Here is a 72,089-nt window from a genome sequence, read left to right as displayed (position 1 = left end):
GGACCTGGGAGGAATGCTGTTGATGCCGTCCAGCCAGGCTAGCCAGCCGACCTGCTAGCCAGCCCGGACGTACAACAGACGGTCAAACATTGAGCCAAAATACTGAACTGGTTGAGGGATACTCACAGACACGCAGGGACTGGATGTAGTGCTCGGTGTCGGTGAGCGCTGGACAGTCACTAACGCCATTCCGGCTCTTGTGGAGGGGGTTAGGGCTACCTTGCAGACATCCTCATTTCGGACAGTAACAGTGCCGACTCCCGGGGTCTCTTCCGCCCCGACGGGTGGCTGCTCTCGCCGGTGTCCAGCGCATGCGCCCCAGCGAACAACTGTCAGATGAGGATGTAGACTGACCTCTCCTGACTTCCTGCACTTTGGTTTGTTATTGTACTATTAACCAGTTAGGATGCCCGGAGGAGGAGGAGAAGCAGAAGAAGCAGAGGCAGAAGAAGCAGCAGCAGCGGAAGAAGAACCAATCAACCAATCAATCAATCAATCAATCAATCAATCGATCAATCAACCAATCACTCAAGTTCTAGCTGCAACAGCCACTCAAAGCGCTTTACATTTCTGGTCAAATCTGAATTTCAGACACATGGGAAGAAGAAGAAGAAGAAGAAGAAGAAGAAGAAGAAGATGATGATGATGATGATGATGATGATGATGATGATTAACCCCAGTGAGGGGAAATTCATCCTTTGCATTTACCCCATCCTAGCCATGTAGCTTGGAGTAGTGGACAGCTGCCGTGCAGCGCCCTGGGATCAACTCCAGTTCTTTTTCTGTCAGGGACATAGAAAGGAGTATTAACCCTAACACACATGTCTTTGATAGTGTTGACTTAAACCAAAGTATTACTGAATTGGAGTTGCAGAAGCGCAAAACATAGTGTGAATTGAATTGTATGTCGGCCTAAAACAGAATTCATTAATTGAGTGAAAATAACCTTCTTTGGCTTTGTCTCTTGAGCCTATGACTCAGTGGACCTATTGCCCTGAGTCTTACCCATGCCTCTTCAAATGTGATTATGTAGTACCAAAATATGAGCATTTTACATTGTTTATTTTGGAGTGAGGGCAGATCTCCAAGACGCCCATTTGAGGTGTCCAAATAGTCACTTTGTGCCAAATGGTGCTATGGGCCTTTTGGAGCATGCAAGGCAACACATTTTTGTACCATTCATCTAAATGGCCCCAGCGCTCTCATAAGGGGCTGGTGAATGCAAGAAGGTTAAAAGGGCACTGATTGTAATTAAAATAGACAATCAGTAATCCATAATTTCCTGCATAAGTGAAAAGGCAAAACTGGAAGGACAGTAAACCAGCTTCCGTCAACTTCTTCCATCATCTATCTGTGCAGAAATCCAGCTGTTAAATTGGTGAATTAGAGTCATGAATAATGCATTAATGTGCTGATTTTATTGGGTCTGCTGAAGGACAAGATCCTGCTTTTCATCTTGGCGATGAGGCCAGGAGGGATTCGTCATATTAAAAAAAGTAGGTGAGTATAGCCCAGGGCGGGTTGAGGACCTGGCTGGGGTTACTGAGGGGTGATGTTGGGGTGAAATCCTGCAGGGTAGACTGGGGGTGAAAGGAAAAGAAGACTGGAAGTGAAGGTATAACATGAGGAAAAGTATAGAGAAAAAAGAAAGGAAAAGGGAGAAGTGATTAGGGGCAGATAAAAACTGAAAGGAATAGAAAGACTTGGCGTTGTGAACCAGGATGTTACTTAGATTACTCCTAAACAAAAACGCAAAATAACAGCCAACCCCATAAATAGCCTGAACAAGTAAGCAGGTACATTGCAAAGAAAGGACTGTTTTATTTTAGCTTTGCGATTTCTTTCTCAACGACTGTGCACATTTATTTATTTATTTTTATATAAATTTATTTCTGATTTTTCCCTTTTTCTCCCAATTTAGTGGCCAATCGCTCCCTATTCTAGTTCAAACACCAACCCTCGTACTGCATGCGTTCGCCAACTGCATCTCTCCGGCCGGCAGTCTTGAAGGAGACTGCCTCGCCACTTTCGTGTCAAGGCGAATCCAGGCCGAACCACTGCTTTTTCCGACACACCCAGAGACCCATTCATGTGACGAACACAAGCCGACTCCGCCCCCCTCCCGAAGACAGCGTTGCCAGTTATTGCTGCTTCATCGAGTCCGGCCATAGTCGGATCTGACGAGACCGGGGCGCGAACCCCCGGTCCCCAGTGGGCAACTGCAGCGACACAAAGCCGATGCTTAGACCGCTACACCACCGCGGACACTTTTATTTGTTTTTTTACAGTGACAGCTCCTTACTATGATCATTTGATAATTACTAAGTTTTCTAAAATGCTTCATTTTTACCTGCTAGATCACAAAGAACCACATTTAAGGACGAAAATGTTTATATTAATTGCAGATATCATACACATACACTTTAGCCAACATGTAAAAATGTTTTATCCTTGTTCCAAAGCGTGGCCATACATTTTATCATGCAGTGTCCAATGTATGATTGTGTATGTAACAAATAAGATAAGATACTTTATTGTCATTGTGTGCATACAACGAAATTTCATTTGGTGACTCTCAGACCAGCAGCACTAGACAAGATAAATATTTTTTTTTAAAAAGAAGATAAAACAAGGACAAACAACATTTAGTATAAATAAGTGAGGTAGTAAAAATAAGTGAGGTAGCAAGAATGATGATGAGACAATAAAAGATAGCAGCGGCTTTTAAAGTTCAAAATAGTGCATGGGATTATTGCACGTAGTTGTCCATATTGCAGCAGCTTTATTACCAGTTAGTCCTCAGCAGCTATAGGCAGGTGTGTGTGTGCATGTGTGTCTGTGTGGGGGGTGGGGGGTGGGGATGGAGGCTACAGCTCTGGGGAAGAAGCTGTTCCTCAGCCTGTTAGTCCGGGTTTTAAAACTTGCTTTATGTCGTAACTAATAGAATCACAGTATCTAAATCAGAAATATGCCATTTAACTTCATAATCTTGTGTTTTTGCAAACAAATCCAAAAGTTACTGGATTTAACTAGACTGTCAGCAATTACAATTTTTAGCAGGTCATCCATGATTGATTATATTTTGAAAGTTGCTATCCTAACTCTGGTCAGTGATGAAGACCAAAGAGTTACAGGAGAGAACTTGGTTTTACAAATTGATGACATCTCATTAAATGATGCCTTGCACTTCAATAAGATAGCATCATTCTAACATAAGCACAGAGGAGAAGTGGCCATGAGGTGTAGAAGGTTGATTGATGTATGTGATATGAGGACAGATTAGAGGAGTGATGAGGAGAAGAGATGAGAGGAAGGCAGGAGTAATGGGTGGAAAAGAGAGGGGAGAATGACAAGAGTCAGGGAGAGAAATAATGAGGATGTAAAATATTGGGAACACCAACCAAGTCTTGAGTCTCAGCCCATGTCACACAATCCATGTCTTGAACAGCTCAAAAGACTCATTGATTTTCTTTTTAACCTGTTGCCTTTTTATGATTAAGGTGGATTTGAGTTAAAACATCAAAAAGGGATTTTCTACCTTTCATGTGGTTTTCTCTGTAGGTGCACTTGATATTTTGTATACTTAGCATAGATATGAAGGTGAGGCTGAGGAGGGTCAGTGCTGGGTTTGAGAGAGAGGAAGATGAGGGTAGAGGTTCATTTCCATTCACTGCATTGCAATATCTGGGTCATTGGCGCCCCCTCCCCACACCTCCCCACCCTGTCTCTCTCTCTCTCTTCACCCTGTGTTCTCCTCTCCTCCTTTCACTATCACTCCCCTCTCCCCCTGTTTTCCTTTTATTGACCATTGAGTTTGAGCTGGAGAGAGAAACTGGGTAGATGTGAGAGGGGAATTGGTGAAAGAAAACGATTCAGAGAGAGGCGTGAGGACAGACACCAGCACTCATAAACGACACTAAGGGGCAGACTGGTAGGGAGGTGATGCAATGCGAATATACATGAGGAGAAATGGACAAAGGCACGGCAGAGGTTGCACTGCAGATGAAGAATAGAAGAAAGAGAGAGTGGATTGTGAATTGATGAAAATAAGTGAATGCATTACGATGAGAGGGGATGAAGGTGAGAGAGTGAGTGAGAGAAGAGATTGAAAATAGAGGGGTGACAGAATGATTGATGACCTCTCTTTCTGCCCGTTTCCCCCTTCCTCCAATTCCATCCCCCCGCCCATGGTGTGTGGGTGTAACCTACGAGCTAGTCCATTCATCATATATGTGTGTGTCAGCACCTACATGCACCTAATAAGACACCCCTGCATTAATATTCACTGTGATGCGATGTGATTAATTTGTTATTGATAGAAGGGTAATATCCTGGCTCCAGTGAAAGCAGAGCCAAATTTATTTTAGTGCATGTGTGTTCATGTGCATCCACATATACATACACACATACACATGAGAATGGCGAGTTTCATCTCACTACACGGCCCATGGATTGACACAGCTGATAAAGCAAGCCTCATTCAAGCCAGCAAGTAGAGCTCATCTCTCTCCCATCTTGGCAGATCTGATAAACCCTTGCTCACACAAAATCTCAGCCATATTAGACCTCAGCACCCTTGCATTCATTTCAATGCTTAGACAGTGGAGAAAAGAGCAAGTGGAGGAAGAATCATACGAAGAGAGACAAAAAGAGGGAGAGCATGTACAGACTGCTGCGGACAGCTGACAACTTGAAGACAGACAGATATGTAGACAAAAAAAAGACAGACAGACAGACAGACAGACAGAGAGAGAGAGAGAGAGAGAGAGAGAGAGAGAGAGAGAGAGAGAGAGAGAGAGAGAGAGAGAGAGAGAGAGAGAGAGAGAGAGAGAGAGAGAGAGAGAGAGAGAGAGAGAGAGAGAGAGAGAGAGAGAGAGAGAGAGACAGGCAGACAGAATTATAGAATGACAGACAGAATGATAGACAGAGAGTGAGGGGGGGGGCAGGAGAAAACAAGATTAGGATTAGAGCAGGGGATGATTCTGGTCCAGGGGATTTAACGTCAAAACTAAGACAACAGGACTAGAGACAATCCTGCTTGTAATTAAAGCTCAGCTCTCCACTGGGGATTGGATCTCTCAGTGATGTGTGTGTGTGTGTGTGTGTGTGTGCGTGTGTGTGTGTGCGTGTGTGTGTGCGTGCGTGTGTGTGTGTGTGTGTGTTGAGAGTGAGAGAGAGAGAGAGAGAGAAAGAGAGAGTGTGAAAGAGAGATGGAGAGTAACCTTGCGCTCACACCGGCAGCGACTTTGTAGCTGTATGTTGCCAAGTCGCTGTCGCCTAGCTGTCACTTCCAGCCAGCTTGTGGGCGTTGCTAATTTAAAGTCATGGGCTACAAATGTACTGACAGGAGATGCATTAATTTTCTTAAAAAAAAAGAATAAGTCTATACTAATATATATTATAAATATATATTACTCACTGCAACACTCACCAATGCAGCAAAGGTACTGAAGACAATGTTTGGGGTAACGTGTAACAGTAATGCATTACTGTTAGTAGTAACGAAGTAATGTACTGCGTTTGTAATAGGATTTCGGTAATGTCATTAAAGTTATTTTGTCAAGTAACGCGTTACCACCCGACCCGACACGGCACGTAGGCGGGATGAAGCGTTTTTTTTGGGGGGGGGGGGGGGGGTTGGGCTTGACCGGCCAGCGGGGCCAGCCCTTCAAACGTGAATGTACCTATCAGGGGACCAACGACATTTCCAGCTAGCTGCGACCAACGATGTCACTGAAGTTCTCTAAAGTTATATTAAAATCCCCACCTATTAAAAGAGAACAGTTAGGGGATTTGGAATGCCAAAAGAGAATTTTGTTTTCTATGGATTCAAATATGTTATCGTTCTAAGATTGGTTGGCCGACCAACGACGTTACTAGTAAACATGGCAGTGGGAGTTACCCTATTGGCCGCGAATCAGCGCCGCGGTTTGCACGTTAATAAAGGTGCTGCTCGTGGATAGTATATGCCTCATTGCAAAAAAAAAAAAATCCAATTCACAAACATCAGCGCTAATAGCCACACACAGTTCGTGAAAATTATTAGCGTCTTCAGACAGCTGGTGGTAACTGAAGCAAATTCATAAGGGGTCTCACGCCCAGACTTTCCAGTGATCATGGCAGCAGTGACTGTAGCCAGGTAATTATTTCATATAAAAATAAATTGGCGCAATTTAACGGTATAAATAATTAGGGTTTGAAAACCGCTGTCCAGTACAGCCACTGTTCACGGAACCAATGTCAAAACAGCTACTTTCTAAATGCAGTTGCGGTCCAGCCATACAACAGCTTTTAACCTAGTCTTGTTTACCTGCTGTGTAGATGAGGTTAGATCACAGTTACATGTATCTAGATCACAGTTACATGTATCAAGTGCAGGCCCAAATATGTGTAGCAGAGGCAACGTACTGTGATTTTGTGGTGTGGACACCTAAAGAACTTTTTATCCAGCGTATCCTGTTTGATGGCACATTTTATGATGACCAGAGCTGTTGGGTAAATAGTTTACTGTGCCACACCTCTCAGCCACTGCAACCTCCGAGAAGACACCTGAGGGATGTTACTGTGGTAAGCCTACTGATAATGCAGACAACGTCCTCTCTTGCACATCTGAGCAATGTAAGCAAAATCACGTCCACAAGTCTTGTCTGAAGCTGAACAGGGTACCAAAGAGTTGGAAATGTCTAGAGTGCAAAAAGAAAACAAACAAGAAATAAGCTGGCGAGCTGGAAGAAGCTCTGCTGGACAGCCATGATTGATTGAAGATCGCTGGTGAATACAAACAGTTACTGTACCAGTGTAGGCTATGCCACAAGATTCTGATGATAAATCGCAGGAATACTGCATTGTTACTGCCTCCACCTCCATAGCTTTTTAACCTCTGTTTGTACCAGAGATGAACATGGTTGGTTTCACCCACTCAACCCTCTGCTGGCTCTGGCTCCTGCACCTTTTAAGTTGGACGCTGTAATTGGAATACATTGTATGAGGCCCCTGATCTACTGTTGCTATTTTTTCTTTTGTCTTTATGGCCTGTACGCATTCATCTGACATCATTGAACACATGCAAATACCGTAGATTGTGCAGAAAGTTATATATATACACCACCGTTCAAAAGTTTGGGATCACATTGAAATGTCCATATTTTTGAAGGAAAAGCACTGTATTTTTCAATGAAGATAACTTTAAACTAGTCTTAACTTTAAAGAAATACACTCTATACATTGCTAATGTGGTAAATGACTATTCTAGCTGCAAATGTCTGGTTTTTGGTGCAATATCTACATAGGTGTATAGAGGCCCATTTCAAGCAACTATCACTCCAGTGTTCTAATGGTACAATGTGTTTGCTCATTGGCTCAGAAGGCTAAGTGATGATTAGAAAACCCTTGTGCAATCATGTTCACACATCTGAAAACAGTTTAGCTCGTTACAGAAGCTACAAAACTGACCTTCCTTTGAGCAGATTGAGTTTCTGGAGCATCACATTTGTGGGGTCAATTAAACGCTCAAAATGGCCAGAAAAAGAGAACTTTCATCTGAAACTCGACAGTCTATTCTTGTTCTTAGAAATGAAGGCTATTCCATGCGAGAAATTGCTAAGAAATTGAAGATTTCCTACACCGGTGTGTACTACTCCCTTCAGAGGACAGCACAAACAGGCTCTAACCAGAGTAGAAAAAGAAGTGGGAGGCCGCGTTGCACAACTGAGCAAGAAGATAAGTACATTAGAGTCTCTAGTTTGAGAAACAGACGCCTCACAGGTCCCCAACTGGCATCTTCATTAAATAGTACCCGCAAAACACCAGTGTCAACATCTACAGTGAAGAGGCGGCTGCGGGATTCTGGGCTTCAGGGCAGAGTGGCAAAGAAAAAGCCATATCTGAGACTGACCAATAAAAGAAAAAGATTAAGATGGGCAAAAGAACACAGACATTGGACAGAGGAAGACTGGAAAAAAGTGTTGTGGACGGATGAATCCAAGTTTGAGGTGTTTGGATCACAAAGAAGAACGTTTGTGAGACGCAGAACAAATGAAAAGATGCTGGAAGAATGCCTGACGCCATCTGTTAAGCATGGTGGAGGTAATGTGATGGTCTGGGGTTGCTTTGGTGCTGGTAAGGTGGGAGATTTGTACAGGGTAAAAGGGATTCTGAATAAGGAAGGCTATCACTCCATTTTGCAACGCCATGCCATACCCAGTGGACAGCGCTTGATTGGAGCCAATTTCATCCTACAACAGGACAATGACCCTAAACACACCTCCAAATTGTGCAAGAACTATTTAGAGCAGAAGCAGGCAGCTGGTATTCTATCGGTAATGGAGTGGCCAGCGCAGTCACCAGATCTGAACCCCATTGAGCTGTTGTGGGAGCAGCTTGACCGTATGGTACGCAAGAAGTGCCCATCCAACCAATCCAACTTGTGGGAGCTGCTTCTGGAAGCGTGGGGTGCAATTTCTCCAGATTACCTCAACAAATTAACAGCTAGAATGCCAAAGGTCTGCAATGCTGTAATTGCTGCAAATGGAGGATTCTTTGACGAAAGCAAAGTTTGATGTAAAAAAAATCTTATTTCAAATACAAATCATTATTTCTAACCTTGTCAATGTCTTGACTCTATTTTCTATTCATTTCACAACATATGGTGGTGAATAAGTGTGACTTTTTATGGAAAACACAAAATTGTTTGGGTGATCCCAAACTTTTGAACGGTAGTGTATATATATATATATATATATATATATATATATATATATATATATATATATATATGAAGCTGGGGGAATTACACACAGGAGATTTAAATATAATTTTAGGGTCTTTATTCCGATGGTAAAAATATGGATAGATAAAAGGTAAGGGGTTCACAACATCCCACTTTAGCTCTGTGGGTGTGAGAGGGTTTTATTTTTTATTTTTTTTGGAGGGAACAGCTGTGGTGTATTGGATCGAGCACTCGGTGCTCGATTGTGTTGGACTGTCACCACTACTGAGTTCTGTAATACACTGGTCTAGCCTGTAGCGTGTGATGTCTCCGTCAGTAAAGATCAGACTTGTGCCGCATCCTCGTCTCCGTGTACTTACATATATTAGTGATTAAGTTAGTAACCCACGAATAGTAACACTACAATAGTGTACATAAGAGAAGTCACAACATGGTGTCAGAAGACGGAGTTACGGTATAATTCGAGGGCGGTACTTCAACGAGTTCGCTGGTAGCTGAGGCAGCTAGCTAACAAGTGCTAGCCTGAGCACAAATATGGAACAGTTCAAGCCGCCACCACCGCTGATACTTACCGGGAATGTCGCAGAAAACTGGAGAAGATGGGAACAGCGTTTCCAGCTGTACATGACCGCTTCAGGTGCGTTGGATAAGGAAGAGACGGTTAAAATAGCCATTCTGCGTCACACCATCGGCGAGGAGGCGCTAGAAGTGTATATCACACTCACCATCATCCCAGAAGGAGACGACGAATCGATGGAGGACGTTCTGAAAGCCTTCAAGGACTACTGCAGCCCTCGGAAGAACGTCGTGTTCGAACGCCATCAATTCTGGTCGCACACGATGTCAGCAGGAATATCGGTGGACAGATTCATCACAGAGCTGCGCCAGAAGAGCAGACTGTGAGTTTGGCAGACATGAAGATGACATGATAAGGGATAAATTAGTGTTCAGCATAAATGATGCCCGTTTGAAAGAAAGACTGTTACGTGATAATGAGCTTACTTTGCGCAGGGCCGTAGAGATATGTAGATCAGCCGAGCTCGCTAAGTCACAAATACAAGCGATGCAGACGTCACATGTTGTCCAAGACGCCTCAGTGGATGCATTAAAGAAAGCAACAGGGCAAACGCGCACGGGCAGCTGGAACAAGAAAAAAACGAGCAGCAAGAGGCATGTAACAACAACTCTCTGCCACAAGTGTGGAAATAAACATGAGCCCCGTCAATGCCCAGCTTATGGTGCAGTGTGCCACAAATGTGGTAAGAACAATCATTTTTCCAAGGTGTGTAAATCAAGCACTGAAAAAAGCGGCAATTACAAGACAAAGACAGTGCTTAATCTAGAAAGTGAAATTGATTCCTTATATATAGGCATGATTGGAAAATACAAAAACAAAGCAGCCCACCAAGCTAAAGGCACTGTATGGCGTGAAACAGCCACGGTCAGAGGCGTAGCAATTAACTTAAAGTTGGACACAGGCGCCGATGCAAATGTGCTTCCTATGCGCTTCCGGCAGCTACCAGGTCCCGTTCAGTTACGGCCCACAAAGACTGTGCTGATTGCTTTTGGTGGTGCACGACTACCCTCAGATGGTGTTGCATCTCTAGATTGCCGCACGTCTAAGCATACGGCTATATTGGACTTCCATGTGTCTAGCCGAGCTGGCAAGCCAATCCTGGGTGGAGATGCGTGTGAAGAGCTGCAGCTGGTGAGAAGAGTCGAGGCGCTTGCAGTGTAGTCCCCACAACCAGCAAAACCTCCGGCCACCAAAGAGGAGCTGCTACAGAGGTATGTGGAGGTCTTCACAGGATTAGGTGAATTTCCTGGAGTTCATCACATACACATTGACCCCAGCGTCACGCCTGTGATTCACGCGTGCAGGAATGTACCACTCTCCATCATGGACTCACTAAGAGAGACACTCACAGACTTGCAGAACAGGAAAGTCATAACTCCTGTCAATGAACCTACAGAATGGGTGAACAGTCTTGTTGCCACAAAGAAAAAAAATGGTGCGCTAAGGGTATGTTTGGATCCTTGCAACCTGAATGAGGCAGTCAAGCGTCAACACTACTCCATTCCTACACCGGAAGACGTGCGCAGCAGGCTAACAGGAAAATCCATCTTCTCCATCCTAGATGAAAAGGATGGATACTGGCAGATCAAGCTAGATGAGCCGTCGTCTAAGCTATGCACCTTCAACACGCCATGGGGCCAGTTCCGCTTCCTCAGACTCCCATTCGGGATCAAATCGGCCAGCGAAGTGTTTCAACAAAAGAACTGTGAGACCTTCGGCGATATCCCAGGTGTGTACATTATAGCAGACGACATGATCATCGCAGCGTCATCAGAGCGGGAACACGATGAAATCCAGCACAAAGTAATGGAGAGAGCCAAGACCGCACATGTGAAATTTAACAGGGACAAGATCCAGTTTAAAGTTGATACTGTAAAGTACATGCGACACGTCATCACGGCAGCAGGACAGAGAGCTGACGACACAAAGATCAAAGCGATTGTCAACATGCCAACCCCGGAAGACAAACAAAGTCTCCAACGTCTGCTGGGAATGATAAAATTCCTAGCGCAATACATACCAAATGAAGCCTCACTCACAGCACCCCTCAGACAGCTGCTCAAGAAGGATGTAGCGTGGCAATGGTGCCCGCACCACAGCTCAGCGCTAAAGGCACTAAAGACCACCCTCACACAAGCCCCTGTGCTGAGATACTACGATCACAAGCAGCCTCTCACTCTACAAGCAGACTCCTCAAAGGATGGACTGGGATCATGTCTGATGCAGGACGACCGCCCAGTGTGCTATGCCTCACGAGCGCTCACCGACACAGAAAAGAGGTACGCACAGATAGAGAAAGAGTTGCTCGCTATAGTGTTTGCTGCTAAGAGATTCCACCTATATGTCTACGGCAGACCAGTAACTGTCCAGTCTGATCATAAGCCTCTGGAGGTCATCATGCACAAGCCGCTGAGCAAAGCACCTGCGCGGCTGCAAGGTATGCTTTTACAACTGCAGAGGTATGATCTGAGTGTAACATACACACCAGGCAAGCACATGTACATTGCCAACACACTCTCACGCGCTACAGCTAGCAGAGAAGGTGACCATATTGATGAAAACCCTTGTGATGAGAGAGTTGTGTATGCCTTGGATGCCACACATGCCTTGAGTGAGGAAACACTCAGCCAATTAAAGAAAGCAACGGCAGCAGATAGCGTGCTGCAAGCTGTGTGTGAGAAACACAAGAAAGGCTGGCCCATGAAAAAGAAAAGTTTGGACAGAAAACTACACGCCTACTGGGCAGTAAAGGACATTATAAGCATGGAAGATGACATTGTCTTGGTCGGAGACAAAATCATCATATCCCAGAGCTTCAGGAGCACGATTTTGGAGAAGCTGCATCTTGCACACCAAGGAGTGCAGCGCACAAAAGCCAGAGCAAGAAAGTCTCTCTACTGGCCTGGCATGGCATGAGATATAGAGGCAATGGTGGAAAAGTGCGTGCAATGCCAGCAGCTACAGCCCAAACAGCAGGCTGAGCCACTTATGCCGCATCAGGTCCCAGAACTGCCATGGATGAAAGTCGGAGCTGACATCTTCGAGCTACACGGTCAGTCATACCTGTTGTTAGTTGATTACCTAACCAAATATCCTGAAGTGCTCAACATATCTGACAAAACAGCATACACAGTAATCCAGAAGATGAAGTCTGTGTTTGCCAGACACGGGATTCCTAGGGAGATAGAGTAACCATGTCCCATTTGCCAGCTATGAGATGAAGTCATTTGCAGCTTCATGGGAGTTCAAGCTCACACACTCCAGCCCAGGTTTTCCCTCTTCAAATGGCATGGCTGAGAGAGCCATAAAGACAGTGAAACATGCGCTGAAGAAGGCAATGCAGACCGGCACTGACCCACATCTGGTGCTGCTGTCACTGAGGAACACGCTGGTGACAGGACTGGACGTATCACCTGCACAAATGTTGATGGGGAGAGTTCTACGAAGCACACTTCCGTGCTCCAGTGCTACGCTGACACAATCAGTCCCTCAGCACATTAACAGCAAGATCCAGAACCTGCAGTTCCGCCAAAAACGTTACAACCAGCGTGCAAAGCCCCTGCCAGTGTTGACCCCAGGAGACACCGTACACATGCAAACACGGCGCGGCTGGGAGCCTGCCGTTGTCATCCGACAGCGAGATGACCCACGGTCCTACACTGTGCAGACACCGGCCGGGAGGATGCAAAGAAGGAACAGGCGACATCTGAGGAAGATACATCTGAGCCTATTCAGAGACACGGACAGTGATGATCATTTTGACTCAGAGGTACAACCCTCACCCTCACAAGCGCCTTTGCCAGTCGACTCACCACCACATGACCTGCCACCACACGACCCCCCTCCGGTGACTACAGGCAGCACACCCACATGCTACACAAAGTGCGGCAGAGCAGTTAGGCGCCCTGCCAGATACAATGACTAACCTCAGGGTTCTTTTGTGTGATCATTCAAGTGTTTATTAAGAAAAAAAGAGAAAAAAAAGAAGGTGAAACAAAGAGTACAAGGTGTGTTTAACCTGAAATGTTGCAAGATTGCTGAATGTTCAAAATGTTTACATGCTAACCACCAGAATCTGAAAAGGAAATGGTTTATGTTGTTTAATGAGAGTCATCTGTCATTTAAAAAACAAGCTTTATTAATCATTGAAGTATGCAAGTAGAAAAGACTTGTTCAGTGTTGATGCCATAGCGTTAATGGTCCAGTAAAGGCTCTACTGTTGAAGTAACTGATGAGTAGGCCACATCTCAGTTGGAAAAGAGGGATGTGGTGTATTGGATCGAGCACTCAGTGCTCGATTGTGTTGGACTGTCACCACTACTGAGTTCTGTAATTACACTGGTCTAGCCTGTAGTGTGTGACGTCTCCATCAGTAAAGATCAGACTTGTGCCGCATCCTCGTCTCCGTGTACTTATATATATTAGTGATTAAGTTAGTAACCCACGAATAGTAACACTACAATAGTGTACATAAGAGAAGTCACAACAACAGCTGTTTCAATTCAATGCAGCTCGAAACGATAATAAAAAAACTGTATAAATACAAATACAATAAATACGGCAGTGGTAGCTTCTATGGATGAACATAAACAGTATTATACACCACTCTTCGTATTCACAACTGAAAAAACAATGAGAAAATATAAAAATAAAACGATCTCCATTACACTGTCGTATTAGCATTAGCCTACTGTTGTACTAGCATTAGCCTGTTTTGAAGTCTACAACAGCGAAATCAATTAGCTAACTCTTGTTCTTACGCACAAATATACATATGCAACTCAAAGTTATACAAACAAAACTCCTATCGTCCGATTCACATTTGTAAACAGTTTTAACAAACCTCAAAGGTCGAAAGCTCTTATGGCGGACACAAAACCCTCGCCATCATCTGGTCTGCAATTGTTCGCCTTCTCTGCGCGGCATGGTCCAAAACAAACGTGGCCACAACAAACTTTTTTTTTTTTATTGAACAAAACATATAAACAAGAAAATATTACATCACAATAGGACAAAAAGTAGTTACAAAAATATAAATTATTTCAAAATTAAAATTTACATATCCATAAAAAAAGAAAAGACAAAATAAAAAAGCTCGAGATACAGGATTTAAGTTAAATTATATTCTTCACATAGTCTTCTGGTTTTGCTGGCTTTAGGATTCATACATTCTTTTAAAGATTCTAAATAGGAGGAAAGAAGTGCTTTGAATACACTAATGTTTGGATGCTGGTGTGCAAATTTGGTACAATGAATATGAAATTTAGCAAATATTAATAGAAGGTTGATAATACACATTTTTTCTGAACTTATTTCCTCATTTTGTGACAGACCAAATAAAACATGTTGGATGTCCAGTTTACAAGAAGAGTCAATTTTGTTATTTATGAGATTATTTAGATCAATCCAAAAAACATGAGAGTAGGTACAATCCCAAAATAAATGACATATGGTTTCATCCACATTGCCACAAAAGGAACAGAGTGTGTCAATATTAATCTTGTATTTTACAAGAAGGGACTTGACTGGATAACATCTGTGAAGCAGTTTAAATGTAACTTCTCGTACCTTATTTGTAATACAATATTTTCGTGATAAAATCCAAGTGTTCCTCCAATCTATGTCATTATAAATATTATTCCAGTAGAAAATGGCTGCAGGTTTAGAAACAATGTCTCTCTGAATAATATTTCTAACGCACTGATTAGTGGCTTTATCACTTAATAAAGGACACAAGTTACCAATATATATGTCTTCAGGAGTTAAACCTGGAATAGTACAACTTTTACCTTTAGGAGCAGACAACAATAACCTTCTAACTCCATCTGGTATTGCATCAAATACAATAGAATATTCTCTTGGAGTAACAGGGAAACCATGTACAGAAAGAAATTCTTCATAAGTGAAAAGCTGACCATTGTCATTCAGTAATTGACTAACAAGTAAAATTTTATTATCAACCCATCTCTTAATATATAAAGATTTGTTCTTAAACCTAATGTCTTGATTGTTCCAAATGAAATATTTATGGGGAGAAAAATTGTGTGAGTACATCATTGATCAGGATAACAAAAGTTGACTATGAAAGTTGGACAGTTTTATCGGTAATTTATAAATATTGTAATTGCACCTTAAGAGAAAATGCATTCCTCCAAGTGAATTAAATATATGGGCAGTAATAAAATTCCAGATTGAGTTGGGATTTTTTAAGAAAAGTTTGATCCATTTGACTTTAAAAGAAGAGTTTAAGGAGGTGAAGTCTAAAGAATTAATCCCACCAGAACATAACTTATTTATCATGACATTCTTCTTAATATAATGTATTCTTTTTTTCCAGATAAATTCAAATAATATTCTGTCAATTTTAGTGCATATGTCTTTTGAGACATCAAGTGCCATAGCTGCATATATAAGTCTGGAGAGGCCTTCAACTTTAGCTACCAAGGATCTTCCAGTAATAGACAAATCTCTTTGAAGCCAAAGGTTAAACCTCTGTTGGACTGAAGCTATAAGTGGATTAAAATTTTCAGATAGTCTGGAGCTTTGGTCTTTTTCAATTATAATACCAAGATATTTAACCTTATGCTTCACAGGGATCCCAGAAATAATAGTATCTGTGCAACTATTAACAGGAAGAAGCTCACATTTTGAAATGTTCCGTTTAAGGCCGGAGGCCATTGAGAGTTAATGACTTTGATTGCTTTATTAACTTGAAATTTATCCTTTTAAAAAAGTGTTGTATCATCTGCAAGTTGAGTGATAGACAGTGTTCTGCCAACAATAGAGAGACCCAATACATCACTGTTTTTGAAATGAATGGAGAGTAATTGCATAGGAAGAAGGAAGAGATATGCCGAGATCGGACAACCTTGACGGATTCCACAATTTAAGTTAAATCTTTTAGTAGTGCCATATGGGAGTTTGATTGAACTATTTGCACCTGCATATAACGTTTTGACAGATTTTTTTAAACATATTCCCAAAACCAAAAATGTCAAGTGCTTTAAATATGAATTTGTGTTCAATGGAATCAAAAGCTTTATAAAAATCTAAAAAAAGAATGAAGCTGTTATCTGTAATTAATTCTGAATGATCCAAGATATCAATCACCAGTCTTATGTTGTTTGTTATATGTCTACCAGTCATGAAACCAGACTGTGTTTCATCAATAATGTCATTAAGTGTACTTTTCAATTTTTTAGCCAAACACATAGCAATTATCTTGTAGTCATTGTTCAAGAGTGAAATAGGTCTCCAATTATCTAACAACAAATAGTCTTTTTGCGGTTTGGGAATCAAAGTGATCAACCCCTGAGACAATGAAGGAGGGAGCTTTTCATTAGCAATGCTTTCTATATATACTTTATGTAAAAAGCGTGATAAGTCCTTGGAGAAACATTTATATAACTCTGAGGTTAATCCGTCATTCCCAGGACTCTTATTGAGTTTCATTTTTTTAATAGCATCCTCAACATCCAATGTTGTGATGGTGGCATCACACAAATCTTTATTAGCATTGCTGATGCTCTCAATATTACCTAAAGAGTTGAAAAAACTTTCCATGTCATTTGTTGACAGTTTGGACTTATATAATTCTTTATAAAATAGTTCACATGTCTCAGAAATCTTTTTAGGGTCTTGTGTGAGAGTATGTCTGCGCACGAGCTCTCAGGTTCTTTGGCTTCTCTATGAATATTTCAAAACAGTCAATGATAGAAGTGCAGTTGCTATAGTTATCCCTGAAACAGATGGGCAGGCTGACCTGAATTTGTTCTTTTGATGGCCAAAATATACTAAGTGGTGACAGTCTAACATACTTGACATCTAATTTTACTATTAAATATTCTGGCAACATTTGCCTTAGACATAAGAAATAAATAGACAAAAAATATAGAGGTAAACTGAGCCTCATTCTCATCAGTGTTAACAGAAAGCTATGAGAGGGAGTCAGTCTTGGACTAGCTTTCAGAAATCCTGACAGAAAGGTTATGATACTGCTGTAAGCATTTTCCTAGCAAAGGGAGCTAAAAGATATAAATAATAATTAGATAAGTTAAAGGCAAACGTAACTTAACGGTGACAAAGTGTTGACTGCCCAATCTGGAGTTAGAAGTTGGCTGCCATTGGTCCCTTCTGATTGAAGCCAGCCATTTATTCCGCTGATCTAGCTCCTTTGGGATTGAATAAAATTGTAGTCCGGGGTTTCTCTGACGACTGTTGTTACAGCCAACAGCACAACATATCCCGGGCATATTGTATGAACTTTTTTTTGTGTCCAGAGACTCTAGAATCACAACTAGTCTACTCTGGCAGTAGTGGTTGTGCAGCATCCCCGTGACCCTGAGAGCAGGATAAGCAGTTTGGATAATGGAAGGATGGATGGACATTTTTCATGATGCCTGCAAGATTTGCCATGGATAAATGTCAACGACATGCACAGAATTATCGACACGTTCACCTGCACCTACCAGCAAATGGGTGAAAAGTTTCAAGTTGTACATATCAAGTTACCAAAAGATACTCATCCTCATAATTGTGGACGTAACTTGATATGTACAACTTGAAACTTTGCACCCATTTGCTGGTAGGTGCAGGTGAACGTGTCGATAATTCTGTGCATGTTGTTGGCATTTATCCATGGCAAATCTTGCAGGCATCGTGAAAAATATGCCATTGTCAATAGCATATGCCAACAAACAGGAAACTGGTATGACCACTGCAGTAGAACTGGAAGTCAGTGGACTACAGTTATGCACAGAGGATGATTAGGTAGCCAGATGGAGAGAGCCAGGTTGGGAATTTTGCCAGGGCACCGGGAACCCCCCACTCGTTGCGATAAGTGCCATTGGATCTTTAATGACCACAGTGAGTCAGGACCTCGGTTTAAGGTCTCATCCGAAGGATGGCATCTCCTACAACACAATGTCCCTGTCACAGCACTGGGGCGTTGGGATTTGATATGTTGTTTTTATTAGGACCAGAGGGAAGACTGCCCCCTACTGGGCCACCAACACCACTTTCGGCAGCAACTCTTTTCCTAGGAGGTCTTCCACCTACTAGCCAAGCCCATACCTGTTTAGCTTCCGTCATTTGGCAGAGCCAGGTTACATGTTGGTATGGCTGCCGGCAATTTTATGCCTAGTCATACTTCTGCGGTTATTTTGATTAAAGTAAAGCAAAAGTAGTGTAATCAGTAATGCATTACTCTACACAGACAATACTATTGTAAAGTAACATATTGCGTTCAAATGAAAGTAATATGTAGTTCATTACATTTTGAAAATAACTTGCCCAACACTGTTCACAGTCGTGTTCGGACAAGTGTTGTGGACTGCCTGGTTTGTATTTTGTCTTATCAGGTCCAAATGAACGACAGTGCCGATTGGAGTGAGGGATAAATACACACACACACACACACACACACACACACACGCACACGCACACGCACACGCACACGCACACACACACACACACAAAGTTATTTGGGCCATATCTCACGCCACCTCGACACGCTGTCCTGTGGAAACCCATTACTAGGTAATAAGTTTGACAAGTTTGACAACATTTTCCTCCCGGTGGAAACGAACTTAAAAAAAAAAACCCAGGGAGGTCTTCTCTGCCTCTTCGGGTAACGTCTGTCCTGAGACGCTTGCTTCGGGGAATTAGTTTCTACAGGTACATCAGCTGGGTTAACAGGACTGATGACAGTCTTATCTGTAGATGAAGCTGATGTGGTAACATCAGGAGTGTATATGTTTCTATGTCATGTGAGTCCGGGCAAGGTGTTGCTGTGTTTTTCACATGAGCATCCAGGATTTGGTCCACATTACATCTCCATAAATTCTCTCCCACCTCCACTTTATACATCAGTGGCACGTCTATGGAGGAAATTGTACCTGGCTGCCACTTTTCAGTCTGGTAATCGCGTGCAAGGACTGACTGTCCCACATGAAGCTCTGTGTTGACTTAGCATTCAAGTGTTAGAACTGTCTGTTCTCCACAATACGCCATACATCTGGTTTGAGAAGATCAATGCAAGACCTCAAGTTCCTGTTCAGAAACATCATCCCTGGAGTCTGATTAATGGTTGCATGTACTACATTACGATAGGCAAGAAGGAAGTTGTCTATCTTGTGTTGCAGTGGTCGATTTTCACTGTCCATAGCTTTAATGGCTTTCTTGAATGTCTGCACAAATCTTTCTGCCAAGCCATTTGTGGATGGATGGTAAGAGGCAGATGTAAAGTGCTTAATTCCATTGTTCTTCACAAAACTTTGGAATTCTTCAGAGACAAATTGTCGTCCATTGTCTGTGCAGATTTGTTCTGGTATGCCATTCCTGGCGAACATGGTGCTGAGAACTGTAATGGTATTTTCTGATGTGGTTGTCTTCATTTTGATGACCTCTGGCCATTTGGAATGTGCATCGACGGCGATTAAAAAGATAGAGTCCATGAATGGTCCTGCAAAGTCGATGTGCACGTGTTGCCATGGTGATGAGGGCCTCTCCCATGGATGGAGAGGGGCTTGTGGTGGTGTGTTCTGGATCATTTGACATCCAGAGCAGTTATTGGTCAAGTCCTCAATCTGTTTATCGATTCCTGGCCACCAAACATAGGTACAGGCAAGGCTCTTCATCTTTACGGTACCCAGATGCCCCTTGTGCAGTGCCTCCAGTACCCGGGTGCATAGCTTGGGAGGAATCACAACTCGTGAACCACACATTAGTGTTCCCTGACACACTGACAACTGTTCCTTCCTCGTTGAGAAAGCTGGAAACAGTTTGTTACCATGCGCTGGCCATCCCTTTACCGTGATGTCATATACTTTTGACAACATAGGGTCATTGGGTGTTTCTCTTTCAATTATGCTGTTTGTCACTGTGTTTCTAGATCGTGGATACAAGCGGCTGAAATGAGTTTCCTCAGTAGGGTGTCTGGACTCAGCCTTAGAGATAGGGTGAGGAGCTCGGACATCCGGAGGGAACATGGAGTAGAGCCGCTGCTCCTTCGCGTCGAAAGGAGCCAGCTGAGGTGGTTCAGGCATCTGATTAGGATTCCTCCTGGGCGCCTTCCTTTGGAGGTTTACCAGGCACAGCCAACTGGGAGGAGACCCCGGGGTAGACCCAGAACTCGCTGGAGGGACTACATGGTCCAATCTGGCCTGGGAACGCCTTGGGATCCCCCAAGAGGAGCTGGAGGGCGTTGCAGGGGAGAGGGACGTCTGGAGTGCCCTACTTAGCTTGCTGCCACCACGACCCGACCCCAGAGAAGCAGCTGATGATGAATGAATGAATACAAAAAGGTCCAAAATGCCCATGCAAAGAAATTCTGCGAACTTATGTCTGACTATAATTTATACTAGCCCCTTGCTTAGTTCCTTATTTTTATTTAATCATTAATGTAATGGCTCAATTTTCTCTAGTTATATATTCCTTTCATCTTGTTTTGTTTACTCCAACAGGGCAATCCTGATTGTTTTAATTGTGTTTTCTTTTCAACTGTAAATATTTTGTCATTATTTCCTATATAAGCAATTGATGGTTAGACATGTCCTATGCTTAAATTGAAAACATTCCGTCATAGGAGGTGTGATAGTATTTTGGACAGAATGCTTTACAATATTTATTTAATTAATTAATTAAATTAATGTTGCAACATTGAGTCTCACTATACTTGTGTTCTATATGTTCTAAAAAAAAAAAAAGACTCACCGTGCCGTGTCGCTCAGTGTAGCCCAGAGACCACTGGAAATGAATGACTTCCAGCAGCTGTCCCTTGTGAGTGCAGTGTTAGGCACATATAGAGAGGTTGAACCTGCTTATGCATAACAAACACCATCTTGTCATTTGTGGGAATGGGAATTGCAGTGTTTTCATTTAGATAAAAAACTACTCCACCCGCCATACTATCTTCTGTATGTCGTAGTTTTGCTCATATTTAAAGTGTTGAAAAAAAGGAACACATGACAAAATGCCATAGTCCTTGTTGTGAGCCATATTGTGAATATATTCACATGATCGCCCATTCGTTTATTCCTTTATTTGTTCATCCTTTCCAGTCTAGTTTAACCAGAGTCGCTGGATATTTGTCAGTCTATAATGATTCATTCATGGCAGCCTTGTGAAGAGGCCTCCTGACAGTCATCTCCTTGTTTCTCCAGTCCAACCCACACCCTGACCACTCATCTACAGTATCCATGGAGCTCTAGCCCATCTACTGGTCAGCTCCTGTCAAGACAAGGTAATCCACTTCCCATGTTTTGGTACCCTCTGAAACCAATAGAGGGTGTCATTACCCTATCTAAAATGTCGCCCCTAGACGAGGCTTACTCACTTGAAATAGATAAGGTGTTATGCTGTTCATTCTATTCTATTCTTCTTTTTTTTTAGACCCAGCTTTTCATGTTCATGCCATAAAATTGTGTTTAGCATTCCGTCTGGTTGGAGTTAGGGTCAGAATTGGGGTTAGGTTAAGGGTTATGTTTGAGAGAGGGTTTCTAAAATGAGTAGAGATTGAGAGGTGAGCCATGAAACAAGCCAGGTCATCATCTGATGCTGCTCTGGGCATTTTTACATTAATCGTTGTAGTCTCTGTTTTACATATTTGCAGCTTGGTGATTGCCAATCAGAACCTGTCCATCAACATTTACTTGCATTAGTTTAAGTTAAATTAGGAAAAATTAAGGCCCCTTTGAGCTGAATAGAATTAGCTTGGTCTGTAGGGTCTGCCTGGGTTAGGTTCTTGGAGGTTATCCGTTAACTCCCCCACCCCAGTCCACCGACTGAATAGATAAAGAGCCAAGGGCAAGACAAAGGCCAGTGCTAATTAAGCTGTTGTAATGGTTGTGTGGTCGCAAAGACAGGGTATGTAAAAAGTGAAAGGTGGGTGGTGTGCCATCAGAATGCTGACCTGGCATCCTTTTCCCTCATCTCTCCTCTCTCTATATTGTGTATGAATTAAGTAATTTACATTAGCTCATAAGCCTCACAGTACTGTGAGGCTTATGAGCTAATATCTATATAATCCATTCATCCATCCATCCATCATCTGAACCGCTTATCCTGCTCTCAGGGTCACAGGGATGCTGGAGCCTATTCCAGCAGTCATTAGGCAGCAGGCAGGGAGACATCCTGGACAGGCCGCCAGGCCATCACAGATCTGTATAATCAAAAGGGAAATATACATATAAGACTGAATTTAGGTTTCTTCATAAGTAGGTTTTATATTCTTATGTTTGTATATTTTAGTTATATTTGATACATTTCTCTACTTCCATCTCTCTCTCTCTCATATATATATATATATAAAACTTCGTTAAATGAAACACTCAACGGTAGGGAAAGTGCTCAACAAATAAGAAGCAAAATAATCCAGTGATTCAAGTAAATTCTTTAATGGACAGTACAAGACTGTTTCATGCAATAAGCAATCAATCATTAGCTGTCAATAAAGCAATGGTAAATAGATAAATAATAAATGCTTTCATTGGCAGCTGATGAGTGCGCGACGCACGAAACAAGCTTGTACTGCTATCTAAAAAAAATGTCCTACATCTATCCTAATATTCTGCTCCTCATTTGTTGAACACTTTTATCAATACCATTGATGGTTTCCGAACCCCCCCCCCCACTATATACATATATAAAATCCAGTGAGTCAAGTAAATTCTTTATGAGACAGTAGAAGCCTGTTTCGTGCCATAAGCAATCATCAGCTGTCAATAAAGCTACATGGGAAAGAACATACCATTTACTGCCTCGTCAAACACATCAAGTGCACAACGTCCAAAATGGGGAAGGGAGAGGTGTGACATTCAAAAATTTGTATACACACACACACACACACACACACACACACACACACACACACACACACACACACACACACACACACACACACATACATACATATACACGTACATATACACTACCGTTCAAAAGTTTGGGATCACCCAAACAATTTTGTGTTTTCCATGAAAAGTCACACTTATTCACCACCATATGTTGTGAAATGAATAGAAAATAGAGTCAAGACATTGACAAGGTTAGAAATAATGATTTGTATTTTAAATAAGATTTTTTTTACATCAAACTTTGCTTTCGTCAAAGAATCCTCCATTTGCAGCAATTACAGCATTGCAGACCTTTGGCATTCTAGCTGCTAATTTGTTGAGGTAATCTGGAGAAATTGCACCCCACGCTTCCAGAAGCAGCTCCCACAAGTTGGATTGGTTGGATGGGCACTTCTTTGAGCAGATTGAGTTTCTGGAGCATCACATTTGTGGGGTCAATTAAACGCTCAAAATGGCCAGAAAAAGAGAACTTTCATCTGAAACTCGACAGTCTATTCTTGTTCTTAGAAATGAAGGCTATTCCATGCGAGAAATTGCTAAGAAATTGAAGATTTCCTACACCGGTGTGTACTACTCCCTTCAGAGGACAGCACAAACAGGCTCTAACCAGAGTAGAAAAAGAAGTGGGAGGCCGCGTTGCACAACTGAGCAAGAAGATAAGTACATTAGAGTCTCTAGTTTGAGAAACAGACGCCTCACAGGTCCCCAACTGGCATCTTCATTAAATAGTACCCGCAAAACACCAGTGTCAACATCTACAGTGAAGAGGCGGCTGCGGGATTCTGGGCTTCAGGGCAGAGTGGCAAAGAAAAAGCCATATCTGAGACTGACCAATAAAAGAAAAAGATTAAGATGGGCAAAAGAACACAGACATTGGACAGAGGAAGACTGGAAAAAAGTGTTGTGGACGGATGAATCCAAGTTTGAGGTGTTTGGATCACAAAGAAGAACGTTTGTGAGACGCAGAACAAATGAAAAGATGCTGGAAGAATGCCTGACGCCATCTGTTAAGCATGGTGGAGGTAATGTGATGGTCTGGGGTTGCTTTGGTGCTGGTAAGGTGGGAGATTTGTACAGGGTAAAAGGGATTCTGAATAAGGAAGGCTATCACTCCATTTTGCAACGCCATGCCATACCCAGTGGACAGCGCTTGATTGGAGCCAATTTCATCCTACAACAGGACAATGACCCTAAACACACCTCCAAATTGTGCAAGAACTATTTAGAGCAGAAGCAGGCAGCTGGTATTCTATCGGTAATGGAGTGGCCAGCGCAGTCACCAGATCTGAACCCCATTGAGCTGTTGTGGGAGCAGCTTGTCCGTATGGTACGCAAGAAGTGCCCATCCAACCAATCCAACTTGTGGGAGCTGCTTCTGGAAGCGTGGGGTGCAATTTCTCCAGATTACCTCAACAAATTAACAGCTAGAATGTCAAAGGTCTGCAATGCTGTAATTGCTGCAAATGGAGGATTCTTTGACGAAAGCAAAGTTTGATGTAAAAAAAATCTTATTTCAAATACAAATCATTATTTCTAACCTTGTCAATGTCTTGACTCTATTTTCTATTCATTTCACAACATATGGTGGTGAATAAGTGTGACTTTTCATGGAAAACACGAAATTGTTTGGGTGATCCCAAACTTTTGAACGGTAGTGTACATACATACATATACATATATATCCATCCATCCATTAACCAAGCTGCTTATCCTGCTCTCAGGGTCATGGGGATGCTGGAGCCTATCTTTTTATATATAAAATGATGTTTATATACTAAATCATGTTACAGTAATAACAATGTTTTAACCTGATTTAGTAGTCAGGAAATTTTCTTTAAAAAGATTTTTGAATTTCCATGTGAATACTACTCCCAGGTAAGTGAATTGTCTTGCTTCAATTTGAAATGGTAAATCGTTGTAGTCTAGGTCAAATGCTTCTCTGTTAATTGGGAAGTTTACTTTTGTGCATGTTTATCTTGTATCCCAGTAATGATCCAAACTGTTTAAGCAGAGAGAGTGCTGCTGGTAGAGAGGTTGTTGGGTATGAAACATATAGCAGAATGTCATCTGCATATAAAGATACTTTATTTTCCATACCCCCCCTCGAAATACCAGCGATGTTTGCGTTGTCTCGAAGAGAAACTGCAAGCGGTTCAATGGCTCAGTCAAAGGATTGGGCAGCCTTGACAGGTTCCACGTCCTAGAGCAAAGGGTTGAGAAACAATGCTATTGATTTGAACTGTTGCACTGGGAGATACATATAATAATTTAATCCAAGCTATAAACAATGGCCCTAATCCAAATTTTTCCAGAACTGTAAATAAGTACTTCCACTCAACTGGATCAAACGCCTTTTCCGCATCTAACGATACAACACACTCGGGGATGTTTTCAGAGGGTGAGTATAAAATGTTAAAGAGATGTCGGACATTACCCAATTTCCTCTCGGGGATGAATAAAGTATTCCAATTCTGATTCTGACATGAAAAAAGGAATGACGATTCTTACGAAGCCAGTCTGGTCATTTGCTATTATCTGGGGGATAACGTCTTCCAATCTGCATGCCAGAGCCTTTGCTAGGATCTTGGCATCAATGTTCAGAAGTGAAATTGGCCGGTATGAGGCACATTGTACAGGGTCTTTCCCTTTCTTGGCTATGAGAATTATATATGCCTCATTCAGGGACGGTGGGAATGAGCCCAGCCTAAGGGATTCTGTTAAGACGGTCGTTAATTGTGGGGAGAGGAGTGCTGAGAACTTCTTGAAAAGTTCGGCTGGAAAGGCATCTGGCCCTGGGGATTTTCCAGATTGCACTGATGATATGGCCAGGGCTATTTCTGCTTGGGTTAGAGGTGTTTCTAGTTTCTTCACCAAGTCTCGGGGGACAGTTGGGATGGGCAAACGGTCAAGAAAGTCTCTGTGTGAGGGTACCCATATTTGTTTCGTTGTGCATGCTCAGTAATCCAGGTAAGGAAATACCAGACAGCTGAATCAGTTCATCTGGACACAACGTCTATTGGGAGAAACGTTTCATTGCTCATGTAAGTTACTTTTTCAGTCTCACATTTGTTTGTTTTGCTTTCTTTTATTTGTTGTTGTTATTCACATTGCTAACAAACTTTATATGTTCTGTTCACCTTCACTGTATCGTCTTCTATTTTACATGATATTTATGGGTTACTTCATAGGGTCATGGTGGTTCATTGACTCATAATACACAACTCAAACAGTACAAGCCCCATCCATAATCTGTGAATGGTAGCTCTAGATCAGGGATGTCAAACACCAGGCCTCGAGGGCCGGAGTGTCTGCAGGTATTTGTTGCAACCGTGCACTACACCAACCAATTTAACTAATTAGCTCACCTCCTGGATCAAGGAGGGAAAGGAACTAGTTTAATCAGGTGGTGTAGTGCATGGTTGCAACAAATACCTGCAGACACTGCGGCCCTCGAGGCCTGGAGTTTGACACCCCTGCTCTAGATGAACTGATTACCATCAAAACTTTCAGTAAGTCATTATTGGTCTATTAGACCCCCCCCCCACTCTCTACCTCCCTCAATGTCTCAGCCTCACACCTGTAATGAGAGGACATTTCACTGTCTCTTGACAACCATGGTATGACCTGGAGGCGGGACAGAGAGGTGGGGGGGCAGAGAGAGAGAGAGAAAGAGTGAGAAAGAGAGGGAGAGAGACAGACAGAGCGGGCAAGAGATGAAGAGAGAGAGTGAGGGAGAGACAGACAGAGAGAGAGAGAGAGGCAGACAGAGAGAGGAAGAGACAGACAGAGAGGGGGAGAGAGATGAAGAGACAGACAGAGGGAGAGAGAGACAGAGAGGATAAGAGATAGCAAGGGAGAAAGACAGAGAGAGGGAGAGACAGAGAGAGGAAGAGGAAGAGGGCGAGAGACAGACAGAGAGAGAGAGCGAGAGCTAGTGAGGGAGAGAGGGCGAGAGCTAGAGAGGGAGGGAGGGAGAAAGATAGACAGAGAGAGAGAGACAGAGAGAGAGACAGACAGACAGACAGACAGACAGACAGACAGACAGACAGACAGACAGACAGAGAGAAGGGCTGATTGGCTGTGGAGATAAGATGGTATTCTCCCTCTGTGCAAAATGAGTTCATTTGGGGAACGCCAGACCTCCATAGCAAGGAATCAAGGTTTTGGCCTGATAAAGGGAAGGAGCATGGACTTGGCGGAGAAAAGAGCTTCATTTCCTGTTTTACAGAGGAAGCCGCTGTATCAGTGGATCAGCAAGTGGGTGGGCCTAGAAAAAGATGCAGAGAGAGACAGGGGACAGACATAGCGTGGGAGAGAGGCAAATACCATGATTTTTCGGTCAACTAAAAAGAGGGATGTGCTGTCCCTAAATATATTAAGAACTGAGGTTATACAGACAGAGAGAGAAAGTTGAAAGACATGTCAAAAGTGTCTGTTAGTTATCAAAAATAGAAAGAAACCACTTCACAAAGAAACAATACTAATAGTGCATTATGTCTAATGATGACCATGAAGATCTTGTCAAAACAACATAAACCATAGAAAAAGCAAGTCTATGCTTGTCAGGTTTGTTACGGCACCAGAGTGGTTACATAACGAGTAGTCTCTCTCTCACTCACACACACACACACACACACACACACAGGACCCTCACTACTTACATTCATTCCCAAGCCCCAGCCTTAAACTATTATTACTGCATGTCTATCCTTGAAGAGTAACTAAACTCTAGACTATTTTAGTGAGTGCTGACATCCACATTTAAAAAATCCTGTAGTGGTTACAAACATGGCAGGCTGGTCTTTATACTCTGTGGTGTTAGCATAGCAGGATAAACACAGCTGCAGATAATAACATTAATAATGGGTCTGTTGGATGTAAGTGTGCCAGTGTTAGGCATGTTTCCATTCAATTGTAAGGTTAATTTTAAGCAGACTTTTTAAGTGGCAAAAAATAAAATGCGAATTAGTTTCATTTCAATCAGATCTGTTCAGGTGAATAAAACCGTGAATGTACTTTATTGTGTCCTATGTTATATGTCCATACTTCAACACCCACAACAAAGATGGACCCGTTAATATGAAGAAACAGCTCATTGTGTGAGTTTGATTAAATTCTATTCTCATTTCATTTTTTAACTCGGCAAATGCATTTCTGTTGAGCTGGGGTGCGCAATCTTCTTCTTGTGTATGGGGAATAAGTAAAGCTTGACTCGGTTTTCTCTTAGCCTTTAACGTTAGGCATATTTATTTAGGCAAATACAGCAGGTCTTAGCTCTCTACTACCGACTCTTACAACACACGCTGTCGCACACTGAGAACGTGGCGACGTCACATCCGAATGTACCGTAATACAAGGGGTAAGGGCGCCATCAAATAACAACACTTAACACCCCCACTCGCTCTTAGCTCACCTGGAAAACAAAACAACAACGAAATAAGGCTTCTTCTTTACCTTGACAATGAGAACACACTCTTTGCACTTCTAAGTGCCAAACATGTCTTGAGCAAACCTCTTTAGCTTTAGCTTGGTGGCTGGCTTTGTCATTACATCAGCGATCATTTGCTAAGTAGGACAGGATTCCAAGATTACCTTTCCATTATTTACAGTTTCCCTTATGAAGTGGTACTTAATATCAATGTGCTTGCACCTCTGCCTGTTTACTGGGTTTCTGGCTAGGGCTATAGTACCTTGGTTGTCTTCGTACACCTTTGTTTGTGCATACTGGTATTTGTCTATACCTCTGATTAGCTGTTCTAGGTAGATACATTCCTGTAAGGTTGATGCTAAGGACATGTACGCTGCTTCACAAGGAGATAGTGCTACTGTCGGTTGTTTTCTTGTCTTCCATGAGATCAAAGAGCTTCCTTCAGTTAGACTGACAAAATAGCGTGATGTACTACGTCTGTCTGTTACATCTGATGTCCAGTCAGCATCACTGTACACTCTTAGACATAGACTCTGTGTCATTTCTCTTGAAGTATAACTCCTGTTCTGATGTACCTTTGAGGTATCTGAACACGTGTTTTACAGTGTTCCAGTGTTCTTCTGTTGGTTCAGCAAAGTGCTGAGATAGTTTACTGACCACGAAACTTATATCTGGTCGAGTGCATGTAGACAAGTAAATTAAACTTCCCACTGCCTCTCTGTACTTTCTTGGCTCTTTCATTTTTTCAGCATTTTCTAAGTACTCAAGTTTAGGCTCACATGGAGTCTCTCTGGACCTGCAATACTGCATTTCAAATCTCTCCAGTATTTTGCTCACATCTCTCTTCTGTGACATTTTAACTTGACCTTCCGCTTGCTCAAAATCTATCCCCAAGAAATGTTTCAACTTGCCCAGGTCTTTCATTTTGAACCTTTCGGTGAGCATCCCCTTTACACTTTTCAGTACACCTTTGTCGCTAGCTGCTATGACCAGATCGTCGACCCATATTATCAAGATAACCTTTTCATTAAGTTTTTTTCTTGTATACACACAGTGATTAGCGGGATTCAGTACAAAACCATTTTCACTCAAACATGTATGTAACATAGCATTCCAGTTTCTGCCTGATGCAACTTGCATACTAGCTTTTCACACGTTTCTGACTTTTTCTCATATATAAAGAGCTCTATATAGATTTACAGTCAATTGGTGCATGCAAATAGGCTGTCTTAACATCCATCTGGTGTAAGACTAGGTTCTCCTGCGCTGCCTTTTGCATGACCACTCTTACACTTGTCATATCAGCTGTGGGTGAGAATGTCTCCTCGTAGTCAGTTCCTGGTTTCTGACTGTAACCTTTGCTACGAACCTCGCCTTGTACTTATCAGATCCATCAATGTCACATTTGAGTGTGTAGACCCATCTACCCCCCACTGCCCGTTTACCTGGTGGCAACTGGGTGAGGCTGAATATCTCGTTCTTCTCCAGTGATCACATCTCCTCGTTCATGGCATTTTTCCACTAACTTGATTTGGTTGACGCCATGGCGTCCTGGTAGGTTTAAGGAATGTTGCATACTGCTCTATAACAAGAGTCCACACATGTTTGCAGTTTGTCCTCTGTATCCTCAATCTCGAATTCCTGTAGGTAAGCTGGTCTCCTCTTGGTTCGCGGTGGGTTCCTTCTGATTACAGTCTCGGTGACTTTGCCCGGCTATGTGCGCTCAGTCTGTTCAAGTAAAGTCCCAGAAACTCCACTCTGAATACCCTGACCTGGTACATTTTCCACATTTTCATCAACAACATTTTCTTCACTGTCATTGACTCTGGGGTGTACATTCCTATCACCATATTCTATGTATGTCTCAGGTGTTTGTGTTTCCTTTTCTTTGGCTGTCTTGGTTGCGAACTTCACCAACCTGTGCTTTTGGACCCTCTCTGTGTCTGGATAGTACACTAGATGAGCTGGGCTGTTTTTATCGTACCCAATGAAAACACCTTGCTCGCACCTAGAGTCTAGCTTCCCTTTCTCTTGCTTGTAAGCAAAACACATTGATCCAAATTTCTGCAGTTTGGATATGTTTGGTTTTTTGCCTGTGAACAGCTCGTATGGCATTTTCTTTGTGCGCCTGCTGTAGCACCTGCTCCTCACATAAGCTGCTGTCTGCATAGCGTAGTTCCATAGCTTATCTGGTAACTTGCTTTCTATCAGTAAGCATCTGCTCATATCATAGAGAGTTCGCCAACCTCTCTCTGCTGTGCCATTTTGGTGGGGTGAATAGGGTGCAGATGTCTCGTGTCTAATCCTATTCTTGGTTAACAGTGCCTGGAAGTCTCGGCTTGTAAACTCAGTGTCGTTATCTGAACGGATACACTTGACTTCTCCGTAAGGTGCTATGTCTGCTAAGAACCTTTCTGTGGCTTGCACTGTATCACTCTTGGACCTTAGAAAATACACCAACACGGTACCTGAGGACTCATCTGTAAAAGACTGTGCATATCTCTACCCTTCAATGCTCGGTGTTGGCTTGGGACCAGCTAAGTCAGTGTGGACTAGTTCTAAGGGTTTCTTAGCCTTTCTGTCTGGCTCCCTATTTCTCATCTGGGTGAATTTGCCTTGTGTACACACTTCACATAACTGATATGGTCTGACTGCACTTACTTTTATCTCCATGCCTTTCACTACACCTTGTAACTTTTGTACATCGTCATAGTTACAATGACCCAAAATTTCATGCCAAGTTTGCATGTCGTGACACCCTTTACATTGGTCAACACTGTCCTTAACAGTTGGCAAGTAATACAAATTTCCACTTTCGTGGATGTCAAACCTGCTACTGTCCTTGGTAACCATGCGACTGTCCCCTTTCTTAAAAGTGATTGTCGCCCCTCCGTTTGTTGCTCTTGCCACCAAAAAGATGTCATGTGGGTACGAAGGCATGTACAGTGTATCCCGTAGCTGTGCTCTGTGCTGTCGTCCGCCGCTGTCTAGTAGACATATCATCACCGTTCTTCCTCGTTGTGCTATTCCACTGCACTTGGTCCCATCGGCTAACTCCACTGAATGGTTCTCATGCTGGAATGAGTTGTCGAAGCTTTTAAACTTTCTGATGTCATTCACGATGTGGGATGTTGCTCCTGCATCCACCATGATGCCTTTCATCTTCACGTTGTCTGGTGGTCTCTCATTCTTTGCATGCTTGGCCTTGAAGAGATGGTCTTAGTCGCTATTTTGTTCCTCCGTGACTTTTCTTACACCATCTTGTTCCCCCTTTTTCTTGAACAGGGATTCGTGGTGCGTATTATTTTTGCAGTAACTGCACCACACTTTTCGAAAACATTTTCTTGCCTTGTGCCCTTTTATTCCACACTTGTAACACGTCACGTTGGCATCTCCATCTTTTCTGTTGCTAGTGTAACCGGTTATTTTATTGCCCGGTGCGGGATTCGAGACGGGGTGTACTGTACCACAAGGCGACATCACTAACCGCTCGGCTAAAGGGTCAGATCCGTTAGTTAGGGACTAACGTGTCTTATTAGTAGTTTACAGTCGTCACCCTCCCCGGAAGCGCGCCCTCGCGCTTTGTTATTCCCGCGCTCCGAAGAGACTTCTGAGGATCTGCACGCTTCCGGATCCCACCGCTGCCACCAATGTAACCGGTTATTCTCTTGCCCGGTGAGGGATTCGATACGGAGTGTACTGCACCACAAGGCGACATCACTAACCGCTCGACTAAAGGGTCAGACCCGTTAGCTAGGGGCTAACGTGTCTTATTAGTAGTTTACACTAGCGTGCGTCTTGGTGGGGTCTCGGTCTTGCCTTGCACATGTCTTCATCACATTACCCGTAGATGTTGCCGTCTCGTCTCCTCAGAGCGCGAGCCGAGCGCTCGGATGTTTCCGGCACGTCTGAGCTGGGGGAGTGGCTTGAACGTGCCGGGGAGGCAGCTCGGGGCGGTGTAACCACAACATTATCATCTATCAGTCTTATTAGCTCAGCATAGCAATCAGCATTCTTCCTCCTATCTTCAGCTAACTGTTCTTCGCTAGTGCCGGTGGGCTCATGTAAAATAGTCTCTTTTAGCTTCAGAGTATGTAAGCAGCCTAGGAATCTTGTATCCCAAAGGTCATACTTATCTTTGGATCCGTCGAACAAAAGCTGCCAAGACTCTTGTTGGCGTGATTTTTTTTCGTACCCGTTTTCCAGGAACTCTGCCTCTGATTGGCTAGTACTCGTTGAGAGAGCGTTCACCTGGCTCCCGGGAAGACCCGTCCCTACTCTATCTCTGATTGGCTAACCCTATCCCTAACCCCACCCTAACCCTAACCAACCTAATCAACAGAGGCAACGAGTAATAGCCAATCAGAGGCAGAGTTCCCGGAAAACGGGTACGAAAAAATCACGCCTCCTGTTGTTCTGCGTGCCATTTTGCTAACGCGCTAATTTTACCGTGACCTACTAGCTTGCTATACTTTTTCTTTGCTAAGCTAGCTTGTTAGCTTCATTGGCTAACGCATAATACATCGCGTAAAACTTCTTCCGAGAATATAAACACAGATTAAGAAACTCTTGTGATATAAACGCTCACTTATATCCAAGCTGGTCCACATAGCCTGTAGAAGTTCCGTGTAATACTTCGCGTTAAACTTCTTCCGGAATGCTAGCTTGTGTCCAACTCTGCCTGGGCCCACAACCTGTTGAGCTGGGGTGCGCAATCTTCTTCTTGCGTATGGGGAATAAATAAAACTTGACTCGGTTTTCTCTTTAGCCTTTAACGTTAGGCATATTTATTTAGGCAAACACAGCAGGTCTTAGCTCTCTACTACCGACTTACAACACACACTGTCGCACACTGTGAACGTGGCGACGTCACATCCGAATGTACCCTAATACAATGAGTAAGGGCGCCATCAAATAACAACACAACAATTTCCATCAGTCATTTAGTGCATGAACTCTTATTCGACAAAGGCAAAAACAAAACAAAAAAAACTTAAGCGAGTGGGGCTACAGTACTGTCAATACTGGTTCTTTGGCCCACCTGCATCCAGCAGACCCATTACTAATGTTATTATCTGCAGCTGTCAGAGAAGGTTGAATCAGTTCATCTGGATACAACGTTTATTATCCAGATGAACTGATTCAAACTTCTTTGATTTTCTTACCCGGATTATTGAGCATGCATCAAGATATCTTCAGATCTGTTTATCCTGCTATGCTAACACCACAGAGTACCAGGACCAGCCATGCTTTTTATCTTTACGTAGTTTTTAACCTTTAGATGTCAGTAAATTCACTAAAATGGTGTAGGGCAGGGGTCTCAAACTCAACTTACCTGGGGGCCGCTGGAGGTAGAGTTTGGGTGAGGCTGGGCCGCAAGTATTCAAAAAAAAAGTACAACCGATCCAATGTTCTCAATCTTTTTTTATTGTTTTTTTTATTTATATATACAGGTGATCAAAACAAGACAGGTAACAGTACAAGTGCAGGAACAAAAACGAACAGTGTGAGACAAAAAGGGGATACCAGGTTCTGTTATGACAAGATGGAATACTAACAAGCTAATTGTCAGATGTATCGGCGTAGCGGTGGAGATTGATACAACTTGACACTATTAGTATCTTTAGCCTTTGGCATATTTATTTTCCATCAGGCTCATCATGCGACCATGTTGTCGCATGATCTTGAATCAACAAGTCTACCGGAACTGGTAGGCTACCAACAGAAGTGGCAGTGACATCACATCCTGATGCACTGCCTAGTGTAAACATTGCCCTCTGCTGGACAAATAATATTATTGCCCTCTACTGGGCACAGGAGTTATATCCATTACTATGAACACAATAAGTAAGGGCGTACATTATATTATAATAAAACATTCAACACCCCCACTCGCACATAGCTTATTGTGGTATAACAGTGCAATGTAGAAAACAATAACCAAAAATATTCCCGCTATTTGGGGATTAGTTACCAAAATAACAAAAATACAATGAGTCACACCATACATGGCGTTTTAGCAGTTCAAGTACCAAACAAGTGCTGAGCAAACTTTTTAAGTTGTAGCTTTGTGGCTGGTTTGGTCATCAAGTCAGCGATCATGCTGTCAGTAGGACAGTATTCCAGAGATATCTTACCACTACTAACAGTCTCTCGTATGAAGTGATATTTAATATCAATGTGTTTACATCTTTGGCGATTAACTGGATTTCTTGCTAAAGCAATTGCTCCTTGGTTGTCATCATAAACCTTAGTTTGTGCATATTTGTATTTATCCATACCCTTGAGTAGCTGATGTAAATACATACACTCCTGAATAGCTGATGCTAAGGCCATGTATTCTGCCTCGCAGGTAGATAGTGCAACTGTCGGTTGTTTCCTACTCTTCCAAGAAATGAGAGAGCTTCTCTCACTTAGGCTGACACAATATCCCGTAGTGCTACGTCTATCAGAGACCTCTGAGGCCCAGTCAGCATCACTGTGGATTATAAGCCCTAGCTGACTTTTGTAATCCCTTTTAAAACATAAACCACGGTGACTTGTACCCTTGAGATACCTGAACACGTGCTTTACTGTGTTCCAGTGCTCCTCAGTTGGATCAGAGAAATGTTGGGAAAGTTTGCTGACCACAAAACTTAAATCTGGCCTAGTGCAAGTAGCCAAATAAATCAAACTCCCAACTGCCTCTCGATACAACCTTGGATCTTCCATTTTTTCTGCATCCTCTGTGTATTCTAGTTTTGCCTCGCATGGGGTCTCTCTAGACTTACAGTCTTGCATCCCAAACCTGGAGAGGATTTTATTCACATACCTCTCTTGTGACATAGTGACTTGGCTCCCTGACTGGTGAAAATCAATCCCTAGAAAATGATTGAGTTTCCCCAGGTCTTTCATTTTGAACCTAGCGGTGAGCATCATTTTTACAGTTTTCACAACATCCTCATTGTTAGCGACAATGATTAGATCATCAACCCATACAATAATGATTACTTTTTCATTTTCCTTTTCCCTTGTGTATTGACAGTTATCAGCAGGATTTTGTTTGAAACCATTTTCTGTGAGGTATGCATGTAACAGAGCATACCAGTTCCTGCCGGACTGTTTAAGTCCATAAAGGGACTTCTGTAGTTTGCATACTAGTCGTTCTCCGGTTTTTGATACCTCCTCATAACCTTCTGGTTGTTCTAGGTATATCTCTTTATCTATTTTTGCATGCAGGTATGCAGTTTTTACATCCATCTGATGTAAAACTAAATCGTCCTGCACTGCTTTCTGCATGACAACTCTAACAGTAGTCATGTCAGCTGTCGGCGAGAAGGTTTCTTCGTAGTCAATACCTTCCTTTTGGCTGTAGCCCTTAGCTACATATCTAGCCTTACATTTTTCTGACCCATTAGCGTCACTCTTTAGGGAATACACCCACCTGCCCCCCACTGTCTTTTTGCCTGGTGGCAACTGGGTGATTTTAAAAGTCTCATTCTCTTTCAGTGACTGCATTTCGTCATCCATAGCATTTTTCCACTGTTTTGACTTTGTTGACCTGATAGCTTCCTGAAAAGTTTGTGGTATGTCACAAACAGCTCTGTAACAAGCATCTACACAAATTACCAGTGTGTCTGTTGTATCAGTGTCGTATTCCTGTAAATGCGCTGGCATTCTCCTATTTCTAGGTGGGTTCCTTCTAACTCCCCCACTGCTTGGCTGTTCACTCTCGACCTCAGAAACATCACCACCAACACTTTGACCGGATGCATTTTCATCATCATTTATCTCATTGTCATAGACCATGGGTTCTACCTCCCTGTCCTGACATTCACTGTGTGGTCCCTGTGTCTGTGTTTCTTTCTCTTTAGGGGTCCTATTGTTGAACTTCACCAACCTGTGTCGTGATACCTTCTGTGTGTCAGGAAAATATACAAGATAAGCAGGACTATTCTTATCGTAGCCCACAAAAACACCCTCTTTACATCTGGAGTCCATCTTCCCTTTCTCTTGTGTGTATGTAAAACACACAGACCCGAATTTCTGAAGTCTGGACATGTCTGGTTTCTTGCCTGTAAGCATCTCATATGGTGTTTGCTGGGTGCGTTTACTATAGCACCTATTTCTTACGTGTGCTGCGGTCTGCACAGCATGACTCCACAGTGTATCTGGTAACTTGCTGTCTAGCAGCATACACCTACCCATCTCAAAGAGGGTTCGCCAACCTCTCTCCGCTGTACCGTTCTGGTGAGGTGAATAGGGTGCGGATGTTTCATGTTTTATGCCATTTTTGGTTAGCAGTGCTCTGAACTCTTTACTGGTGAATTCGCTCCCATTATCTGAGCGAATTATTTTGACCTTTCCAAAGGGGGCGGAGTCTGCTAAGTACCTCTCTGTGGCCTGTAAAGCATCACTTTTGGATTTGAGAAAATATACGGTCATCGCACCCGAATAATCGTCTGTAAAAGACTGTGCATACTTGTGACCTTCTAGACTTGGGGTTCTCATGGGACCAGCAAGATCCGTATGGACTAGCTGAAGAGGCTCTGTAGCCTTTTTATCTGCCTCTCTATTCCGTGTTTGTGTGAACTTTCCTTTAGTACATATCTCACACATCTGTGCTGGTCTAACAGCACTACCTCGTATTTCCATACCTCTTACCACACCCATTAGTTTGCTTACATCCTCGTAGTTGCAATGCCCTAAAATCTCATGCCATGTTTGCATGTCATGGCACACACTGCAAGTATCAACATTTTTCACAACAGTGGGTAGGTAGAACAAATTACCACTTTCATGGAAATCAAACCTGGTACCCTTCTTGGTGAGCATGTGACTGTCCCCTCTCTTAAAAGTCACTGTCGCCCCTGCATTGGTTGCTCTTGCCACTGAAAAGATGTCGTGCGGGTACGTCGGCATATACAATGCGTCCTGTAGCTGTGCGGTTTGTTCTCGTCCATCGCTGTCTAGTAGAGAGATCAGCGCCGTCCCTCTGCGTTGCGCTGTCCCCGTGCACTTAGTTCCATCTGCCAGCTCGATTGAATGGGCGTCGGGCTGGAAAGTGTTATCGAAGCTCTCGAACATGGCAATATCAGTCACAATGTGAGATGTCGCCCCAGCGTCCACCATGATCCCTTTCTTTTTCACATTGGCTGGTGGCCTGTCGTTGCTCGTCGTCATGAAGAGGAAGTCCCTGTCGTTCCTGCTCTCCTCCTCTTCGTCCTCTGCAACCTTTCGGGCTCCGTCTCCTTTTCCCTTCTTCCTGCACACTGAGTCAGCGTGCGAGTTGCTCCTGCAGTGACTGAACCACACTTTCTGGGTGCACTTGGTCCTGACATGTCCTTTAACACCACATCGGTAACACGTCAGAGTGGCTTCCCCATCTTTTCTTTGTGTCTTGGTGCCTTGTTTGCTTTGCTTAGTGTTAGTCTTCATCACAGTGTCCGCAGATCCAGACGTCCTCATCTTTTCGGACTCTTCATACACCCTCAATCTTCTCTTAAAGTCTTGGAATGTGACATTGTCCTCATTTTGTGTTACATGGACAGCCAGTGGTCTGAATGAGTCAGGCAGTCCATTCAAGATGGTGGCTACAAGTAGCCCATCACTTATATTCTCTCCTGCATCGCGGAGAGCTGTTATAATATTCTCTGCCCTTATTATGTAATCTGTAACAGTCTCAGTTCCTTCCATACTTATAGTGGTCAAGGATGTGTACAGATTCAGAATCCTTGGCTTGCTTTTACCTGTATAGTGCTCTCTTAATATTTTTAGAGCTTTGCGGCCATCTTCAGCAGCATCGTGTCTTATTAATGACAGACTCTTATCATCAAGTGAATTTACTAATTGTGCATAACAGTCTGCATTTCTTGCTACATCTGTAGCTATAGCGTTAGCATCGGCACCGTCGGCTGGTGCTTGTAAAATAGTGTCTTTTAATTTCAGAATGTGTAACCGGCTAAGAAATCTTGTCTCCCACAGATCGTACTTATCCTCTGCTCCGTCGAACACGGGCCTCATTAACTGCTGCTGTAACAAGGAGACCGTTCCTGCTGCAGCCGCCATTATCACTTTCTTTTCCAAGTTCAATCTCCAAACGTTGAACTGCGGCTTGTAGAAACTCTCGTTGCGCGCTTTTCACTGCATTTTCAGCGGGAGTCTCTCGGCGCCGTCTTCAGAAGCCCTTTTAGCCTAGCTAGTAGCTTCACTTGGCTAACAGACAAAAGTTCGTTTTTCTGTTACCTTTCCTTGCTCTAAACTGGCATGACTGGGCCCATAACCTGTCAGATGTATCGGCGTAGCGGTGGAGATTGATACAACTTGACACTATGAGTATCTTTAGCCTTTGGCATATTTATTTTCCATCAGGCTCATCATGCGACCATGTTGTCGCATGATCTTGAATCAACAAGTCTACCGGAACTGGTAGGCTACCAACAGAAGAAGTGGCAGTGACATCACATCCTGATGCACTGCCTAGTGTAAACATTGCCCTCTGCTGGACAAATAATATTATTGCCCTCTACTGGGCACAGGAGTTATATCCATTACTATGAACACAATAAGTAAGGGCGTACATTATATTATAATAAAACATTCAACACTAATAAGCTAAAAAAATTTTTTTAAAAAACAACAAAAACAAACAAGCTATCAAATAAGCTCAATGAGCTCCATTTGAAGCACAGGAGGGGCATCTTGCACATCAAAGGAGAAGGGGTCAGCAAAAATTTGAAAAGTGGCTCTGTGTGTCTTGAACTCTGCAAACCTGTGGTCAAATTGCTCCTGTAGCTTCACAATGGCATCAACATACTTCTCACCACTGAATGGTGTGCCTGCATCCATGAGTGCCTTGCATGCTGGGAAATGGCAGAGGTTTGTCTGAGAGAGCTGGGCTTTCCATAACACAAGTTTTGTGGAGAATGATCTCACGTTGTCATAGGCAGCACTGACAAGCTGCCCCTGGTTTTGTCATTTCTTGTTCAGTACATTCAGCTCATGTGTGATGTCAATAAGGAAAGCTAAGTCCTTGAGCCATTTGGGATCACTTAGCACAGGAACAGCCATCCCAGCCTTCTCCATGAAGGCTTTCACTTCTGCTCTCAACTCAAAAAACCTCTTCAAGACGTTTCCCGTGCTGAGCCAATGTACCTCAGTGAAGTAGAGCACATCCTCATATGCTGACTCTATTTCCTCCAAAAAGGCGCGGAACTCCCGGTGCTTTAAACCCCTGGATCTGATATAGTTGATGCATTTCACAACGACAGACATCACATTGTCAAACTTCAGGCATTTGCTGCAAAGGGCCTGCTGATGGATAATGCAGTGCAGAGCAATGGCCTCCTCCACACCCTCCTCTTCCAGTTTTTTTGAACAAGTGCCACCACTCCATTTCTCCTCCCTGTCATTGATGGCGCTCCGTCGGTTGTTATTCCAGCAAACCTCTTCCATGGCAAACCCGCATCCACAATGGCATCACACAGCTGGCGGAATATCCCCTGAGAGGTGGTCTGGCCATGCATTGGAATCACTGTGAGCAACTCCTCCATCACTTCAAAACTGTCGTCAGCACCACGGACATAGATTGCGAGCTGCGCAGTGTCAATGATGTCTGTGCTCTCATCAAGAGCGACTGAGTATGCACAGAAACGTTTGGCTTTCTCACGCAGTTGATCATATATGTTACCTGACAGGTCAGCAATGCGCTCTGCCACTGTGTTGGCTGCAAGGCTGATGTTGCTAAACTGACCCTTCTTTTCCGGACAGACTATACTTGCAGCCTGTAACATGCACTTGTTAACAAACTCCCCTTCTTTGAATGGCTTTCCCGACTTAGCAATCATCTCACTCACCACGTAGCTAGCTTCGACTGCTGCATCATTATCTTTGCTAGCTTTCTTGAAGAAATCTTGTCGCTTCAGTAAACATGTTTTAAGATTGGCGACCCGTTTCTCTCTCTCATCTCCCTGGTATTTTGTATACTCATCATCAGCATGTCTAGTCGAGCAATGACGTCTGATGTTGTCTTCCTTGTGCACCGTAACTTTCTCGGTGCATATAAGACACGTCGGGCTGCCTCTGTGCTCAACAAAAAAAATGCCGTCTCCCACTTTTCCTGAAATTGTCTGTGCTCGTCACCAACTTTTCTCTTCACGGCAGGTTTTGAGAAAGACATAACTGGGGCTTGCTGACAGGACATATTTTCCTTCCACTTGGTGTCGCTCCGGAATCAAGTTTCAACCAAGTTTCAACCGTTGCTAATTAGCGCTGCCCATTATGGTGCGTTCAAGTTGTACTCGGAAGTCGGACTTTCTGAGCTCCGAGTTGGACATTTCAACTGGAAGTCTGAAATCCAAGTCGTTCCAATTACAACTTCCAACGTAATAGGAACGCACCATGACTTGACAACAAACGCGACACCGGAAGCTGTCATGAGCCTGCGCTATGGTAGCTCATAAGTGAAAAATAAAAGCCCAGGGCAAGCGCGGGCCGCACTAACACTAAACTTTGATGTCAAGTAGGGGGCCACAAAATAACGTCCCGGCCCGCGAGTTTGAGACCCATAGTGTAGGGTTTAGTTACTCTTTCACCTTTACCCAATTCTAATTCTAACCATAACCTAAAGTGTCCTCACCTTGCAAAAATGTCCCCACTCTTATAGTTAAACAATCAAATTGGTCTTCACAAATGCAGCAGAATACAAAAACACATGCACGCACGCACGCACGCACGCACGCACGCACGCACGCACACACACACACACACACACACACACACACAGGTTTGCTGAAATAAACCCAAAATGAAAAATAAACTGAAGGGATAATACGTATATGAGTTTGAGAGAAAGATGAAATGGGCTGGTGGTCTTGATAGAGGGTCCGATTGCAAGATAGCATGCCATGCTGATAGTAGGGTAGGCAGATAGCAAGCAGCTGAGATGACAGGTACAGCAGAGGCACAGGGATGCACTGGCAGCAGTGCGGTGTTTAATATAGATCCGTACTGATAAGTTAGACGGAGAACATAGGATGGTCCCCATCAGTCAGTAGACAGGAGCTTAGAGGAAATTGCCACAATAAAGTACACACACACACACACACACACACACACACACACACACACACACACACACACACACACACATACAGAGGAGGATCCCATTGCACAAAGGTAAGGGTGTCCATTGATTCATGTATATGTGAACATCAACACTGATGTTCACATAGTGCCCACACATAATGATGTGTTGACACTATGTGATCCTTTATTGATCCTTTATTGGCATCCTTTATGTCCCATAAATATGTACAAGAAGTGATGATGTATTTTTTTCTTTTTTGAAGTGTGCCATCAGTGGACCTGCATGCCTGAATGTTGACACCCCTCTCTTGAGTCTCAAAGTATCTTTTGCAACCTCAGGTATGGTGTATTGATTAAATGTAGCTGCAGTTCCTTTGGTTGCGTGGTTGTACATCAGCCTGCAGCAGAGTTGGAATTGTGTGTGCCGAAGTTTATCCACTCACACAGTAGTGTTACAGTCATACTGAGACTAAACATTTTGTAGATGCAACTCTCTGTCTCTCTCCTTCTCTTGCTGTGTGTGTGTGTGTGTGTGTGTGTGTGTGTGTGTGTGTGTGTGTGTGTGTGTGTGTGTGTGTGTGTGTGTGTTTACTGAAGCTTCTTATTTCAGCTATCAGCTGCAGGATTAATCCACGATGACAATGAGCTGATTGCCGGCATGTGTGCTCGAACCTCCAACACACTTGGGTGTGCTCAGAGGTCGACAAAGGACCAACCGTTCTCAGGGCTTGTTGGAACTGTCAGTGTCCAGAATGTTAAACACAACAGAAGATGATGAGAGATGTCCTCCCTGCTGGACCCTTGTTACAAAGTGATCAGTTCTCATCATTGTCCATCCTCTTTTAACCAAGTCAACTCCAAAATTTAAAATCAGTTTGGGGAAAAAAGACTAAACAACAGAGGTTAATAGGGCAGCACGGTGGCGCAGTGGTTAGCATAGTCGCCTCACAGCAAGAAGGTCCTGGGTTCGAGCCCCGGGGTAGTCCAGCCTTGAGGGTCATCCCGGGTTGTTCTTTGTGTAGAGTTTACATGTTCTCCCCGTGTCTGCGTGGGTTTCCTCCGGGTGTTCCTATTTCCTCCCACAGTCGGTCAGGTCAGGTGAATCAGCTGTACTAAGTTGTCCCTAGGTGTGCGTGTGTGTGTGTGTATTGTGACCTCCTTGTCTTGTTGTCAGCCCTGTGATGGCCTGGCAGCCTGTCCAGGGTGTCCTCCTGCCTGCTGCCCAGTGACTGCTGGGATAGGCTCCAGCATCCCTGCGTCCCTGAGAGCAGGATAAGCGGTTTGGATTATGGATGGATGCATGGATGGAACCCAGGACACAAACTCAACATGATACTTAACCAAAGAAATGTACAGAATCATTGTCAAACATTTATCAAAATTTATCACAAAATTTCATGTTTAATGTTTTTCACTCAACTTTCAGTTGCAGGCCAAATTTGTCTTGTTTTCTTGTTTAGAATGCAGTTTATGTTAAGCTTTAATGTTTAAAAAAAACTAATTAGCCATGTAGATTTCTACACAATGCTCTTGGACTATACAGAAGGAACCTTTCCTGGAAACGTATTGGGAGACAAATCAGACTTTGCTTCCTGAGAGCTTCCCCAGCTGCTTAGAGACGGGTTAGTCTTCAGAGCGATGTAGGACACATATATATAAAATGCATATGCTTCTCAGTTAATGGGATGGACTGCGGTGTGTATCAGCGTGTTTGGACTATGGACATATAAAAAGGTGCAAAACACGCTTATATGGAGAGCGAGGAGGGATTTAAGCTGTTGATGCTGTATGCAAAGTTATCAAACCCATACATCGTTGATAAATACCTCAAATTTAGGTTTATTTTCTGTATTCCTGTAATCCACATCTTATGTTAACCTCCAACCTCTTCATCATTGACAGGGGTCGGTGCCTTTTCGTAGACATATACATCTCTTGGTCGTAGGCTTCTCGTGAATAATTAGTGTTATTTTCCCCCCAGTGATGTCACATCTTGAAAACGGTACATAATGGGTGGTGTGTACTCATTGCTAGCGATGCATGTGTAGTTTCAGGTGAGGTGATTATACTTCATCATATCAGAGCTGTTGTGCCACGTACACCGTCTTCCTAAAACTTTATCAAAAATTAGATATAAAAGTGAATAAATTATTCATATGAAAGCTCAAAGTGGTGTCTTGAACAAAATGGCACTAAATAAGACTAGGCTAAATCTCATTTTCAACAAAAGACATAACTAACATATGTTGGAAGTATTATTTATTTCCATATATCCTCATCTGATATCATATATACAATCATATATATTTTTATACTATACAACTTTGTTTCTCAATACAGTCCTTTACTGACATATACATAGATTTTACATAAGCTTGAGAGGTACAAGAGAGAGGCAAAGGGGAATTGACTTCCTTCATTAGATATTTTGGCAGTTAACAAGACAAGGAGGTCACAATACACACGCACGCACGCACGCACGCACACACGCACACACGCACACACACACACACACACACACACACACACACACACACACACACACACACACACACACACACACACACAAGCCTCCACTTTGACACATGCACTTCCACATGTGCCCACTAGAAGTATGCACACATACACACAGTCAAGTACACGAAGGCACTAAACAAAGGGGGTCACAATACACACACACACACACACACACACACACACACACACACACACACACACGCACATTTCCCATATCCATGTAGAGAGGAGACAGGTATTCACAGAATCGAGGATTACAACTACACCACACTGACAAGTAAATACACATGTACAAGTACAGTTCTTGCCTTTTTTTTAACTCGTTTCACACACTGTCACATACACAAACACACAAACACGCGCACGCACGCACGCACACACACACACAAGTTTTTTGGTAGAAAGTAAAAAGAGGATCAATGTAGATGTTCAGACATGTCCATGGAACTACAGCAGAGCAGATGACACACATACACACAGACACACACGCACACACACACACACACACACACACACACACACACACACACAATACTATTAGCTACGATCCTTATTTGGTTTCTATTACAAATGATCATGCAGTCTGAACACAGAGGGCAAAGTTATCCCTGTGCCAAATCAAAAGCATTCAAGTTTTTGTTGCGGTTGTCATGGTGATGGACCGAAGTATTTTTTAGCACATCCATTTGACAGCAATGACGCTTGATGAAATAAGTACGCAACTTTATATTGTAACAACAACACAAAAATGGTGTGGCTCTGTCAACATGACCCACTGTATTCTTTCTGCTAGACATTATTACAATGCTCATTCTCTCTTAGCCACACACCCACACACACACACACACACACACACACACACACACACACACACACACACACACACACACACACAGAGTGCTTCACAGTGTAGGGAGCCCATTACAAATGAATGATTAAAATATTCCACCTTTCAGGACACCGGCCAAATACAAAAAAAAAGGTTTACAACTGAAAAATAAAGAATGCCAGATACGTTATCCAAACAACTGTAGAAATATCAACACAAAAATACATATTTGGCTTCAGCAACATGTAAAAAGATACCTGAATTTTGCTACATATCAGAATGCATAACTTAACAGTCTAAGACAGAAATGCAACCGGAAGTAGTGAGAGTGGCTTGATAGAGAGGTGTTTGGGTCTTCACCTAAAATACACATTATTTTTATGTGTATCCATGCAATGTGTTTGAGTGTCCATGAGTCATACGCTACACAATGTCCAGAGTCAATAAGTAAATGTAATATTGTATAAATAATATATATGTTGTTTTGTATTTTATATAAATTCATATACTCAAATACAGTAGAATGCGCGATTATGAAGTACTTAGCACTTTTTTTTCTATTTTTTTTTTTGCCCGATTGGCTGAAATGACTCTTGTGAATGCATGAATGTTTAAGGGAGTGCGGATGCAAAGACTGTGAGAACTCTTCTTTGTGACTGGGTAGGAGCATGGGGTAGTGATGCTTTGCAGATGATAAATGCCCTGGGTTTGCACGTGACACTGCAAAACTGCTTTAAAACCAGCTGAACTCAAGTGAGGTAAAGAAAGCTGTTCTCGCTTGCTTCTGTATGATTCTAGATTCTGATCTGAGACCTGGATGTCAAAAAAAACATCAACAACAACACCAACAACAGTAGGAGATATACTGTATGAAAATAGGCAGAGTTGGTGTCAGGTAGCCCCCTTGCCCTGTAGTTGTGTAGCATGTCCAGAGGAGGGCGCTCATAGTCATAGTGCCGCCATCCTTTCAGGTCAAGGTTAGAGGTCAGACTGCGTTTGTGACAATGAGGTCCCTGTTTCCTTCGTTGCTGGCCTCTGGAGTGATGCTCTTTAAAAGACGCTGTGAGCAGAGGGAAAATACAAGTGTAACCAGAGGGATATGGATAAATAGACAGCGAGACGGAGACAGAGCCGTAAAAGCAGAGAAACCGGGAAAAAAAATAAAAAAAGGAAGCACCGAGGGGGAAAGGGAGGGGCAAGAGAAAGAAATGACATACACTACCTTGTCACAGTTCGGCCTTGCACAGCCTCATCTTTCTCAGTTGGTGAGCTACAATGATCCCCCCCCCACCCCCAGACCCGGCCCCCTTACGCACACATGCCCACATGCAAACACACCTCCTGCAGGTTGACAGTATGTGTCAGTGCCATTGTGTGTACTGGCAGCAGTGTCAGCAGAAGAGAAGAGCAGCCATCACAGCACCGCCTGACAGTCTCTTCGATGCCTGTCTCTCCTCTGTCATCTAGTACATGAGTTTTTATCTTCTGTTCTGGCAACACCACATTCAGCACGTGCCAGGGACTGGACATGTGTGTGTGTGTATGTGTGTGTAAACAGGGAGGCTACCTCTGCACCCATGCACTTTTCCTGTTCATCTCACACGTATGGAAGAATGAAACTGTCCCTCAGCAGTGGAGAGATGCTAACATCATCTCCATATAAGGCAAAGGAGACAAGTCCCTCTGTGGCAACAGCCATGGCATTTCACTACTTGCTGTTGCTGGAAAAGTCCTGGCCAAACTCATGCTACACAGGCTGGTAAAAAACATCTCAGAGGAGCTGTTGCCTGAGTCACAGTGTGGGTTCAGGAGGAATAGGAGTACTGTGGACCTGGTGTTCACAGCACGGCAACTCCAGGAGAAGCGTAGGGAGCAACACCAGAACCTCTTCATAGCCTTCATCAACCTGTCAAAGGCTTTCGACACAGTCAACAGGGACATCCTATGGAACATCCTCCTGAAGTTTGGCTGTCCACGAAAGTTTGTCAACATCCTTCAAAGATTTCACGTGGGGATGATGGCACGTGTGACCATTGGAGGCCAGGAATCCGAGCCCTTCAGGGTGTGCACCGGGGTACGTCAGGGGTGCATCCTTGCTCCAGTTCTCTTCAACATATTCCTCCTGTGTGTGACATTGCTGCTCCACAAGGAAATCAGGAAGGACAGTGGGGTTACTGTGGACTTCAGACTAGATGGAAACCTATTTAACATCCGTAGGCTCCAAGCGGTCACAAAAATTACACCTGAGCATATCATCGAGTTACAGTACGCACATGACTGTGCAGTTGTGGCCCACACATCCGAGGCACTGCAAGCTACCCTTGCAGCTGCTACAAGGGCGTATGGTAGGCTGGGGCTCTCTATAAATGTGACAAAGACTGAAGTAGTATGCCAGTGGGCATCTACTCCTCCATCTCATTCACCAACCTTCACCATCTCCGACAAACCACTTGCAACAGTGGAATCCTTCAAATACCTGGGCAGCTTTCTCTCTGACGACTGCAGCATCGACAGGGAGATGCAAAACCGGATTAAACAAGCGTCATCCTCTTTTGGCAGACTTAGGAGAAGGGTCTTTCAAAACAAAGACCTCAACCTCCACACCAAAATATCTGTCTACTTGGCAGTTGTCATCACGACTCTCCTCTACAGCTGTGAGGCGTGGACCCTGTACAGCCACCACCTCAGGATGCTTGAGGCCTTCCACATCAGATGCCTACAATGCATCCTGAGGATAACCTGGCGTGACCGAGTGCCCCATACTGAAATACTCCACAAGACCAACTGCATCAGCATGGAGGCTACCATCACCCAGCACCAACTTCGACGGCTCGGCCACGTCATCAGGATGCCAAAGGAGCGCTTACCGCGTAAAGTGCTGTATGGCCAGCTACATCTTGGCCGCTGCTTGGCATGGGGCCAGAAAAAACGGTACAAAAACCAACTGAAGACCATCATAAAGAAGTGCGGCCTGAACCCGAGCCAGCTGGAGGACACTGCCACCCAACGCTCCATCTGGCGGCAGCTCTGTCAACAAGGGGTGCAAAACCTCGAGAAGGACCGCCGTGATTGACGGACCAGAAGACGTCTGAAGAGACATGAAGCCAGTGCCACACCTACACCCCCAGTCAGTGCTCTCACCTGTTCTGTCTGTGGCAGACATTGTGGATCGCGGATTGGGCTTTACAGCCATAAGAAGATTCACAAGTGACAGAGGCAGGATTGTCATCATCGGACACGACGGACAACCTAAAGCAAAAAAAACCACTTATGCAATACTGTCTGTAAGTTGCAAGCAGTGTCTTTGTCCACATCTGCGTCTACGTTTGTCTTCGTTTGATGGCTTGGAGAACTGGCTCTGGGCGGCACGGTGGTTAGCGCGGTCACCTCACAGCAAGAAGGTCCTGGGTTCGAGCACTGGGGTAGTCCAACCTTGGGGTAGTCCTGGGTCGTCCTGTGTGTGGAGTTTGCCTGTTCTCCCCGTGTCTGCGTGGGTTTCCTGTGGGTGCTCCAGTTTCCTCCCACAGTCCAAAGACATGTAGGTCAGGTGAACTGGCATTTCTAAATTGTCCCTAGGTATGAATGTGTGTGTGTGTGTGTGTGTGTGTGTGTGTGTGTGTGTGTGTGTGTGTGTGTGTGTGTGTGTGTGTGAGAGAGAGAGAGAGCGAGAGAATGAGATCAGGAAGAGCCTGCATATTCTCCTGACAGATAGTTTTTTGCTGCTAATCTGGCCAGTGCCTCCTCCCTGCTCCTTGATGCTTGTCTCCAGTCAGCTGTTAACAAGAAGAGTGGGATGGCAGGGAGCGACCACAGACCCTGACGGTGCATGGGAGAAAGGGAAGGAGATCGGGGGGGGGGGGGGGCAGGCCAAGTTCTCCGTTGGGAGAAGTGGGGATCAGACACAAAGGTCAAGAAGGGATAAAGGATATAAACTCTTTGAGGAAAAGAAGGGCACGGGTATAAAAAGAGGGAGAGAAAGAAAGGAAAAGAAACGCATCGGCATGCCATGACAGTGTAATACCTGTTTGAATGTACCCTTAGCATGGAGCAGGTAGTAGACCATGTAAGTTGGGACGCAGATAAAGGAGGAGACACCGATGCAGTAGCCCAGAGTGGTGGTCCAGGCTGGGTAGTGATAGTTAAACAACCTGACCTCTGGAGTGAAGGCCAGGAAACTGATGATAATGAACTGCAGGAAAAAGAAGTACAACAGGTCATCTGTGCCATGAACCAAATACATGACCCTGCTCCCTTATTAGCTTAGATATCAAACAGCTGCTCATGTAATCCTCTATGAGTAATTGTGTGAGCATGTTTTTAATGTGTGTGTGTGTGTGTGTGTGTGTGTGTGTGTGGTGTGTGTGTGTGTGTGTGTGTGTGTGTCTCTCTCTCTCTCTCTCACCAATAAGAAGCAAGGGCAGATGGCCACCCAGCAGATTCTCCAGAATATGCCCGGGTAGAAACCAAGCATGAGTTGGATGTCACTGCAGAAACGACTGGTACCTGGAATATTCGCACAAGTGCATGCATGGAGACACAGACACAGACACACAGACACAGACACACACACACACACACACACACACACACACACACACACACACACACACACACACACACACACACACACACACACACACACACAATCAGTGCAAGGTCTAAAGCATTTATATGACTTGGGCTTTGGCTGTTAAAACTATCATTTACTGAGTAATTCCTCTCAACATATCAGATAACATTTACCAACGAAATCAGGTTACTATGCAACAGTAAAAGGCAAAAGGGCATCTTTATCAATCCAAAATCACACTCGCTGTCACTTGTGTGTGTGTGTGTGTGTGTGTTTACAATGAAACCCTTCTGTGTTTCCGCTATGAAACAAACAGAGTAATACCCAAGATGGGGCTGGCTCTGAGGAGCTCATGATGGCTACGTACCAAAGAAGAGCTTTTCTCTACAGCCTTCCTGATCCTCCTTACTCCATCAGTGTTGCATTTCAAACAACAAACCGAGCAAGCTTTCACTTTTATTCCTCAACCTTCATTGTGGGCCTCATCGTTCTCATCAACAGTCCAGCCCTCTCATCTTCATCACGACTATTTACCATAGAACCAGGAGACAGCGATGACTTCCAGCAGGACCACAGTGATGACCGCCGGCCCTGTGGCATACTCCTCAAACAGTTTCACCACGAACGCACCCCCCTGACACCGCAGACACAAGCATGAGGAAGAGGAGGAGAAGGAGGCAGGAGCGAAGGATGAAGAGGAAGAGGAGCAAGGATTATGCATGGATATGCATTCAAGGAACATCCGTGATATGCATCTTTTAAACAGCTTGAAATTATTTTTTTCCACTCACTCATAGAGAAACATTATAGATCGCAAGGGCTTTGTTACCAAAAAACTGAAAACATTATTTTGCTTATATTAAGGGTGGCAGCGGATTCTGATGTTGATTCCAATTTGATTTTAACCTTCTCATTCCTGTCTGTAACATGGGTCAACTTACATATGTGAGTGTGGAGAGTGCTCCCAGGTAGCAGACAATCACCAAGCCTAAGACAAACCACTCTCTCCTCTTCGACAGGATATTAGGGAACTCATCCAGCATAGCTGTGATAACACCCTCCAGACCTGCAAACTGGAGAGAGAACACCAAGGACACATACACATACACACACACACACACACACACACACACACACACACACACACACACGGGGGGGGGGGGCAGAGGCGGGGGGGGTAAGAAAGGCCCATCCGAGAGAAAACAGGAGAACCAGAAGGAACAATGGTGGCGTTTTATCAAGTGGACACGTAAGAGGTAATCATAAAAATATGTTGGCAGGCTACAGTGCTGTGAAACCCTCAGAGTTCTCCTTACCAACATCCTGTCCGATTACAGTGTTCCAAGCAACTACTGAGACCTGAGGGTAAAGAATCTATTTAAATACGCATTGACATAAAGAGTTTCTTTGGGAATTTTTTTTTATAAATTTATTTCTAGTTTTTCCCCTTATCCCACCCAATTATCCCAATGGCATATGGCCGGAACTCTTGTTGAATAACTCCCCTGGCTCACGTTTCCACAGGAAGGAGATAGTCGTAACACCAGCTTCCTTCAAACTCGTGTTGGCTGCTCTCGCCATTTTACACGATGAAGCCTCGCATGGATTGCATTACCCTCAGGCCGCGAAGGAGACACAGGGAAAATGCATTTGGTTGCTGGGCTGCAGGCACCCGGGTGGGCCAGAGGGGTCGCTGGAGAATGACGAGTCCCCGAACACCACACCGATCTACACCCACTATCCCTCGGGTAAGGGTGGCCTAATGAATGCCTTACCGTGTGGACGCTCTGGCCGTGACCGGTTACGGCGAGTCTGGGATATGAACCTCCCAGCCACATGACGAGTGGGGTTGCAAGAACGGTGGGTTATTCCGCTCGGCCATCACAGCGGCCGGGAAATTTTGCCCATTGGTACCGCTCCCAAAAGGTGCCGATTTTGTCACTCAACCTTTAGCGAATGGATGAAAACTCCGAGTAGAGGATGTCAAGACTGTCCGACACAAATTTCACTTTCACCACTGAGGTTTGTAGCAATATCCTTGGTTAAAGAAAAGAGGAGCATGACGACACCGGCGCTGGTACTACTACACTGATTATCAGTCGATGATAACAGCCTCACGAGGTCTCTCCAGCTGGCTACTACTGAACAGATAAGTGCAGGCTTTTGGAGACAAGATCACAACGTAACACCAATATAGTGAGTCTTATCATGATGTAGATATTGTGCATGGTTCAAAATGGAACTCTGACTGCAGATAATACCTCACACCTTTATGGAGCCCTGCCTTGAGACCAGACAAATATAAGATAAATGTAGGTGTTTGCTCTAAGAGCTGGGCAAATATGCAACAACTGTTTCTAGGTTTGGGATTAAAGCTAATGGGAGCTGGAGACCAGGTGACAGTAGATAAGAGAAAGCACAATGATGAGGAGGCGATATAAGCAGTACATTTTGGGGGAAGGCTACAGAAAACGTCAGTGGATTGAACACCAATTTAGACTGCCGTATATCAATTTCATTGACTTATGAGAGATTACTTCAATAAAGTGAGAGGCTGTTGCTAGTTTTGGAGACCATCTTACCGTGCTATCCAGACCCAGCATGATGATCATAAGGAAGAAGATGATGGCAAAGAAGGTGGCAGCAGGCATGTTGGCTATGGCCTCCGCATAGATAATGAACAGCAGACTGGGACCTGGAGAGAAACAGAGTAGAACAAGTCAACAGAGAAGGTTTATTCACTGGAATGTTAATTTCAAGTTAAATTAATTAGTGGTGTTAAAACCCAGGTCTGACAGACTAGAGATTCCCAACTTCAGACCTAAGGGTCCACAGAACTGCTGGTTTTCTATTCCGCCCATTGCCTGTGTAATGAGGAACGTTTGAGACCTGGGAAAACCATCTGAATAGAAAGAATAGAAAACTAGCCTCAAGGGCCAGAGTAAGGAAACCTTTGTGACAGAGTGGCCCAGCCATATTGTCACGTTGCAGGATAAAATCAACTGCAAGATGATGGATATTTCACATGCCAAAACCCCAACTATTACTTTCAATTTAAAAAAATTAATCTATGTAAATAAGATCTCTGTTTCACACAGGATTAATAACTTTATTTATATAGCACTTTTCTAAAAACAATGTTACTAAGTGCTTTATAAAGAAATAAAACCAAAAAAGGCAAAAATAAGAAAAGAAGAAAGAAGTAAGAGTAAAAATATAAACGGTATGACTGAATAAAAAAATCAAATATTTGTAAAAGCTTTCACAAAAGGAAAAGTTTTAAGACAAGATTTAAAAGAAGCTAGAGACTTGGTTTGTCTTAGTTCAATAGGAAGAGAGGTCCATAGTGTTGGGGCTCTAACAGCAAAAGCCTGATCACCCTTTGTGACAAACCAAGACCTAGGAATAACCAGCAGGCCTCCATCTGGTTTACTTTATTAATCCATGTGGGGAAATTATGCTCTGCATTTGACCTATCCTAGCTAGGAGCAGTGGGCAGCCACCGTGCAGCGCCCGGGGACCAACTCAAGTTCGTCTTGCCATGCCTCGGTCAGGGGCACAGACAGGAGTATTAACCCTAACATGCATGTCTTTTTTGATGGTGGGGGAAACCAGTGCACCCGGAGAAAACCCACAGCAGACACGGGGAGAACATGCAAACTCCACACAGAGGACGACCTGGGATGACCCCCAAGGTTGGGCAACCCTGGGATTCAAACCAAGGACCTTCTTGCTGTGGGGCGACAGTGCTAACCACTAGGCCACTGTGCCGGTGGACTTAATGGGCAAGAGGGCGTATAACAGGTCAATAAACCAGAAATGTATGTTGGAGCAAGACTGTTTAAGGCCTTAAAAGTGAGCAATACAATTTTAAAATCAATACAAAATATAACAGGGAGCCAGCATAGGGAGGTAGGCACAGGACTGATATGGTCATGCCTCTGTCCTGTTAATGAGCTGAGCAGTGGTGTTTTGTACCAACTGCAGATGGTGGAGGGAGCCCTTGCTGATGATACCCGAGTAAGCTGTTGCAATAGTCAAGCCAAAAACACATACAGGTACAACTTTTTTGCAGATTGGCAATTGATAAAAATGACCTAATTCTGGAGATTACTTTGAGCTAGAGAAAGCATGACTGAACAACATGTTTGATTTGATTATCAAAACTGAGGTTAGCATTGAATATTACCCCAAAATTCCTAACAGCCTGCTAAAGACTACCTGACAGATCGACATGATTAGTACCAAAAGGGCTGATGGAATTTGGGGGACCATACAGAATGGCCTCAGACTTAGCTTGATTGAATTTAAGAAAATTTTAGGACATTCAGGATTTAATGTCAGAGAGGTAAGTTATTAGATTTGATAGGGTGCTAGGATCTATGGATTTTAGTGGCATGTATAATTGAGAGTCGTCAGCATAAAAATGGTAAAACCCATCGTGATTTTGGCATCCAGGTAGCGTAGCAGTCTATTTAATTGTGTACCAGCATGGGGATCACCTGTTCAAATCCCCGTGTTACCTCTGGCTTGGTCGGGCGTCCCTACAGACACAATTGGCCATGTCTGTGGGTGGGAAGTTGGATGTGGGTATGTGTTCTAAGTTGCTGCACTGGCGCCTCCTTTGGTCAGTCGCGGCACCTGTCCAGGGGGGAGAGAGAACTGGGGGGAGTAGCGTGATCCTCCCATGTGTTATATCTCCATGGTGAAATTCCTCACTCTCAGGTGAAAAGAAACAGCTGGCGACTCCACATGTATCGGAGGAGGCATGTGGTAGTCTGTAGCCCTCCCCGGATCACCAGAGGGGTGGAGCAGCGACTGGGACAGCTTGGAAGAGTAGGGTAATTGGCCAAGTACAATTGGAGAAAAAGGGGGAAAATACAAAATAAAAGAAAAAGAAAAAAACACATCATGATTTTGAATGACCTGATCAAGGGGCAGCACGTACATAGAAAACAGAAGGGAGCCAAGAACTGAGCCTTGAGGCACACCACAACTCAACTGAGCCATCGAGGAAGTAGAGTTGCCCAGAACAGCAGAAAAAGTTCTGTTGGTTAGGTAAGAGCTTAACAAATTAAGAGCCGAGCCCTTGATGCCAACCAAAGTCTCTAAGTGATGTAAGAGGATGCTGTGATCAAATGTGTTAAAGGCAGGCCTTAAGTCTAAAAGAACTAAAATTGAGCCATTACCTCTGTCTACAATCAGCAGTAGGTAATTAGTGACCTTAAGTAGACCCGTTGAAAACGTCTCCTTGAACAGCTTAGTGGGAATGATGTCTACGATGCAGGAAGAGGAGTTCATATTGGAGACTGTACTCTCTAATACTGAAACTGTAATTGGTTAGAACTGGGTAAAATGGGCAGAATTAACATGGGGAATGGAGTGAATGGAAGGGCCATGCTGGATTTCAGACCTGATATTCTCCACCTTATTTACAAAATGAATGAGAAATGTTTTGGAAAACTCAACATCAGGTTCAAAAAAAAAAAAGAAGAAGAAGTGGAGGGACCATTAATAACAGAAGCATTACCCCAAAGGAAACTTTAGGATTGTGGTTATTTCTTCATATCAGTTCAGAAAAGTATGCGGATATTGCATCCTTAACTGCCTTCTGGCAAATTAACATTTGGTTTTAAGGGTGTTATGTGGTAATTCAGACTTGTTGATCTTCCATTGTCATTCTGATTTTCTACATAGTCTTCTAAGGGCACGAGTGTGATTGTTCAGCCAGGGGAGGTTATTTTATTTTTGTTTCCTCGTTTTAAACGGTGCAATTTGGTCAAGGATGGATAGACACTGATCACTGAATGAATTTAACAGTACATCTGGATTGAGGGGGGTTAAAGAGGGATTAAAGGATGATGAATTAAAAGCATCACACAATTTAACTGCAGAGTCAGTGTTGAGAATGCGAGAGCATTTTTTTAGGACAGTAAATAGGAATAGAGCTGTAGTGGAACTTTGAAAATGACAGCTTTATGGTCAGTTATGTCACCTTTGTTCCACGAGTCAAATACCGTTATATGGTGGCTCTCTCATGAATTTTGAAGCAGGAATTTCCTTATAAGAGCAATGTTGCTAATAACTTGGCTTGCTTGGCAAGTTATACAGTCTGATGCCCCACACTTAATTAGCATATTGTTAGCAATAGCTTCCTGGTGAGTAAATTACTGTTTTAAAATAAAAAATGTGCTACGAAAAGCTAGCATTCAAATTACAGAAAGTCAGTGGCCTTTGTCTGTGTCAATTACTGACCCTATTTGAGGTGACTTTGTTTCTTCAAATTTAAAAATAAAATTGAGTTTGGGACAGTGAACCATTTGCTGGTGGAATGACATCAGAGTGGTCCACTCCATAGACAACTTTGAAATAATTTATCAACTAAAGCCAAAAGATATTAATAGCTGTTTTGAAAATGCATTTTTCTTTCTTTCCCAATCATCTCTCAGTTTTATTTAAAATGAGATGTAAGTTGAAGGAGGTGTGAGGTCCTACCAGCATCTTTAGCAACAGCATCCACGTCCTGCCCCCTCATCTCAGCCATGTAGCCCAACACGGTGAAGATGACGAAGCCAGACAGAAAACTTGTCAGACAGTTTACAGAGCTGGTCACCAATGCATCCCTGAAGAAAAGGCAGGTGAGAGGAGATAGGTTCAAGGGGGACGTTAAGCACGAGTGTTTTTTCTAATGTTCAATCAGATGTAAGATAACCTCCACTTTTGTACTTTACACATGATTTTTTTTTTTACACAATTTACACTTGAAAGTTTGGATTCCAGTCACAAATTACAGATAGGCAATGTGAAGAAATGGAGGATACCAGATGAGAGAAATAATGGAAAGACAAAATTGGGCAAATACCGCAAAAAAAGAAGACGTGCCAAATCAAGTACCAAGATCATCATGATTCAATTAATCATGATGAAAGGACAGGTTGAAAAAGAGTAGGTGTTTAACTGCAATGTTTTATTTTATGTTTTTGATTTGATCTCTTTGATCTCATTCTCACTTGTAGCAGTTGTTGTGTAATGGATTGTAGCTGGCGAATGCAAGGAGCACGCCGAACCCTGGACCAAGCGAGAAGAAGATCTGAGCCGCTGCGTCAATCCACACCTCGGAAAGGCAAAGGGATGGAAACACAAGGGAGAGTTTGCAAGGCAAAGAGTGGGAGAGAAGGGGTAATGATGAGTGAAGGAGAGGAAGGGAATAGAAATGTTAATTCAGAGAGGTAGAAAACAAAGAATCATAAGAATCACGGTGCACAAAGATAAAAACAACACTGGAGCTGAGAGCTCAAAGTGTTTTCAGTTGTGTTGACTGACTCACTGTAGTGCTGAGCAGTTTCTCCCAGTTGGGTTTCAGGTAGAAGACCACTCCCCTCCAGGCCCCTGGCAGAGTGGCCCCACGGATGAGCAGCACCAGGAGGACCAGGTAGGGAAAGGTGGCAGTCACCCACACCACCTGATAAAGAGGGAAAGGTAAAACCATGTGGATTAAAGTATAATTCTGCGGGTGTGTGTGTGTGTGGGGTTACAACCTTGGTCTTAATTCTTATCGACTATGGTAACTTTTCTCACTGCCTTCATTTTGGGGATTCAGGACATGGGACAGAATCTAGATGCAGCTTTACAATGGCTTGTTATTGGGCAACTGAACACAAATCTTAAACCCACAACCAAAAAAAAAAAAATGTAAAAAACCCCCCAAAACTATAGCACCCCATTTAAACTGTGTAAATGATTTCCTGTTATCTATGAATTATCAATTGTGCTGGCCAGGAAGTTTATCAGTGGTTACTAAACACTACCTAGGCTGGTCATTTCTGAGAGCTGAAATAGGAAGTAGCTTGGCTACGCAATTAACCATTGAGAACATTGGACGTTTAGAGTAATAACTAGAGTAGTAACAACTGTGTTACATTGGAATTGTTGAAAAGTGCGGCTTTTGTGTTCGGTTACCCCTTAACCAGTTCTAAAGTTCAGTTGTAAAGTTGAGTCCAGCGGTGCTTCCAGAGCCGGTGAGTAAAATGACATCATATCCAATTTGTGTGACGGCAAACATATGTGCATATGTGCAGCCCAGTGGCCCAGTGGTTAGCACTGTCACCTCACAGCAAGAAGGTCCTGGGTTCGAATCCCGGGGTTGTCCAACCTTGGGGGTCATCCCAGGTCATCCTCTGTGTTGAGTTTGCATGTTCTCCTCATGTCTGTGGTGGGTTTTCTTCGGGTGCTCCGGTTCCCCCCACCATCAAAAAGACATGCATGTTAAGGCTAATCTCTGTGCCTTTGACCAAGGCACAGCAAGATGAATCGGAGTTGGTCCCCGGGCGCTGTACGGCGGCTGCCCACTGCTCCTAGCTACACAGTTCGGATGGGTTAAATGCAGACCAGAATTTCCCTACGGTATCTATAGTATATCAAAATAAAAATTACACGGGGGAGGGGGCTTTAGGAGTACATGGATAAGCAGCATCCAGAGGATCACCTTGGACTTGTCATTTACCATAAGAGGAGGATGGAGGAGGAACAACTTGCACATGCTTTCATTGCTTTTACTCCCATCATGCGCTCTTTGCTTTTCTGGTTTCCTTGATTTCTTCTTCTCTTCACTTTTTTAATTCCTCCATTTATCTACCTAGTTAACCTTTCCCCTCCCACTCATCGATGATTTTCATAAGCACAGAGACCACCACATGGACATTTTATAAGCAATTTTGTTTTGCATTGTAATTGTATCTTCTAATGTTGGCCAAGTGTGAGTACTAGTCTTTTGAACAGTCATGTAAAGATGCACTGTACGTCAGTAATACAGTGATTAACAGGAATCGATGGGCAACCTTTCACTTTTCAGTTTCAGTCGGGATGTTAGACTCTTCAATATATACTTTATATTTTATATAATCATTGCATTTTACTTATTTAAACATCTAAGTAGTAATTGTATGAATTATGCATGTTTTCACTATGCCTTACGTTATCTTTAAGTCACTCATGGAGTGGTTACAGTAAACCTGTTATTGGCTGTCTACTCTGCCCACTCTTCCCCTACTGCATGTCCATCTATCCTCTGGAAGATGGATTTTTCTTCAGATGACTCTTCCTGAAGCTTTCCCCATATTTTTTCCGGATAAGGTTTTTTTCTATGGAATTTTTCCTCATCCGAATCATGATCTATAAGAACATGGAGTGTCATACATAAATGTAACATGTAAATGTGAAGTTCTCATGGGACTGAAGTGTGACTCAGGAATATACAAATACCCCCTTGCCCCCCTTTTTTTTACTTCCCAATTGTATCCGGCCAATTACCCCACTCTTCTGAGCCATCCCGGTCGTTGCTCCACCCTCTCTGCTGATCCGGGGAGGGCTGCAGACTACCACATGCTCCCCCGATACACGTGGAGTCACCAGCCACTTCTTTTCACTTGACAGTGAGGCGTTATACCAGGGGGACGTAGCTCATGGGAGTTCCCCCTCCACCTTGAACAGGTGCCCTGACCGTCCTGTGTGGGTATGTGTCCTGGTGCAGCGACCAGGACACATACCCACAGTCGGCTTCCCAGCCACAGACACGGCCAATTGTGTCTGTAGGGACGCCTGGCCAAGCCGGATGTAACACGGGGATTCCAACCAGCGATTCCCGTTTTGGTAGGCAACGGGACCGCTACGCTACCCAGACACCCGATACAAAATACATTTGACTTGAACTCACTTGACGCAAAAAGACTCATCCTTCACTAACTTGCCAACTAATGACGATGATTTCCAACTGATGATAGCAATCGCCTACTCATCTATCCCAGCACTTCCCTCACTTACTTTCCCGGATGTCTTGACCCCCTTCCAGATGCTGAAGTAAACAATGGTGAAAATGAAGAGGAGGCAGAGGGCCAGCTGCCAGCTGATGGAGCCAAGCTGATGGAGGCCCGGGGACCGGTGTACCTGCAACACCTGGCGACTGGAGAAAGAGAAGAGGTGTGTGTGTATGGGGGGAGGGGGACAGGAAATAAAACGAGGAGAACGTAAAGGGAAGCAAATATAGCATTTACAGTTTGACGTTGAGAGAAAAGAATAGGAAACAGAGGAGAGAAAAAGGAGGAGGCAAGAAGTGGGAAATGAGAGGGAAGGAGGAAAAAAGACAATAGACGGGGAGGGAGAAAGGAATAGCAGAGGACATGAGGACACGGAGGGGAGAAAAAGCAGGACGAAGGGTACAAAGAGCAGCGATGAAGAAAGAACCAGAAAGAGTGGAAGAAAGGGAGAGCAAAAAAGACATAGAAAGGATTGAAGATAGCGAGAGGAGGGGAGAGGGGGTTGATAAATGGGGAAACAGAGTGAGGAACACTGGAAAGATGAAGGATAGAGAAGATAGAGTAGTGAACAAAAACTCTTATTGTTCATTATTCAAGTCATTGAACTTAATCCCTTAAAAAATAACACACACACACACACACACACACACACACACACACACATCTCAGGTCAGAACAGCTGACATAGGAAATGGAATGGATATGAAACATTTTAACAGATACAAAGGGAGGAAGACGAGGGATTCACTGTATCCAGTGTTCAGACAATTCTATCAATAAACTAATCACTGCAAACTTGGTGAGAAATTACTATCGGCCAACAAGAAAAAAGGGCAACAAAACAGAGAAGACAAGTTGAATGAATGGAGAGGTTTACGTATAGGCCAACAAGTCATTAACGGTGAAAACAGGAAGGAGACTCACTTAAAGGAGGGCGCTATTTCAATATCTCAAAGTCAATAATGCCTTTACATATCAAATCTCTCAGTAGACAGCTAGGCACAACCTGGTGAGTGTAGGAGTGAGCCAGTATCCTATACTGACTCAAAGAATCAGATGAATCTAAAAAAAAAAAAAAAGAAAAGAAAAAGAAAAAAATTCTTGGGCAATACAAGGAACTGGAGAGGTGTGGAGGAAGAAAAGCAATGGCTCAAAGGAGGCTGAATCAGTTCATCTGGACACAACGTTTATTGACAGATATGTTTCATCCCTCAACTAAGTGACAGGTTCAGTCTAAAGTGACTGCAGGTATCCCCACCCTTATAAACAATACAGTACAATACAGTTGCATAACGACCGAAACCATTGACCAGTTTCATATGCAAACATGGGCGTGACCATTAACTAGAGTTTCGATGACCATGTAAGGGGTGGGGATGCCTGCAGTCAGTTTAGACTGAACCTGTCACTTAGTTGAGTGATGAAACGCATCTGCCGATAAATGTATCCAGATGAACTGATTCAACTTTCTTTGATTTTCTTGCCTGGATTATTCCGCATGCATCAAGACAAAAGCAATGGCCATCAAAACTAGTGCAGTGCAGCTTGCTAAAACCGTCATCAGAGTTACAGCATAGTATATGAAAAACAACGTATAAACACATTTAATGGCTCCAGACACCTTGTAGACATGATTCTGTCTTTTCTCAGGTCAGAGAGAGAGAGAGAGAGAGAGGTGTGGTCCTGAGGCCCCCTGTGGCTTTACCCTGTTAGACTATCTGTACGTGATTTCTTTTTGGAGCATCACATCAACAAACACAGTGCGGATGCTACATGGAGAGACAGAGGTGTCTCTGTAAGAAATGATGCAGGAATGAGGACTGACAGTGAGGGACTGGAGGGTCAGATGTTTCTGAAACGTTGGAACTTTGAGCAGAACACATTCTCCTTTGCTCTCATGGCGAACACCACCCACTGCCTCAGCGTGGAGCAATGTGAACTCCTCCTGCAGGCTCTCAGCAGAGACCAGAATTTGAAGCAAGAGACCAGATAAATAGATTTAATAATAATTGTGTGTGTGTGTGTGTGTGTGTGTGTGTGTGTGTGTGTGTGTGTGTGTGTGTGTGTGTGTGTGTGTGTGTGTGTGTGTGTGTGCAGTAATAATAATAATAATCCATTGTATTTATTTGTCATCTCTCCAGGGTTTAAGGAAATGTTGTAGGGGTAAAAGTACAGTGGATTTCCATCAAGGGTATCATTTACTTTTTAAAAATGAAAACACCATCTGTTGTCTGTATCCACTCAATTTCATTCAGGTTAGTGGGAGACTAAAGTCTATCCAAGCAAGCATTGAGCAGAAGGCAGGGAGACATCCTGACAGGTCACCAGTCCATCACAGGACACACACACACACACACACACACACACACACACACACACACACACACACACACACACACACACACACACACACACACACACACACACACACACACACACACACACACACACACACACGACACATAAAGAGGTGTAGATGTAGAGGACAGTGATGGTGGTGTCCATATATAAAGGGCTGTTGGTGTAGAAGACAGTGATGGTGGTGTCAATGTATAAATATTTAGTCATCTATTCTAACTGTCTTTCATGTGTGCTGTAACTTGATGAGGATTTTTCCAGCTGAAATGCATTGGTTTCGATGTTGAAGTATTAATGTTTATTGCCCAATTGCCGGTACTGATAGTTTGCCAGCTATTTCACACCCCAGTGGATACTTTCCTTAATCGTTTTCCAGATGATCTAGTTGGTCTTGTTAACATCGCTAGCAGTGATCCCTGGACCACACCCATGTGTCTAGCTCTTCCTCTAGCCAAATACTACATCAGACTTACATGTACTTACGTATAGAACTCCTCGGCGGGGGAGGTGGAGGCGTTGGACCAGGACACATTGCGGTCAGTGGACAAGTAGCGGTAACAGTTGGGTGTGTTCCAGCTGTTGGAGCAGGTTGTCCAAGGTAAGCTGGGCCCTAATGATGATAGCAAGTAGTACAAGGCCCAGGCCATGATGGTGTTGTAGTAGAAGGCTATGTAGAGGGCAATGATGCAGATGGCAAAGCCTATACCTGGTGAAGGAGTTGAGGATGAGCATGGGGTCATTAGGGGAAAAGAAAAACTGTAGTCGAGAGATAATCTGAGAAAATGACGTGTGAAAGCGGAGAAAAGAGTCGTATTTCTGTAGTGGTTGGTATAGAAAACAGGAAACCATATTTAGTTTGAAACCTATGCTGCCTTTGCAGGTGGTGGACCATCAAACCAGATTCATCCATACTTGATCAACCTTTTCTTCCACACTGGTTAAAAACACAAGTGTGAATAAAAGTTAAAAGATTGTCCAAGACCACTCAATCATCACTCCCTTCTTCTCCCCCTCTGTGAGATCAGTGGTGTTTTCAAGCTAATTCAAGACCCCATTGGGTGAGTGGATGACATTTCCAAACAACAACAATTTACATACTATCAAATTTCTAAGCGGCTGGCATTTGGCATGGAAATGTGACAATTTCCATAACAGAGAGTCAGAACATCACACTGGACCTACAAGGAGATGGGGAGGCCCTTGAAGAAAACTGTACTGATAGGGTGAAGGAGGTTAAATTAGATGTCTCTCAGACTTCTGCTACTCCAGGCTGGACAGCCACATCATGCTGTCCTTCATCAGAAAGTCCTCTCTTCCCTCTTCTCTCACCTTATCTTCCCTTCTCCACAACTCAAGAAAACCTTTTCTCCAAAGTCAGTCTTTCCTCTAACATTCACTCTTTCCCAACATCCCTCCATTTCGTCTGACTCCCATTATGCCCCTTTTCTCTGCTCAGTTTCCCTCCTTTCACGCTTCTATCTTCTTTTCCCTTTCCCAGTCCCCCTTCTGCATTTTCACCTGTCCTCTGCACGTTAACCCTGTCCCGTTTCTCCTCTTTCCTCCTCTGTCTGCCATTCTGTCATCTATCTAAATTTAGCACAAAAAGTAAGGAAATTTGTGTTTGGTAGATTATTTCTTTGTTGTAACAATGCTTCTTGGCAATAAATCTTATATCAGGCACCTGATTGTCAGCACCAGGGGTACCAGAAGCTCAAAACAAGAGTCAATAGCAACAGCAAAATAAGCTGTTTGGCATTGGCAGAGAAGATTTGGCAAATTTTTCATGGGCGCAACCCACATACTCAGCTCTGCCGCTCATCCCACAAATGCATGTTCCTTACAAATGTGGCACCATTTAAAAGGGAAATAAACAGGCTTTCCAACGGTATAAGATTTATTGCCAAGAGGCATTGTTACAACACAGAAATAATCTACCAAACACAAATTTCCTTACTTTTTGTGCTAAGTATATTTTACTTCCTCTCGTCTCCTTTCTTACCTTTGAAAAGGGGGCAGATGTATTTCCAAATGGAGATGCAGCCGCTGCGGTGGAACTGACCCAGGGCCAGCTCCATGTAGAAGAGAGGCACACCCCCAAACAAAGCCATCAGCAGGTACGGCAGGAGAAAAGCACCTGCAGAGAAGTAGAAAGATGGCGGGAAGGAGGAAAAGGAGAAAGACAGGGACAGAACCAGGGAGAGAAGGAGGAGTAGGTGTGGTTGGTGAGATAGGAGAGAGACAGGGAACGGCAGAGGTGAGCGTGAGATGGAGCAAAAGATAGGGAAGGATGAAAGGTAAGGGGATTAAGTAGAAGAAAAGAAAATAAGAGTTACAAAAGAAAAAAAAGACAAAACATTCACCCTACGTCTGAAATCTCTTGAGCCCACTTGACATTAACCAGAGAAACACTTATTTTGTTCTCTGTAAAAATCATTATGTATCATCAATACCCAAACTTTTTATGGTCCTCTAATGTTCAGTCCACTCAGAGAAGAAACACTGAGTACTTTTCAATCAGTTTTGCGTTCAAAGAAAAGAATGCGCATTTATAAATTCTGCTGTGACAAACTGACTCCGATGGTGTTGGCTTTGCATTTGCTAAGTGAGGGAACAGAAACCTTTTGCCATTATGTAACCTGCGAAATGTACAAATGAGAGGAGGGTTGGTGATAAAATGAAGGAGAAGCCAAAAGCTGAGGAGCAGATGAGTAGAAAAATGGCTTCCAGGACCTTGAAACTTCTAATAACATATCACTCACTCACTCACTCTCTCGTTCACGCTCTCTCTCCTCTTTATCTCGCTTGCCCATTTTCCCTCACTTTCTGATTATAGATCTACTTTCATGTGTGTTGTGCATTTGTTATGTGTGTGTTTGTAGGTTGGTGTGTGCATGCTTTCTTGTGTCTCTCTTTGTGACATGAAAGCAAAGATAAGGGTTGATTGAGCAGCTGCTGGGGAGACAGGTTATTAAGCATGGAGAAAGAGACTGAAGGTGTTCTCATAAAAAAACACAATTAATATGGTTGCTGCTATCAAGTGTCTCCCAGGCCCCATCTCTGCCTCGCTCCCCGACCCACACAGAACACAGGAAATTGCAAAGATTTTATTATTGCAAATTCAATAAAAGTGGAAAGGGTGGCCCTAGTTGGGAAGTGTGCAGTAACTGTGCCACATAGATGAGAGAGACAACACAGACTTGGTGGAAAAATGCCCTCATGGACCTTTTTAAATGATGCCTTTGATGATTTAAGACATCAGCTCAGCCAGGTGTTCATTCTAAACCAGCCAAAGTTACCAGTTGAATGTGGTGCTAAACTGAGGTGTGAGTATTGCAGAAGGGCAGCATTTGAATAATCATGGATAGTGAGTCCCATTTTTCCATGTGATTGTATGGACAGTATGAGAGGAGAGAAATATGATATATAATGCTCAAACTTTTAACTGAATTGGCTTGATCTGTTCTATGAAGCCTACATGACAAGTATGCAAACCTTGCATAACAATTCTAGCCTTAGAATAAGCTTATATGCTACCACTGTTTTTACCTTTTTTCCTGGAAACTCTGGATGATGACACACTGTAGGTGCTTTTATTGATTTACATGAAGCATTTTGACACAATCAATCATTCCTTACTTTTGTAGGAATTTTAAAGCTATGGTATAAGAGGTGTCACACAATGCTGGTTAAGAAGTTATTTAAATAATAGATTTTAATATGTGAAAATTAAAACCACTGAATCACATTTTAGAAGAGTAACTTGTGGTGTTCCACAAGGTTTGTTATTGGGGCCCAAGTTATTTATACTTTATATAAATTATATTTTTACAGTATCTAATATGTTGAAATCTGTTACGTTTGCTGAGAATACAAATCTATTTTGTTCAGGAAGGACATGAAAGAATTATTGAAAATAGTAGAATGGGAATTGATAACGTCGGTTAGTTGGTCCCTAGGTGCTGCAGCTGCCCACTGCTCCTATACAATAGGATGGGTTAAATGCAGGGAGTAAATTCATTGTAAGAATACAATGACAAAATAAAGTGGCTTTCTTTCTTTCTTCTTCTAAAAATGGTTTGATATTAAAAAGTTATAACTAAATGAAAATAAAACAAGAATTATGGTGTTCTGTGGTTTCAGGGTTAATTGTGAAATAAAACTGAAGTTAAATGGAGTTGAAATTGAAAGAGTATTTGAAACAAAATGCTTGGGAGTGATTATAAATCAAACTCTGTTGGAAGCCACATACAGAATATATCAAATAGAAATGATCTAAATCTAGCCCTATTCTTTACAAAACAAGGGATCTGTTGAATAAGAAATCCATCCATCCATTATCCAAACCGCTTATCCTGCTCTCAGGGTTGCAGGGTGAATAAGAAATGTTTGCATATATTCTATTGTTCTTGTATAATGCGATACTGTGTTTAGGTTTGGGGAAATGTTATAAATAAAATAAACAAATAAAAAAAAAATAAACCCTCTAATTAAACACCAGAAAAGAGCTATTAGAATAATAAATAAAGCTTGTTACCATGAATCTACTAATCTATTATTCATCGGGTATTACATCTCAAAATTCTTAAGATATTGTGTACTTAAAAACATTGGAAATGCTTTTTGGAGCTAGAAGTAAAAGCTTTCCTGTTTTTATTCAACAATTTTGTAAATTAAGAGAAGGAAAGTATAATTTAAGGAGGTTGTATTTTTGGGGGTTGTACAGATGTGTTTCAGTTTCGAAAGTGAAGCTATGCAATGGTCTTAGTGACGAGTTGAAATTGTGTAGGTCTCTATTAAGTTCCAAAAACCCTTTAAAATTTAAAATGATTAAGGATTAGAATTTAGAGTAAATTTCCTTTTTCTTCTTTCCTTTTGTACTGCTGATACTCTGGGTTATCTTAAGGATTGTGTAGGATAGGCAACAATAAGCCATGGGCTTTAGCCTATTCCTTTTTCGGTCATTGGTTGAATTTTATTGTGTGAAATGGAATGGTGTAAACATGTATGATGTTTTGTTGGTCACACAGTCACACAGCTTGTTCCTTATAATGCATGACTGAAATAAACCATTCATTCATTCATGATGTACATATGTGAGTAGAGGTTGTATGTCTGTTTTAATGTAAGACTAAGTTTCTACTCCCTGGCAAATGTGTTGGATAACTAGATGTCACACTGCTGCCCTATACCTATTTTTAATTGAGACTTAATTGAGATGATGTTGCAACTCCAAATCCCATGTCCCCTCCATCTATTCTCTAACCCTCTCACCTCCCGCTAATACCTCCTAACTCTCCTCTCTTTCACCTCCTCTTATCCATGTCTACCTGTCCTCACACAGTTTCCTTCCTTCAGCACATCTTTCCCCTCCTCACCTCCTCCATTCTGGTAGCAAATGTAAGGGAAGCGCCACACGTTGCCCAGGTCCACAGCGTAGCCGATGACAGAGAGCAGGAAGTCCATCTTCTTACTCCAAGTCTCTCTGGGCCTCTCCAGACTGGTTTGCTGGACCACCAGAGTCCTAAGGCCACTGAGTGGCATGGACCCACCGGCACTGCCACCGCCGGACCCAGCGGCCGTACACCCTGAGCAAGCCCCGGTCCCCAGCACCTCCTTGGGAGTTTGAGGGGTGGCCGCAGGGAAGCCGTTGGAAACCTGCTGGCTGAGGCCACAGGTCAAAGTCTTGGGTCCCCTCTCCGCCAGCCCATCCACCAGCATCAGTCGACCATTCTCCTGCCGTGTCAAAGCTTCCGCCTCTCCCTCCAACTCTTTCTTCACCTTGCCTTTGTCCTGCTCACCCCCATTTTCTCCTCCGTCCATTTTCAGCATGGTTGTCATCATCATTTCTTTTGTCTCCATGGCGATGTGTTTTTCGTTGGTGTAGGTCAGGTGGTTAGGGCTGGAGGGCGGTTGATGATGTGGGGAAAGTGTCTGATGTAGCGCCCATCAGGTTTAGGGGGAGGGCTTGGGAATGGCAGAAAGACAGCTTAGGATGACAGGTGAAGTAGGAAAAGGAACACAGCCAGGTTAAACAGGTGAAGTAGATGGAGAACAGAGGGTAAAGGGACAGCTAATGTAGACAGAGAAAGGAGTGAAATAAAGTGAGAGAGGAGAACTTGAGGGCCCTCCTGGAACGAACAGGATGTGGCCGGCAGAGAGGCTTCGGGAGAAGGTTCTCAGATGTCTTCTGTAAGCATCCTCCTTTTCTGACACACACAGTGCAGGGACAGTGGTGCGAGATTGGCTGCAACACATTAGAGCAAAACAAACAGATAAGTCAAAGACAAAGACTCATTCTACCTTCCATCATCACTGTGTGTCCTCTTGTCTTTATGCCACAAGGTCACACTGCATGTGGCTGTGATAAAACACTAGCGATACATCAGTTGTGCCCAAACAGCAGAGTTGAGGCACTGCCTTCATAGATCTAACATAGACAAGGGCTGATGCATGGAAAATACACTCATTATGTCAAAAGCATCATGTCAAGTTGTCAAAATTTTACCTTTTAATCAATGACAAAAACACATTCTGAGACATTCTTCTACATAGGCCGTTCATCATTTTTGATAATTTTTTTAGAAATAAATCCAAGCTGTGTGTAAAATGTTTTGACAAAAAGAAGCGTAGGGTCTTTCTGCACATATTTTATACAGCAATAGTGAAACTATGAATCTACATCAATGCCAACATTTGTATGTTGAAGAAAAACCCTCAACAAAAGAGTTTTCTGCCCCACTCCTTTACAGCTGCCAAATACGGATCAATTAGGTTACACTTTGTTTTCCTGCGCACTTAATTGAGTAAAAACAGGTTTCCTGGTATAAAGTGTTCCACAGCTGCTGAGGAGAAATAGGTTTACATAGTGAACATGGCCTGTATATGTCAGCAACACAACCAACTGATATTAACTGAAAAAAAATCTTCTAATACTGTATCCATTTATTCTTCTGACAAACGACTCACAAACACTTCCCAAAACAAAATCAAAAATAAATTCACAAAAAAACTCAAACAAACAAAAAACAACAACAACAACATACAACTAGGAAAGTTCTTAAATCATCTTCAGGTACCCCTATATAACAACCTCCATATCATCCAGTGCTCCTCTACCGCATTCTCCACCTGGCCACGCAACAGATCCAAAACTTCTGCTCAGAGCTTACCTTTTACTTTCCACAAAACTTTTGCAACTGTGGCGTTACTCTTTGTTCCAAGCAATGACGAGCCTTTAGTGACAACAACGGCTCTTTTATTTCCACATGACACCTTTTAACCCATGAAACATGTAGTCTGATGGACGTAGAATAAGATCAGTCTGCTCTGATGAAAACACAGGGAGACGTTTCATCGACTCAAACTTGAGCAAAGAACTTTAAAACTGGGCTGCTGGGCTGAAAAGAACTGTGACAGGGAAGTAAGTGAGCACACTACAGGCAAAGCACGCTGCGATAGAGATGGAGGGAAGAACAGCGTTCTGGTGCTCAGCACAGTTCGCTCAGCGTTATCACAGAGCTCACACCGCATCAGCTGTTCACAATAGCTGAAGAAGGACCCACAGCGAAGGATGGATTGAGAAAACAGTAATTTCAATGTGCACGTGCGCGCGCACACACACACACACACACACACACACACACACAAATGCAGACTGAATATAAAAAAAAATATCAAATGTAAAGCATATTAAAATTTTTCTAAACCAAAAACGGAAAGACTGGTCAGCCTGCACATGAAGGGGGATTATTCATTGGTTTGCCAGTTAGAGTTTGAAGATAATATCAAAATCGACAGGAAGATCAGTGCAGAAAAGTGAAAAGCACAAAAATGACCAACGGGACGTTTATGCCAAAGAAATGAAAAAAAAAACACGCTCCAGACCTCGCACTGTCATCTTATTGGGCTCTTATCTGAAGAGGTGAGGTTTTTCAATAGTTTACGTTGAATATTTTTCACTTGCAGTATAACATTTTGTGTGAAAACAACTTAGAAAGCATGGTAAACTTAACATTTAGAGTAAAATAGCAACGGCGCTAGAGTATCTTCTCACACACACACACACACACACACACACAGAGTACATTACCTTCACAGACTGAAAATGAAGACGGTGGGCAGCTGTCAGATATGTTGGACTACAGTGGCTAAAGTGCACACAGCCAGCAGCAGCTGCAGCGTCTTCAGCCCTGCATCTGAAGGCTCCTGTAGTATTGAGAAAACTTGCCTGAGAATCAGAGTGCACCAGCAACAAGGACCCACTATTTGCCCAATGAGCTCCAAAACCTCTCCCCTCTTTCTTACTTACGCCTCTCTCCGTCTCTCTCTCTCTGTCTCTCTGTCTCCAAGTCTCTCTCTCTCTGTCTCTCTCTCAATTCAAATGGCTTTATTGGCATGACGTAACACTGTACATATTGCCATTTACTCTCTCTCTCTCTCTCTCTCTCTCTCTCTCTCTCTCTCTCTCTCTCTCTCTCTCTCTCTCCCCGTCTCTGTCTCACTCTCTCTCTCTTCCTCTCTGTCTCACTCACCAACCGACACACACAAGTCCATATGCCCAGAGGGATGGATGGATGGGTGCGTAAACTCTCAAGAGAAAGCGCTCAAAACCAGCACGTATGCATGCATACACACACGCCAGAGATGCATTTCTTGAAATGTAGTCTTTTTACATACACATAATCCAGAATGTTTACATCAAACACCTCTCCTCAGAGCGCGCACACACACATTCACACGCGCGCACGCACACACACACACAGGAGGTGGTACTCACATTCACACACACAACCACCCCCTCCAAGCCCCCCCCCCACCCACACACACACACACACACACACACACACACACACAGGAGGTGGTACTCACAACTATCTGATTCACACACACAACCACCCCCTCCAAGCCCCCCCACCCCACCCCACACACACAGTACTTACACATTCGGCTGGAGCAATTTTCTGCCGCTATCGTGCTGCAGTTTGGATCACCTCTTTCCCTGTTCCTCTCTTTTCTTTTTGTTCCTCCATAACTGTCTTTTTCCTCTGTCTTTTCCTCAAGCTTTCCCCCCCTCTGCTGTCCATCTTGATTGCCCCTCCCAGTTTTTCTCCCGTCTCCCTCACATACTGTTTTACATCCAGGCAACTGATAAATGGGCTTTTGCATACTGCCAATAGGACAATTATATTATTGACTTCTTTGAGATCTGATGCCATCATTTTTTTTTTTTGCATCCAACCCTTCTCCTTATTCTTCCCTAACCTGAAACGTTTTTCCCACTGACTTTTCGTCATATTTGCATATGTGTTATCCAAGGACAATTATTTGCGTTTTGACATATCTGTGGAAACAGAGAAACTTTGATAAATGTTTTTTTTTTCAGCTTACCATCGTTTCTATTGTTTTCTTAGTGGCTGACAGTAGACAACTGGGTCCATACGAGGCAAACACTGGACTGGTTGCTGGTGCAATTATTATTATTATTATTTTATCAGCTTAGCTGCTGAAGAAGGGATTCAAAAATACATTTTGCTTAATTGTTAATCTGTGTTCTAACACACAGAGGTGAAACTGCTATTAATAGCAACACTGCACAATTGGGAGTTGAACAAATTCATTTTGTGTGTGCCTGGGTGTGCCTTGCCATATATATATATATATATATATATATATATATATATATATATATATATATATATATATGTGTGTGTGTGTGTGTGTGTGTGTGTGTAAATATGTATAAATATGTATAAATATATATATATGTATATACACATACATGCTACATTAGCAGCTGATGAGTGCGAGACACACGAAACATTCCTGTACTGCAATGCATTAAAACTTTTTTCCTGTATCTGTGTTGATATGTGTGTGTGTGTGTTAAAATAAAAAAAAAAACAGACGTATATGATTCCATCCATACATGTGTTACACAGACACTGAGCAGCACATACAGACTCACATATTACTGTATTACATACCTTTTTCAATCATATGGGTGGCAAACATTAATCCTCATCCTTTTTCAGATGTGGGATAAGTCGTTAAGTCATATTTCATGACGACCATGGAGAGTGTCCTCAGATGATGAACGGGGCCTCATCTTATCAGGATTTTCTCTTTCAGAATCTCCCAAAATAGCAGAGACGGCCTGGTCAGTGTATCATAAAGCTCTACAGCCTCTGTGCCAGACCAAACAGATGCAGCAGCCCTCATTCTTGGGTAGACTTTAAGAGTGGTTTAGCATAAATAACACTCTTATCAGGGTCCATTTTGGATGGTTTCCTGAAACACTTTGGATGTCCCACCGCATAACAGTTGCAACTCTTAACATGAGACTCTCCTCGGTC

General features: G+C 43.2%; 1 protein-coding gene across 1 annotated transcript; it reads right to left on the bottom strand.

The window, feature by feature from the left end:
- Window positions 1-45,900: 45,900 nt before the first annotated feature.
- On the bottom strand, window positions 45,901-67,596 carry LOC130115473 (sodium-dependent serotonin transporter-like). Its single transcript, XM_056283146.1, has 13 exons — window positions 67,113-67,596; window positions 63,737-63,871; window positions 62,221-62,443; window positions 59,387-59,525; window positions 56,895-57,029; window positions 56,578-56,681; window positions 56,063-56,190; window positions 52,150-52,262; window positions 50,509-50,640; window positions 50,102-50,201; window positions 49,400-49,500; window positions 49,019-49,186; window positions 45,901-46,057 (listed from the first exon to the last, which is right to left on the bottom strand). The coding sequence occupies exons 1-13, from the start codon at window positions 67,594-67,596 to the stop codon at window positions 45,983-45,985; spliced, it is 2,037 nt and encodes a 678-aa protein (XP_056139121.1). The 3' UTR covers window positions 45,901-45,982.
- Between the last annotated feature and the right edge of the window lie 4,493 nt (window positions 67,597-72,089).

The sequence above is a fragment of the Lampris incognitus genome, chromosome 7 (assembly GCF_029633865.1).
Source record: "Lampris incognitus isolate fLamInc1 chromosome 7, fLamInc1.hap2, whole genome shotgun sequence".
Classification (NCBI taxonomy): Eukaryota; Metazoa; Chordata; class Actinopteri; order Lampriformes; family Lampridae; genus Lampris; species Lampris incognitus.
Note: the sequence above shows the minus strand (reverse complement) of the source record. Positions and strands in the feature narration are given on the sequence as shown.

Bases quoted from the DNA above. Each gene is read 5' to 3' on its own strand.
- LOC130115473 (XM_056283146.1), bottom strand. From the start codon at position 67,596: ATGGAGACAAAAGAAATGATGATGACAACCATGCTGAAAATGGACGGA. The intron at 56,682-56,894 runs GTGAGTCAGTCA...TGCCTTTCCGAG, and splicing joins AGAAACTGCTCAGCACTACA to GTGTGGATTGACGCAGCGGC. The intron at 49,187-49,399 runs GTGAGAGAGAGA...TTTTTCCTGCAG, and splicing joins TCTGCCCTTGCTTCTTATTG to TTCATTATCATCAGTTTCCT.